The sequence below is a fragment of the Melozone crissalis genome, unplaced genomic scaffold (genome assembly GCF_028551555.1).
Source record: "Melozone crissalis strain CALT ecotype California unplaced genomic scaffold, PUWL_Pcris_2 ptg000027l_1, whole genome shotgun sequence".
Classification (NCBI taxonomy): domain Eukaryota; kingdom Metazoa; phylum Chordata; class Aves; order Passeriformes; family Passerellidae; genus Melozone; species Melozone crissalis.
This window is the reverse complement of record NW_026535805.1, coordinates 20,653,164-20,725,252: the sequence shown is the minus strand read 5'-3', so window position 1 is coordinate 20,725,252 and position 72,089 is coordinate 20,653,164.

Genomic DNA, 72,089 nt, shown 5'->3' with positions numbered 1-72,089 from the left:
GGAGACCAAGGAAAATTCATGTCTGAACTGAAAAGATTTCCTCCCTTTTTCATGGTCTGGTTGGCATGGTACTCACAAGCAACAATACTCATGGTGATTCAAGTGCAGAAGCAAAGAGTCATACAGGCAAAAGTACCTTTTATCACTGTTCATTATGAATTCAAATGCATTGCCTTAGACATCACATGAGTTCATAAAAACCCTATTTAACTATACGAAAAACAGCTATTAACGTATAGAAAATAATTACTGAATCTGACCTGAACAAAGTCACAGGACCGCAGATAATGAAATCAGACTTCTCTGTGAATACAGGAGAGATGTTTCCAAAAACAAACCAAGGGTCAGAGCACATGGGAATGATGTAAAATAAAATCAGTGAGAACCAAGGCAAAAAAGCAGACCTCTCCCCCTCTCCCCTGTAGCATGCAGATGTCTTTTCCAGACATGGGAGCAGTGTCAGAGAGTTATTCCAAGCTGTGCCCACTCTCTCCAGTTGTGGGACTACAGAGGACACACTTCAGTCTCAGGACACAAGAGGAGCCCAGTGCAGGGACTTCCTTCTTTCATTGGCTGCATGCCAGCCATTAGGGCTGGCTTAAGCTTTATGCCAAATCCAGGTACCATGGAGCTCAGAGAAGTTTTTCCATTTCTCACACTGACTTTTGGGGAAAAAATAGATCCCAAATCTTGTATCACTTCAAACTTCTGCTAGCACTAAGGAATTATTTTTTTCTCACTAATTGTGGAAAATCACAGCATGTCACATTGGCCTGGGTCCATTAATAACATATTGTGTGATCCTATTTACTGGCCCTAGAGAAAACAGATATGAATGATGTAAACATATTTCCCACTGAAAACATTGAAGATTCTTCAATGACAAAGCTAAAAATAAAATTCTCTTGAAAAAAATTTGCTGAGTGTAACATATATACACAGAAAACCAAGCAAAAAAAACCATAACATCCCTGTAATACATTTTTACAACTTAAACTGGGGGAGGGAAAGAAAAAAAGGGAAACCAAACTACATCCTATTTCATACCCGCTTCTGAGAAATCATTTCCCTCCAATTCAGGTTGACCTTCTGAATCATATCTGGATGTGATTATCCCCTCAAGAACCCAGAAGAAGCGATATACCATGTGTGTCACACACAAATGACTAGCCTTTACCTGGTCCATCCCACTCAGCTTTGCTATTGACAAAACATCATTACAAAAAAGGTCAAAATAACAAATCACTAGAATAGTAGAAGAAGATATTTTCTAGTCAAGAGATTCATTTTCCCTGCAACATAAACACTAACATATGCTACAACATACCCTCAACAAGAAAGCTAAATGTTAGCTTCTACATAATAAAAATACAAATTTGCCAAAGGTCTGTGCACACTTACATAAGCTAACAACACGTGAGCCAGGGAACCTCACACAAGTACTAGAGCATTTGGTAAATTATAGCAAGAAGGCAGGCAGGCCATTAGACCTTCAGATTAATTGTGATTATTTACATACTTGCCTCCTATTTTTTCTTCCTCTCTCATGCTCTGTAACACTGTCCCAGGACTATAAATTAAAGCGAACAAAACCAAAGCTCCATGTTTTCTTGATGTTGGAGATGGGCTCTGATGAAAATGACCCTTCAGCACCGTCTTTGAAAACCCACAGGCTGGAGCCACAGCCCAGCCAGGCCCTCCTCCCTCTGCAGAGGTGACACCATGGAGCTGTGGGGCGTTGTGCAGGCATCCCCATGCCCCAAGAGGATGGATGAGCTTTGGCAGGTCTGGGTGCCTCTTGTCAGATGCTGGTCTGGAGCCTTCCCCCAGTGCAGAAAGCACAGGGGAAGGGGAACAGGCAGGTGCTGGAGCACTGTGCCCAGCCCCACTGTCCCTGCCGCTGCTCCCAGCCTCTCCTCTCCCACCAGAGATGTTACTGGCACCATCGCAGGCAGGCTGAGAAGAGCACGCACAAGGCAGTGGAGCTGACCAAAGGGGGTTTTGCTGTTCCAAGCACACTGGGAGGATATCTGCAATGCAGTTCTGCCAGGCCAGCGTATCTAATGAAGCAGCAGCCCAGCAGTTTCCATATCATCTGCACTTTCTGCCAGCAAAATGTTTTCTCCATCCCTATTTTTGTTTTCCTTGTAATCCCTCCTGAGGTGTGTGTGTGCAAGGCAAGGACCCTCTCAGGGAGGCTCCTCAGCTGGCCATGGCCCTGCTCTCCACAGAGAGGCTCCCAGGGGCCAAAGGGCCCAAAGCAGCGTCCACACCTGGGCTGCCTGCACCTCATGGATACCCTTCACAGCCAGCCCCATGGACAAATGGGCAGTCCTGGTGCCCTGCCAGAGCAGGCCCAGCTGTGGGGGTGTGGGCAGCCCCTTTCCCATATCCTATCACTCTTCCGTAGCTGGTTCCACGAGGTTGGCCTGCCATGGCACCTGTCATCTCACATTAAAACCAGAGGCATTTGAGGGACAGAGTGAAATTCAAGCTGAAACCTGAACAAGGCCACGCTGCTCCCCCAGGTGCTTTTGAGCAGCGTCTCCAATGTGCTGGACAGCCTGGCTGCTGCAAGCGGGACGTGGCTTTTCCACATGTTCACACATCCCACCTCTGCAGAGCAAATGTCTGGGGAGGACTGGCCTTGTGGCCACCACCAGCAGATATCAGCTCTGGCTCCTTTTACCCAAGCAGTCCCTTTGAGAGGGTAGCAGCTCCATTTTAGCATTGGCCAGCTCACACAACCTCAGCTTTCTAACCCTTTCTCCCTCTCTTCCTATTTCTCATATATACAGAGAAATATTGGTCTAGATACATATTTTGAAAGCCTGCTGATTTAGATGAGCACGGACATAAAATCAATTCCTCAGCCTATGGTCTAACCACACCTTTGTATGGTTTATAATGGAAAAGTCAGTAGTAAAATTAAAAGTGTTGTTAACTTCCAAATGGCACTTTCTGTTGTTTTATGTTTGACATAACTGACCAAATGGGACATGTTCACTTTTAATGGTGGTTTTATTTATTTTTCCAACAGTATTTCTTTAGTACTTTTTCCTTTTATATGACATATTAATACATAATTCAGTGGTTTTATGTCTCCCTGCACAGCCTGCATGATTTCTTGTGCTATTGAACAGTACTATTTATGACCAAATGACCAAAATGTCTTTTTTTTATTAATCTTTTCTGGTCATGGGTTTGCTTGTTTGTTCTTTTGTTTTCTTGGCATTTTCTGAGCCTGCCAAAGTGCTTAGCTCCCCAATTTCCCTGTCTGAAACAGGTCACTCCAAAGGGTCAGAATTTGCATGTTTACTAAGAAAAGTCAGCCAGTCCAACAGAGGTTGAAAATACAGCAGAGACATCACTGTTCACAGAGCTGTTATCAGCAAAGGTCCTCCTGCATTACTGTGACACATGAGGGGTTGCACGTGAGCATGTGAGCCAGATGCCCCCATTAACTCTAAGAGCAGCAGCCCAATTTCCTGCTCCCAAGACAGTCACCCCCAGGCACCAGTCCACCACCTTAGTGTTGCTGTGCCTCCTTCCCAAGGCACTGAATCCAATGCAGCACTGCAGGCTGCGAGCCCAGCTCAGTGGGGCAGGTGAAACCAAGAACCACCTCCTCTGTAAACGTTACTTTCAAGCATGTCCCACTTGGTTATCAGCATCTAGTGTGCACTTTATAATTACTTTATCCATAGGTTAAGCGCTCACTGAATCCAATCTTTATATCACCATGTAGTTGCTACATATTGTATATCCTTACATGCCATTTCTGGGTATGGATAATTTCCATCTGCACATTCTCCTCAGGCAATAGCAGAGGACATAGAGACCTTCATTAGCCCTTTGATGGACTACAGACATCCTGCTTGTTAGTCTATTATCTAACTGCTTATCAGTCACATTCTGAAGCTCTCATTATTTTACTTTCACACTGCTGTAATTAGCCTCTGTATTTTTCAGGCACTCATAGTCTTGCTTCAGCCTACATGCAGAGATTATACAAAAAGGAAGATCAAATATGAATGTTATAAAAGTAAGCCTATTAAAGGCAACCTGTAACGGACTGTTGTTAAGAGAGGCTAAAAAGTTTATTTCGCTTGGGTTTATTTCCTTCAGGCATTGGCTACCTCTCTTCCAAGTCCTCTGAATATTGCCGGGGAACAAAATCTGCTTGTCTAGCCAGGGCAATAATTTCAGGTAGCTGCTCACAAAAGGTGAGCAGGATTCAGCTGAACTCAGGCAAGGCAGATGTTTTCTTCCTTGTTCCATTTCTTGTGGTTATGTTTTATCTTTTTCCATAATTTTAAGGGATGATCTCACATGTTGTTCTTCAGAACATTCCTTCCAACTTAGAGACAAAAAACGGAATTATTTGGAAATAGTAGGGAGAAACCTGACTGTTTTTTCTGTGGGATAAGTTTTCCTCTGCACAATCAAGCTTTTATGATAATAAATATGGTGCTGGAGAGTCCATTGTGCTTTGAAAGGCCTGTGATGGTAATGACAGGTGTGAACATACAAGTTGGATTTTAAGTGTTGTCAATGCAGGAAGAGTCGCTTCCTTGAAATCTAACTCTGTCTACCAGCAAACCCTTTCAGGTTTTTTGTGGAACACTGGAATAACTAACAAGCAAGGTATGCTGCTGCTAAGGAACAGACTCATCATCAGCACTGTGAACTCACAGTAAACAAGAAACCCAGCAAATTTAGAGTAGCCATTACTTCACACGTACTGCTCCTCTAAGGAAACTGGCTCTTGTAAGTTCTTAGTGGCCCATTCCTAGTGTCTTGTGTCTTTCTTGCAGCTCTACTGACTTCTTTTGAAATAATTTCTGAGTTTTTCCAGGATATCATGAGTCCCTAGGGACCAATTCTCAAAAGAGTTTTCCTCTTTCAATCCAAAGCACCTGCACCCTTCAGTGCATCATGCTTTCTGTTCTCCCCACACCAGAGCTCATCCCAATTTACATAATTCTATGTGCTGATATTTCAAATATTTCCTTCTGAAATTGAAGCAACCTGCAACTCATTTCATCATCTGTTTCACCTTATTCAGTAATAAGTATCTGCCAGCACAAAGAGCAAGGTGTGGAATGTAGATAAAATCCTGAGATTAATTCAGTTTCACCTCTGTATTTTAAGAAAATAAATCATATTATTCCATTCATAAAATGCATTCTGCCTATCATGCTCACCATTATCTTTCTACTGTTAATACTATTAAAGGCAGTGACCCATGCCTGGGCATTTCAGCTCCATGTTACTCAATTTTTTTTTTTTTTAATGAAAACCAACTTGCTATAATTGTGATCTACCGTGGAGGTCTCCATTAAAATTATCACTTCCAGGGTTTTCATCAGACTGCCATAATTTGTCCCAGACTGAGCACAGCTAAAAGTACTCCTTTCCCCATACCAATACTACACAGCAGCAGAGCACTGGCCCCAGTGTGTCACCCCTTCACTTTCAGGACACAGCTAGAGAGCACTGGAGGCAGAGCAGACATCAACCCCTGCAGTGTGATGCCCACCACTACCTCCCAGTCTAAGGTCACACTTTGGCCTCCCATAACTTTTCACAATTTGTCTTCTGAGACTTAAGACTTGGAAGGGAAGTTGCTGTGTCTTAGAAATTGAAAAGCCATGTTAAAACTTTAACAAAGGAGATTTCAGCTGTTGCCACCAATTACATTATAAGAGAGCAGTATTGTTTTGCTAGTAAAGACAGTGGTCCCCTTGCATTTCTCCTCCACAGGGTGCAGGACTGCTCCACTGAGAGACCTTAGCAGCACTCTGTATTTTACTGCAGGGATCAGTTGGCTCGACTGAGAGAGAAAAGCATCACCCAGGAATAAGAGAGGTGCCTTTTGCTATTACCATGAAAACCCACACACATTTGGCCAAGTTATAAACCACAGGTGGTCACTAACTGTGTGTTCCTCATTTTCTGGATGCCTGACTGGAAGCCCTGGGGGCTGATTTGCAAAGTGCTGAGTGCTGGAAGCTGTAATTGAAGTCTCTGGGAGCTGTGCTTTGAACATATATCGAGCTATAAAAACACTAAGCACTCTGAAACATCAAACTGGGGCCCCAAAATCAGTGGGTCCTTTGACCTTAATCTCCCTGTGACTCAGCTCCCCATCTGTAAAATGGGAATACTGTCACCTTTTTGCCTCACAGGGGTGCTGTGAATTTGAATCCTCATGTGTCTATTAAGTACTCAAAATGTTCTGCTGAAAGCGCAGCTGAAGCACCCCAGAGCAAATCAATAATTTTGTATTCAGCACACTCTTTGGATGATATGAGGTAAATAAGGCCTGGGCCACACTTTGAATGATATGGCCAGATGCCTCTGAGTATCATGCAGCAGGGAAAAAATAAATAAATGTAAACTCATGTAATTAAAGACTGTCTTGTAATGTGTTTACACAGGGGACCAGAGTTGTGGTTATGTGGGCAATTTTAGCCTTGGCATTTCCAGAGCAAGAAAAATAACATTGCTACTGAGGGATGGTGTACAGTGAATTCTGACACTCAGCACTGTGCAGGAGGTAGGTGGAAAGTGCAATGACAAATATATCTCACAAAATGGGTAAGTTAAAGATCATTATTTAGGGGCAAAGCAGAGTTAGGACACGGCGGAATGAAGGATGCCTGCCGAGCCTTTCCTCACTGCCACTGCATTAGGTTACCACTCTAAATTACATAATCTTGCATTTTGCCTTGGGAACTCCTGCCTCAGCACAGGCCACATGTCTACAATGTTTTGTTTGTATTCTTCTATGTACTTGCCTAGCTCTTATTTTGCTGCACATTATTCAGTGCCTGCTATGAGGACAGCACTATTAACTTCTGTGTGAGTTCCTTATGGCTCTGGCACTAATTCACAGTTAATTTACTTCCATGGTACATAGAGGCAAGTCACAAGGATATTAAGCTAAAAGGAACCACTAATTTGGGACTCAATTTGATTTTTCAGAGGGGGTGGAAGGCTTTGTCAATCGATGCCATGGCTATTTGCTGGTACCAGATGAATCCTGAAACTCAAGGACCTGAGGTGCTTTCCCAGGTGCTCTGGAGCAGGGAGGGAGGCATTTGCTGTGATGGACAGAGATAACTGTATTTACTGACACACCATAAGACCATCTGCTCTAATCTATCCAACCTCTCCCTCACAATCCCTCTCTGTTCACCAAAGTCCTTCCTTCCTTCCTCAGGCACTTAAACACAGGCAATTAATTCCTGTCTGGCAAGCCAGGTCCACAGCTCCATCCTCTGTGTATTCTTCAAAACCTGCCTGATCCCACATGTGTTGCCCCAGCTGCTTTCCCAGCAGCATTTCAACTCCTTTGAGCTCTTCTCTCAGCCTTCCCCTCCCCTCCAACTTTATTTTTCTTCTCCTTAAGAAATCTTCCTGTCACCTGAGAAATGTTTATTGAATGTATACATGCTGCAGATTTTCAAAAACAGAAGAATTTGGCTAAATTTGTCAAAGCTGAGAGAAATATTCAGAAGATATCCCTCTAAAAACATTGTAAGACCCATCTTAAAAAACCGTCTTTCAGTCAGCAAAGGCTGATCTTTGCAAAGAAAGGATGCCAGAATTTAACATGTAATTTTCCCTTAACCCTGCTAAAAATTTGTTTTTCCTGAGAAGGATGAACTCCATTCTGCAGCAGGCACCCAGCAGAGAAAATTTCAATCAATTTCCCAAAAGCAAGGTTTGGGGAATAAAAGTAAATACATTCCATAAATAAAGAAGGAAAAAAACCCAAAAAAAATGTAAGACAAAGCCTAAGCCTTCTAATAGGGAGAGCTAAGCAGAGATTACAGCCTTACCGGTTGTTCATGTGATAGAACATTACAAGTCTCAACTGTGCTGAAAAAAGGACTTTTTAAAGATACTTTTTTGGGGGTCATGTCATAGGTGTGTTTTGTATCAGAAACATTGCACTGCACCCTATGAACAGATCCAGTTTCATTACTGAGCTTTAGCATTTTTTTGGTGGGCCTCAGTCATCCTGGAAAAGTGAAAGGGTGAAAGAAATTGTCTCTTCTGTAAGCAGCTGAGAAAAAGAAGAAAATAAGAAAGAAAAAAAAAAAATAGCAAGGAGACATGGAATAAAGTTTCATTGGTAGGTTTAACATAGCCAGACAGCAGGATTCAATAGAGGGCCATACCAATATTTTGCCCCACCTGGAATCTTCCTGAATGTATGCCTGTATATTACACTGTATTTCACGGCATCTCTATATTTTATGTTGGCTTAAAAAATAAAATTAAAAAAGGACCTCATTTATTAACTCAAGAACTTGTCCTCCAGAGGTGATTGTGATCCATATTCAGTTCTGACAGAGGCCTATAACACCAGCAAAGTACTCTAGAATAATTAAAGTGGAAGGGAGGAAAAGAAAGTCCAAAGTGTTTTCTTTTTCACACAATGGATAAAAGAGCAACGTGAAACTACACAGGGTTAAACAAGTCCATGTAAAACTTCCTGTTCTGCTTTGGCCTATGAGGAGAAGTCAAGCATCATCTCTTCTTTGTTTAAATTTGCCTTTACATTTCACATTTTATGTGGGAAAGATTGCCTTCAGATCTCAAAGGGAAAGCCCACTAGGCTGCAGATCCCTGAGGCACCCAGTCCCATGTGGCCTTTGCTCATGAGCACAGACCCAGCCAGTCTCCAGCCTCTGCCACTAACTGGCCACACCAAAGAGGTGGGAAATTACTGGGACCTGGAAGTCTGAGGATCAGTCCTGATACTTCCAGCCACATAAGAAATACTTCATGTGATACCAGTTTAAATGCTGAGCAATTCCACCCAATCACAACCTGGTGGCTGGCTAGGTTAGATGTCCATTAAGCCCAGCCCTGGCTTTTCCTATTAAATCTCTGGGATCACCTGTCATGGCCATTTCTAGGGGGAAGATCTGGGCTCCCAGCAGCAGCCTGGCTGCCAGTACATCACTGCAATTGCTGTTTACAAGGGATAAGTGGTTCAGGCAGTCAAAGGGGAAATGCAGTTGAAAGACAGCAGGCAGAGAAGGAACGGCTTGTCATTTCTGCATTGTGTGATGTGATGGCAGAGAAAGTTAACCCCACGACAGATCAGTAAGTCAATTTTTCCATTCTTCTTCTGTCTTATTTTTTGCCTTTATTAAGTTGGCTATTTACCCCAGTTATTTCTGCTTGCACATTCCTACGGTTCAACTCAAGTGATGTCTTATCAGCATTCTACTACTTATCCAAGTTACAGAAGTCCCACTGCTCTGGGACTTGTTAGATAGGGACAGAAAGGAAAGGAGCTTAAAGACAAGCTCTATGCAAAATGAGTGGATGCTTTAAGTAGTCATTTCCTTGCCTAGTGGAAAACAGCCATCCCTTTACCCTCCAACTTCATGTCAAAATTTAACCTTGGAAATGAAGATTTTACAGAAGAAAAAGCACTTAAATAGCCAACTGTTTTGATGCTTCACTTCTGCAGAAATGAGCTGTTGTCTTTGATGTATTTATTATACCACATCTGTCTTCTAAATCACAGAGCAATATTAACATCTAGCTTTTGTCATAAATTATAAACATCTAAGTAATTTTCCTGAGTTTTACAAGTGAAGATGTCACCATCTCAATAGCTGTCTTTAGCATGTATACTATGGTATATATTTTATTTCCCCTCCACCCCCTAAAAAGGAAGATCAAGCCTTTAAAAACATCAGAACAAAGATGAGCTGCTATTAACATCATGCTCAGACTAATCAAAAGTTTGTGATACTAGATGCCATCCCCCTTGCCCCATCCCCCACACAAAAGTGATATTTGTCTTGCAACAAAAAAAAAATAAAATAAAGAAAAAAAAGGAGGGAAGGAAACACCACATCTTTGAGACAAATTTTACGACACTCTGAATGATATGTGTGCTTTTTATGTTTATGAAACCACCATCTAGCAAAAAATAGCTGCCTAATATTTTGACACGAAGGTCATTTGAAAGTTTTACTGCCTGCAAGCCCGATCCATTTTGTTGACAAAAGGCTCTCTCAGGGCTCTTTAAGGTGTCCCAGCCTGCTCGACTTTCTCTCTGTCTAGCATTTCTATTTCCCCTCCTCACCCCCCTCCCACCAGACTAATTACCAGCTCATTAAGGCTGTCCTAATGAATTATGTTACAGCGTTAAGAAAGGGCTTGGAATAAATGCTCATTTAGGTACGGGAGGAGGGACAGAGAGATTACTACTTGTGTCAGCCTTGCCAGCTGAAGCTAACTTGATCTGACCACACTCAACACCCAGACCTCCTGCCTCCCCCCACAAAATCATAAATATTTCAGCTGAAATGAATTTTAGATTGATATAAACATGCTCTTGGGAGGAATTGGCTTCCTAATGCCACATAAAGAGAAAGGCTCAGGAAGGTTATACTCTGTGCACATTGAGCTTGTGCTCTATGAGCTGTGCTGCCTGCACCTGCAAAAGGCTGAGGAGTAACAGGGGATGGAATGTTCTTCCCTTTCCCACTGCTGTCAGGCAGAAAAGCAAAGGCACCCAGTGCTGGACAGCAGTTATTTATTAAAGGCACTTCTGCTATATTTTGGATAATTTATGAAGGAAGCCAGGCAGAACAGCTTCCATTTATGATCACTCCACACTGCCTAGTGAAATTGTCCCTATTTCTTATACAGAACAGTAGCATTGGCTCCACAAAGAACTCCATGACCCAGCCAAAACTGGGATCAGCAGAGGTGAGTGACAATGTCCAGCTCTGTCCTGTGAACTAAATTATTATCATGACACTTTCTCAGCCAGAGCTTTATCAAAGACCCCTCACCATTTTCCATATTCAGCCTAGACGTTTGAATGGCACACCCAAATGTGCCATTTTTCAAAGGCAAATCTTGTATTTTATTAATATCTTGGTAATCTTCTGTTGAACAGGTACCTGGGTTGTATATATTGGTACATGGGCTTTGACTCTGGCTCTCCTGAGGAATTTTTATGGTCTGCAACACCCCCTCATGCATATTGACTTTTCCCCTCCTTGGTTTTTTGATGCAAGTAGCTATGTGATTGCAGAAGAAAATTATGCTTCAAATAGGCCTGAATTTCCTCAAAATGCACTGCCAACATTAGTTTTCACTATGTGCACGTGAAACATATTCCAACTATAGTCAAGGTAGCAATATGCACACATTAAAATAAAACAGCTGAACATGACAAAGATAAGAACTTATTCTCTTGGCATCACCTGCTTTTTGAGACCTCCAATTACTTTTAGATTTTGGCAAAGAATCATTAAAAGTAGAACAGTTAATACAGTAACTTCTATTATTGTGCTTCTAGGTTACTTTGTTTTCCAGCTGCTTCACCAGAAGGAGTCACAGACATCAGAAAATGGTCATTTTTAAGAAATCCTTCAGCTTTGCCGTATTGCATTTTTAATCGCTTCATTAGCATCCAGCAAGAGTAAATATAATTGCAAACCTATGAGCTGACATTTCCACACAGAACTCAAAACCTTTTTAGCTGTAAAGGCAATAATTTAAGCTGTCTCATGGAATAAGAGGCCACACAAATTCAGAGCTTTTGTACTTTAGTATGTGTCAATAACTGGCTACACTTTAGGAATAATTAAGCTGGCTTTAAGCAGTATCTACACCTAAGATCAGATAGTTTCTGGATGGAAGTGGACTGCAACACTTTTATTTATTTTTAAATACATACACCCTCCAGGATTTAGGAGATGCCACAAGCTAACATTTATTTTATGCCCCTTCATCATCTTCCAGTCATAGAAATTAAAAATAATTGCAGGCAAACTTGTGCATACAGCCCCTTGCATTACATAGACACAAGTATATATATTGTACGAACAAAAAATATTAGACAGGCATTTTTCACACTAAGAGACAACCTAGCAGCCAAACACTAGATTATTCTTATCACTCTTTTGCAGTAAAGCAGGAGAGAGAAGGCAAGCACATATATGGGAATTTCTGCCAGAGCAGCAGATGACAGAGCTGTTATAGGACAAATAAAAAATTAAGTAAATTTTCCTTTCCCCAGAAAATCCCTTTCTCATCCCAAGTTTCTTAATTTCTTTACTTTTTAAATTTTGGTCCTGTTTAGGCTGTTTCTTTTTCCTTCCTTCTCCTTTAAAAAGACAAAAAAGCGGGCGGTAAGCATGGGGAGGAGGAGGGAGGGAGAAATGGCCCTTCTCCCCCTTTGGGAGCAGGTGCAGCGTGCCAGCGGTGTGACAGAAGCCATCCTGCCCTGGCAGCAAGGCTGGCGGGTGAATTGGGCAGCCGCGCTATCAGCCAGGGCCATCAGCACGTCCCGCTGCCTATCAGCGCTGTGCCTGGCAGCTGGGGAGATACATTTAGATAAAGCAGCCAGCAATCGTTGATAACAAGTCCCTCAAATGTCAGGCAGCACAAAGGGCAGCATTGATTGCTGCTGTACAGCCCGCCTTTCCTTTTCTTTGGTGCTCTATTTTCCCCCCTCTTTTTAATATAGCAAAGACTCTGGCTGGGATAATCTGCCTGCAGAAAAGGCCATTGTGCTGCTACATGTATTGTATTATTCACTAAATAGAATTTATCAATGTTTCTCTGATTCCCTTTCCTTTCTCCTCCCTTTCCCCTCCATCCCCTTGTTGCTACCTAGTCGCTTCTTCACAGAGGTGGGCCTGATCTGGCAAAGGACAGACACCGAGTCCTAGATGAGACATATGGGCTCTTTGAAATCCATGGTATAGATTTCCTCCCCTCTCCCACAGCTTTGGATGGGTGCCCAAAGCCAACACTCATCTCAGCTTTCAATTGTTTCTGACACAGAACTGACATGGTTGACATTTTGGGGCCATTTCATCCCAGAAGTTGCTCCAGTCTGAAAATGAAAAGTATTTTGAATATCAGGCATTCAATATGTTCTCTCTTTGAGCTACCCAATTGAGCCCTGGCAACCTACAAAGCTCAGAGTCAACTCGTGGAGATTTGCTACCACATTTAGCAGAGGCTGCTGCCCCAGCAAGAGACACCCCACCTTCTGCCATGAAAATGAAATGGGACTCTGCAGCAAGAACAGCACTGGCATAAAACACACAATGTAAAGTAACACAGTGAAGGTGCATTTGACAGTAAGGTCTCCTGTGCTCCAATTGCTGATGCCTCTAGTGGTTCTCTTCAATTTTTCACCCTCAGCCTCTCTTTCCAGAAAATGAAAATAATGTATTGCCTGCTCCCACATGCTAGCTTTGGGCTGCAGGAGCCATCAACTTAGTGTTTACAAAGTCGCCACCAGGTTCCCAGAAGGTCAAACAGTGACACATTTCCAGCCTGTTGTTCAGGACTGTCCTTCAACACAGTTCCCTTCCTCTTGATGCCTGAGAGAGGTAAAAGGGGACCCAGCCCTCAGGCATGCTCACTGCATTCACATCAACACACTCCCCCTCCTGCTATATTTTAAACTGATGTGAATTTAAAGCCAAATCTTTGGTTCAGTAATGAACAGGCTGTTCCCAGCTATTTAAAAAAAACCATTACAATCCCCAAGATTTTATAATCATTTTAATTATTATAATTTTAGACTTCATACTTCACCAATAATAGGGCTCAAACAAAAAGTGTGGAGTCCCTAGAGAGATAAAATGACAATGGGTTTTGTCTCATATGCTTGCTATAATTACAACTATTTGATCTGATGCAGTTTTACACTTTTATACTTTTAGCTTTGGTGTTTTGAATGTAAACCTCTCCGAGGATCCTTCTGAAGGCCTGGAGGATTGTATCTCTCTCCCTGCAGAGAAACATTTCCTATACTCTCCTGTCTCATGCAGGGATGAGGAGTCGGAAAACATCCATCTCAAGCCACCACAGAGGTGACCACAGCCACAAAGAGCACTCCCAGGCAGCAGCTGCTCTGCAGGGAAAGCAGGCTGCTCCCTGGGAAGGGGCTAGGCACTAGCAGCCTTACCAGCTGAAAGCCAAGTGTGCAGGATGAGTCCTCAGGGGGAGTGATGACATGGGCAGAGCTGTGCACCTGGACTTTCCTTGCAACAAGGAGCAACACCTTGTTTCCCATTTAGCAGGGTAAGGAAACATGATGTCTGTCCTCTGTCAAACCAGAGGTCTGCCTCGCCACACTGACAACAGCAGCAGCTGCTTGGGGACAAGCACAGGTATCATGGTATGGTTGGAAGCTCAGAGGCAGGAGCAGACTTGCACTTCTGTGCTCTATTCTCCTCCTTCTATCCAGAAATTGCACTTGCAGCTCTGTTTAGAGCTTTTTAGCAACTCTTAATAGTTCTATCCTACTCTGTATTTGTCCTGCCCTTTTTGAAGCCATTTTTGCAGTGCAAACAAAGTTAAGCATTTCCCTTTATAAAAATAAACACTATTTTGATATAAGGAGAGAAGGTTGGCAGGGGGAAAAAAAGTATTTTCCCCATGGAAATGAGGGTTGGCAATTCCTGCAGCATAGTGATCTCTTATTCTTTTCCCTTCAAGTCTGGAAGTGAAGGGGACAGGAGAGAGTTTGTCTTTTCAGACACAGCTTCTTTGATCAGCGTCATTCACTCTGGAGAATGGAATATTGAATTCCTTTTGCAGTCAGCCTGTACTTAAGCACTTTTGAGTCTGGCTGCAGTTTGTGGACTTTGTGAAACATGAGTATCCCTCCCACCTCTCCTCTGCCTTTCTTCCCTGACATAGGGATTTTCAAAGGGCATCATAATGCTTGACCTGAGAAATGGGGTGTTCTAAAACGTCCTTGGCAATGGCTCACATACACAAGGCCATGCTGGGAAATTGGGCAGAAATTGGGCATTACTCTTAAATTGCAGGGCTGCATTCTCACCCCAAGATCATGGGCAGGAGATACAGGAGGTGGAATTCATAGCCATGTATGGCCCAGGCATAAATTCAGGTGCAACCTCCACTACTAAAGTACAAGGACCTGAAGCAAAAGAAAAAAAAATCTATTAAGCTCTTAGGATACAATTTTTGGCAAGGGACAGTACTTCCAATTATACTGAATGTCTGTTAATGCTGATATAACCAAGTCTGCCAGGTTTTCCATTGCAAACCGCAAATTTCAGGAGTGTGTAAAACTCTGCTATGCAAATGCATAGCCTGCAGTGAAACTTGGCAGATAAAGCTTCAGTTGGATAAAGGTTTTACAATAATCTTTTTTTAAAACAAAATTAATTAAATTTGGATTTAACCAGAGTTTCAACCATTTTTAAGTTACAGAATAATGCCAAGACTTAATTGTACCTTTTATCCGAAGATCTTTAAGTACTGAGGCATCACATAAGCTACACAGCACAGTGGGAAGTTCCTTCCCCCTTAACATTCAATCCAGAGCAGGAGCAGCAAGGAGCTGGCCTGGGTCTCCCTAAAACCGGCTGCTCATGGCTCTTCGTGCTGCTCTGCAATCTCCAGCTGTTTCAGCAGCCACTGCAGACAGGGAGCAGGGAGTGCAGAATCAACACTGTGGGGGTTCTGATGACTAATTCCTCTCCTGCCATCCGGCCCCAAGCCACACCACCCCCTCCATCAGGAAGGGTTGCTACCTATTCACTGTATGATGAATCCCTGCTCTGCATAGTTCTATTTTGCCCAGGTGGAACAGAGCACTTGATAAATCAAATCCAGTGAATTCAAATGGCTCTGTTAAATTGGACAGTAAATTAAAGACATACACACAAAAAAAGAAAGAGCTAAAAAAATAGGAACACCATGCTGCTGTGAATATTAGTCAACTTTTTACTAGGGAGGGAGATATGGCTCCAGAGGCTCTCATTTTAAAATGTATCTGTTCCCCAAACTAATCAGTTCGTCCATACTGCAGACTAATTACTGTTGGTATTTTGTATTGCAGCAAGGACAGAGAGGCAACAAAATATATTTGGTCTACTCGAGAGTGGCTACTCTACTACATACAACATAGAAAAATTGCTATATTTTATCAAACCATGAAATTGCTTTAAGAAATGGAACTAAAAAAATCATTTAGTGCCAAGGGTGAATAAATGCTCCCAAGACAGGATGGTTTCTAGCAGTACTTAGCACTAAGTCTTATAAGGACAGATCCATCTCCTCCCCATTTTATAACCAAAAAACTAGAAGTGATTTTGGTTTGTCTTAACTCAGGGACCTAACAAGTGCAAATTTCAGTTCAAGCTGACCCCGGCCCCATCTCCTCGTGTACAGCCAGCCCTTGCTTGTTATCTGACAGCAGGAACAAATAGTCTGTTGAACCTTTTGCTCTGTATGAAAGACCACAGCCATGAGAAAACCACATGGATACAGCAGAGTTTAAAATATCTATGTTTGCTTATCAAACAAAGAGAAGATAAACACAACACAGAAATTCTCCTTCTCAGGCAAGATCCCAGTGGCCCTCCTGATAGTGCAAAACTACTCCAAAAATCTCCTGGGGGCTGAAAGCCTTTGCATGCACACCACCCAACCAAAACCACACAAGCACCACTCAGCAAATATTGGATTATCTTGATTTTGTGCAACTCCTTGCTAGTATGCTTTATCCACGATTCAACTTTCCTTCGCTGACAAGGGAGGAAGCAGGCCACTGTGCACCAGCTCCTTTCAGGACACAAGTTGAGCAAATTTAGGTAGGGCAGTACTTTGAGAGCAGATATTTTTGCCATCAGGAAACTGTCTGATGCTGTTCAATAGGCATGAAAATCGACAGTGTCCCTGCCAGGACCTGGCCTGTGAGAAGCTCAAAGAGATACTTTACTTAGACTTATGTAATTACAGTAGGGGAAACTCTGACAAATTTTCACCTGGATTAAACCAGGGCAGAGCCTATTCCTTTGTGTGTGGGATGGGGGCATCCACCTGCAAGAGCTGATGTTGGCTTGCACAGTTGTGCACTGGTTCCCAACTGGGATTATAGCATTTTAGCACAAAAACTCTGTCCTAACCCCAGAAACCTGTCATTGAGCATCCAAAGGTGCTTGTGTGATTGAGAACTTGGGCTCATTGCTCTCTGACACCTTTTGCAGTTATCTCAAAATTCCCACTGCATTTACTATTTGGTTGCATTTTTACCTGTGCCCTCTCTTTAATTGTTTCCAGGTGTTGTACCATAGCATGGGAAAAGGCTTGTTGAAGAGCACAGCCCTGACAACACAAAGCAAAAAGGGTTCCTGAGCTACTGGAAGGAGGGTAGGAAGTTTTGAAAGACACCAGTGCCAAAGGCCCCATTGATATTACAGAGCAACAGCTAGAGGAGCTCACAACATTTTCTTGAGTCTCTGTGGAATCCTACTGCCAAATCCTGCAAATAGCACCTGTGACAGGCACTGAAGTACTGCCACAGCCATTGCTAGTCTCAGAGGTCCAGGGGTGGTGGAGTGACAAAATCCATTTGCCACTCACTTCCACTGTAGGGTGCTTCCATCTAAGATCCCCAACACAAGGGAGTGCCTGGCCACCTCTGCTTCTCATTGCTCCAGTAAAACCATTCTAGGTGTTTCTCAATCTCAGAGGTGAATTTCGTCTTTTGGCCTTGTGTCTAGGGTGGGGCATAGTGAGTGGAGCTGTGCATGATTTACTGGAAGCCCTTCAAAAGGGTCCCAGATCCCATTACAGACCACCTTACGTGAAACCAACCCACAACTCATTCAGCACAACTTCTACAGCTCAAAGACATGAGTTCCAGAAGTTCCTTCTCTTTGCAAATACTCAAAAGACATAAGCTGTGAGGCCACTTGTAGACTCAAAATATATTAACATGTTCAAAATGCTAATACAAAAGGACAGGGAGGCACTCAGCAACTTCTCATTTTGTCTTTGAGCACTTGCTGTGTGGGGCTAAAGAGAGTGACCACAAGAAAAGAGCTAATGAATTAATCCAGAGTACAGTTCTGAAAAATTGTTTAAAAGTATTATTTATGGTCTAAAATTATGTTGGGTCTCAGCAGTAAGAAAAAAAAATCAAAGAAAATCCATATCTCTTTGTGTTATTAAGGGTAGAAATTGAGTAAGAAGAAATGGGGAATTATTAAAGGCTTAACTGGTCAAAGTAGAGTGTGGGAAACTTGAAAGGAAGAAAATCCTTTTTCCTCCCCGAGGAACAGGATGAAGTAGCAAAGGGAGGAAGCGAGGCAGCAACCTAGCTCACTGGGGAGGCCTGCAACCACAAAGAGCTCAGGATCAGGCTAGGTTTTCATTTAGAACCACATACTTACATGGGATGTTTACTTGGGTGGAGGGAATGCATGAAATTTTGAACCATTTTCTAGTTCTTTATACAGCTCTAGTGCATAAGGCTGCTAGTGTTTTTGCAATGACAGCTGGCTTGGGTTTTCCCTCACATGTCTGCTTGCAGCACCATTTGAGTAGCTGTCACCTTCTTCATCACTGCAAGGGAACAAATGCTTTCCCAGCCAAGCAGGGATCTGACATTCTATTTCTGTCTCTCCTCTGCAGGACAAGTGCTAGGTATTGGAAACAGAGCACTAAGATCAATTGTATTAAGTCAGAAAAAAGCCCCCAAAAAACCAACAAAAAAACTCACCCACAGAAAATAAACATTCAGAAATTAAAAATTGCAGGAATGTTTAACAATACTCACACTAAGAATGATCCATTTTGACTGGCTTATAATGCATTGGTAAAAATAGTAATGTCTGCAGAGAGACGACGCTTTCATAAATATATATTGTGTGTAAAAGAAGTTAATTTTTCATCTTTAATCAGGGCTGATTTGGAAAGCAGTCTGCATGCTTCTATGTTTTACAGCCTCCTCCCAAATCCGATACCTAATCCGAGTGTCAGAAGCAGAGAGGCAGAATGCCAATGATCCAGGTAAAAATGTAAAAAGCAGCAGCAACTCTTGCCTGTGGCATTGTAAAAGTCAAACCACTGTAGCAGATCCTACCACCTAATGAGCAGGAAGAAGGGGAGCCCTCACATCCGAGATGCAGGCTTCCTTAAAAGATTTGGCATCAAGGCTGCAGCTTGAAGGCAAGAATTCACTCTCGTCCCCCCTCAAGCAACTGGATGAAGCCAAGCTTTGAATGTCAGAGCCTGTCATTGCAGGCACAGCACAAATGCCCCGCAGTAATGCCACCACCAAGGCAGCACTCAGCTGTCAGAGCACCAGCAGCACAATTCCTAAGAAAACCAGCGAATGCGACAGTGCTTGAATACGAATCTGAAGACAAAGCAGAAACTGCAATCAATTGAGAACGCTCAAGTCAAGACTGAGAAAAGTAACAGTTTGCAGAGGACTTTTCAGTGCTGTGGCACAAACTCACTGTTGGGTGCCACGAAAGCAAAGGGCTCTGCCAGGGTTGCAGAATGCCTGGTGAGGCTGGACTGTAAAACAGCCGCTCAGTCAGCAGCAGCATGGCCAGCGCTGCTCTGTGATCAGTTCTGCCCAGACAGCCTCTCAGACTCAGGCTTCTTACACACTTCAGAACAAGATTTCTCTCAGTTGACGCTGACTATACAAAGGGTAAATATAAGGTGTATATACAAGGTATGAAAGTTATATAAAGGGTAGGAATAAACAAGTCATCCAAAGTTTTCTCTAACAAAGACAAAGAAAATCCCCTTTAGATGACAAATCATTTTGCTTACTTTAAAAGTCCTTCTAAAAAGGGCCAAGTTGCCCTCATGGGATACCCCTCTTCTAGCTATGGTGGGTACCTAGACAACTGGCTTAGGCCTGATGGCTAAGTTTTTGATTGCAAAAACTATTTTAGAAGATTCCAAGCCTAATTATTGAGCTTATGTTCCGACTGGATCTTCTTATTCAAATGCAACTAACATACTGGTTTCCTTTCCAAACATCCAGCAGAAACATTTTTTTTTCTAAAAGAAGAAAAACCATCTAAAAACTATAGAAAAAAACCAATTATAAGAAAAAAAAAGATAGCCTGTCTTCAAGTTCAATAGAGATTCACTTTTCTGCTTTTTAGTTCTTTTTTTTCCACTGGTAATTTGGAAATTGGGCTCCTATGTTCTATGCAGTTTTGTAGCACTTTGTGTGGAACAAACCAGCTCCACACATCAGACATCTAACATATGTTGTTTACATAACACTTTCAGCTCTGTTGCTACTCTCTCTGAACTCAACAGTTCTCCAAAATTTGGGATCTTGCAAATTGTTCTATTAGGAATAAGCATTTGGCAGTAGAGCCTGGTATCTATTATAGAAACTCTGCTCTCTGACAAGGAACACCAAGACCCATTTGCCAGGTTTGAGGGTGTCACACGACAGGAGATTTCATCTTCACTGGCATCTGCACACAGTCTAAAAAGACTCTCTCTTCTAGTCTGTTCAGGGTTAGTCAAGATAGCTGTTGTCAAAGCTTTCCTTTATATCTTTTTCCCCATAATTTCTGAGGCTTGCTCAGTGGTTTTTCTGCATCATGGATACCTGAAGGTTCTGGGTTCCAGGTTCCTCTGACCTAGGCACTAATATGAATATAGAAAATCATCTGAAGAGCATCACTATGCCCCAAAGGGTTTAACCATTTCTACTACTTGAAAAGGAGGACAGCAGTTGTCCCTAAACTCAAAATAGAGCTATCACTGGGTCACGCTATAATCTGAGGCTGTGATATCAGGAACTTTTTTTAGTGCATGCATGAGTATGTTCAGAGATTGGGCCAAGATAAAGTGGAACCTTTGGATCACTGTAATGAATAAAACTATAACAAATAATATTAGCAGGACCTTTTCAATTTCCTTTATATCAATTCTAATGTATATTCCCGAGACACACATCAGAGTAATGTAAAAGAGCTGGGCCTGATTTAAATTAAATGCTTTTGGACTCATGTCCTGTTACCTCCTGCATCTAGAATACGTAATGAGAAGACCATGTACAGCACTATCTCCAGCTTCTTGTCATCTTACAGCATACTCACAGCGTTACTCATGTCATTGTTATGAAGTCATTAAAGCCATGTGGTACACAGAGGCAGCCTGCTTCTATTTCTGGTCCAGCTCAATACTGGGGGGAAAGTGCCATCCTTTCCTAAGTGGAGTCAGGCTCCCACGGAAACTATGCTGTTGTTATCTTGGATTTGCCCTCTTTGAGCAGCAAGTCCCCAGTGGCCACTTGTGGAGCCCTTAAAGGTACATTTGCTGTCCTTGTAGGAAACTTCCTGGGTAGAACATAAGAGCCTGTCTGCAGAAGAGGCCTTTGTTCTCAGTACTAGAGCTCTGAAAGCAAAACAAAAGCCGATGGCCTCAATAGAACAAGTCCAAACATGGGGAGAGACTTCTCCTGATCATGCTTGAACCACTCACATCCAGCACACACCACTCTGAAAAGTACGCCTAGAAGATACTTTCACCCTGACTAAATCAAGTGTTTCTCATCTGCAATACCAGACTGAACTGCTGAAGCAAGATTGTAAACAACAGGAGAAAGGGGATTAAAGGGCGAAGAAGATCCTCTCTACATTTCAAAACAAAACAGGAATCTTATTAGCATTTAAATGAACAGACTATCTGGATGGTGAAATCCTTATGAACTGTTGTGCTCTAGACAGAAGTGAATCTTGACCCTCATTACCAAGAGCCACCCTGTGTGCGACAGGGTGTTTGTGAAGCCAGAGAAGCAGATGTTCTCCAGACCAGCATATCTTCTCTCTCTGTCTGCCTGCAGTCAAGAGAGACAAGACTTGATGACCCAAATGATTTTTGCTGCTTTTGTTTTCCTTAATAACATTAATATTAATACAATGGCAATGACAAACAAAAAAAACCAAAAAACCCCATAAACCTGGAACAGGGCACCAGCACAGCAGTGAGCTGCACAGGTCAGCACCCTGCAGTGAGCAGTAATTTGCCTATTTTGTGTCTGAAGGGATAACAAATACTCACCACAGCCGGAATAACCACCACATGCCTACAGAACTCCTACTGCCAAGAGAAGGGTTGTCACATGCATGGGGTTGTCATGTGCTGCCAGCAGCAGTGCCACTGAGATCTCTGCTTAATGCTTGTATCCCAGTTTTGCTCTTCCTCATCACAACACAGCAGGACTCAGCCCTGCACCCCAGCCTTTACCTCCAGCCTGGCAGCTGCACCACGGGGGGGGAGGCAGGGAGATAAAGGCTCTTCCTGGCTTATGAGGAAAACTCTACCAAGGAAGAGCGGCAGTAGAGGGCACTGCCTTCAGGGAGAGGAAGACAATGAGGAAGGCTTGGGAGATGAGTTACTTCTGTTCAAACTGAAGTTCTTTCCAGCATGGGCTGCATTATACAGGGATGAGCACAGAGATACCAAGGCGGTCTTCAAATCTGGGCAGACACCTTCAAGTCTCACTTCAGAGCCCAAGCTGTTGACCCACAGAGGCAGCTACTCCAATGAAATAATGATGAGCAACATTCTTGCTGGAGCCATCCCCACACTTTCTTCTACTTCCCTCACTAGGTCTGGTGAATGGATGTAGGCATACTTCTGTGGCACTGCCACCTCATTATATCATTATTATACCAATAATCTAGGGCTCTAATCACAACTGCAGCTAAGGACTTGCATAAGCATCTTTCATGTTCCTTGTCTCCTTCCTAGTAAGTTTTTAAGCTCTCGGGAAGAAGAGCTGAAAACATGAAATGAATACACATCAAACCATGAAGCACAGAGAAAAAAAGATTTAAAAAAAGTCATGACTTCTCAGCTCAGCAGGTATGCTGAGGGCACAGCTGAGGTTGGCAGTCTAAGAGGCCTTTGTCGATGGGATGTGAGATCCATGCACAAACTTTACAAAAAATTTGTATGTGCCAGTGACTGCAGGGGAACTGTAATTAGTCACAGGCAATGACAACAAAACTCCTGAGAGAGCAACATCAAAACTCACAGGTCTGAATAAAGTTAGAGATAAAAAGAAAAAAAAAATCAGCAGCCATGATGAGAGAGAATATACTTGCTCATCCAAACACAATCTTGACCCTTCTTCTTGAAGATGAGTTTCAGGTATCTCTGCTAATGTTCCTGCCCAGCAAGAAGGTCATGCCTTAGGATTTAGCTTTTATATTTTTCAGATCCTGTACTGCTTTAGTGTATAACTCTAAAACTCCATAGCCTGACAGCTCCTGTTCTCCCATTTTATTCAGACAAAACAATTCCTCTCTAGGCCTGAAACTCAAGGACATTTTATTGTCTCAGGCCCTGAGAGATGTAAACAACAGTGAATTGGGGGGACAAACTTGGAGTAAATTATTTCATTACCTGAAGCTGTAATTGGAGGATTAATCCCTGATATACAATGGACCAAACTTATAGCTGTGCAAAAATCTCGTGACCATTGTCCCTCTTGGATTCTGACTGCCCAAGGTGCACATACTGAAGTCCTTCAATAAATACCCATTTTTATTCTCTTAATCTTGGCTAGTCTCTGTTTTAGGTAGCACTCCAAGGCATCAAAGTCAGCCTCTGTCTCTCCAAGCAAACTCTCTTGAGCAACTTGCTCATAAGGATTCAGCTGCCAATTAAAAAATAAATTTTAAAAAACTCTTTGTTTTTGTGTGTTAAGAACTTTTAACTCAGGCCAGTTCAAAAAGTACAAATGAGCCATTTTCATAATCATGTTTCAGAGGGGAAGGAAACAAACATGACTGCAAAGCCCCCAGCTCCAGTCCTCCTTCCTCCTCTAATCCTCCAGTGGGACTAGAGAGGGAAGCCACCAAAAAAGAGCTCAGCTCATTAACAACAGGGATAGTAAGAGCCCCAGAAATCTCAGTTTCCTTTGTGAATGAGTGAGCCCAGCTCTGCTCTCTCAGCAGCCACCTGAGCGTAAGTAATGTCAGTGTAACCTCAATCTCTTGAGCTGTATTGACTTATTGTAATGATATACTACCTCAGCTTTGCAACAATGGCACACTTTCAGTATTTATCCTCTGCTTCTTTTCCACAACATTTACTGATTCCACATTGTTTAAATTCAGAGACTGAAACAAAAACCTTAGCTCAAATTCATTGATGAGGATGTGCCTATTTGATACCAGTGGACAGAGCCGTTGTGCAAAACCCAAAGTTTTGGAATGTCCAGTCATTTTTTTTGACAATTAGTGATCGAAAACTCCAACTTTATTACAATTTATTTTAATTAAAATTAGGTTTGTTCCTTAAATTTATCTACAAAACCTTATTGTCAGTGTGCCAGCAATTTAATATCTGAATTCCCAACATCATCTACTGCACTTTTGAACATCAATAATATTTTTTATCCTAGATCACCACTTGAATTGCTCTTCAGAAACAAAAAAGTACAAAAGGTGAAGTTGTACAAAATGACAGAGAATTCATCTAAGGACTCACCAACCAATTGAAGACCAGCCACATTCCTTCTCATGTAAGAGGTAAGAGTGAGAATTTTATTTACTTGAATCTAGAGAAACCCAATCTACATGGTCCTCATGTAATGATTTCATGCAAGTTCTGATATTGCAAAGCCAGGTTTGGCTTTGATTGCTGCAGTCAAAAAATTAGAACACTGTAAATGGTGCATTGAAGCCTACAGAAACCCCAAACTTTCTGTTCTGAAGGAAAGGAACAGAGCTGAGAGTCAGTAACTGCTGGGCATACCCAGCTATTAAAGATCAAACTTGGGGAATATCAAATAATACAGGCAACATATTGGACTTTCAATCAGGGCAAAATAGAGCAATAAAAGATAAGAAACAAACAACCCAGACTGGATTACCAAGTACAGTCTTACTAGATTCATGCTGTATAGCCTACTTTATACTGCATTTCACCAGAAGACAGAATTTAATATGAGCTGGGGAAGGATGGCTGCATGTGTAGGTGTGTGGATGTTGTGGGTGGGAAATGTTAATAAGGCGAGAACAAGTGAGCATTAATTACAAATGTTTCTCAAATGGCTGTTCCTTATTTTAGTCTCAGATTTACCAGTAGCTGTAATAGTTGTCTTTCAAAAGCATAGAGAAATGTTTTCTTTTTCCTTTTAGCTGTTTTGGACGGAGCAGGAAATAAACATAAGTTGTGATAATAGAATATAATTATCTATTATCTTCAGATTTCCACATTGTTTTGAAGCTGCTGAGACAGACTTGAGCATACCCATTAGGACCTCTTTTGGTGAGAAAGGTGGGACAAAGAGTCTCCTTATTCCAAAGGCTGCCCACTGACAAAATCTGCATTTCCAAGTGAAGGAGAAACCAATCTTCTCTCCTTTTACAGTTGGGGAAGGTCTTGGTTCATTGCTGTCTTTTCCTGTTTTTTATCAGCAGCCAACTCAGCTGGGCCAGCATAGTAAAAATCTGTCTTCTCAGGGTACTTTTCTGCAGCAGGGTACTATCAGAGCAAGAGGCACAATGCCAAGACTGAGAATTCTCATCTCAGTCTACTGCTGGGAGACATTGTAAAGTCACAGGCCAGTTCAGTGATGTCAAGAAATTTATGCCATTTAAATTAAGTGTCAAAAGGATTAGATTTCAGCCAGATAAATGCAAGGGTATTCTCCTGTCCCATGCTACTTCTGTTCCAACCTCAAAATCTGACTGCAGTATGAGGTGTTGCTAGCCAATCATCAGCTACTTTATTAATGGGGAATTGGATTGATTAATGGAATTAATCCCTTATGCAGACTGAGCACACACAGAGTCCATTTGTACACAAAGTGAGAAAGCGAGCCACTTGCCTACCAAGGGAAAGGCTTTCTGACCCTGTACCATCTACCCCTCTTCCAAGAGCAGCTAGACAACAAAATAAGTCTAAACTCTGAAGTGTCGTGTTGGGGTATTTTTTTAATATAACTACCTGACTTCTGCTCGGTAAATCCTATCAATAATGAACTACAGCCCTTTCCTTTCAAAGGGCCAGAGATGCAATCACATTATGTCCATGTTGGTTCATACTAATTTAGGGAATATTCTAAGAAATATGTTCATTGAGCTAAGCAGCCAGTGCAACCAGGTTTCCCTTGTGTGCTCTGATAATGATTTTTGCCTAGCAGCAGCTGGAAACCAATAGATCTGATGTCTTTCTGGAGAAGCTTCTGTTCCTAGGAAGGTCAGTCATCAAAGAGGATTTGTTTTTCACCTGAGACAAGAGAGATGTTGAGGTCTTATAGATCGGTACGGTGTTAAAGTTCTGCAAATAGCAGAGAACCAGCTTGCAGTAATTACCAGTCTCCTTTCAGAAAGGACTGCAAAAGAGGTCTTTGAGTAGGCTGTATTTACTACAGTGATATAAAGAAAACAGAGCAGAAAACAATGAGGCAATTAGTAGAAGTAGACAAGTGCTTCTAAAGCAAGGCGAAATATTTTCCAGGTTCCCCAAGACCCCAGACAGAGCAAGTAGTCTCAGGAGTTTTGGACATCTGTCCTGTACATCATCATAAACCTGATGTTATCATAAAGCTGAGGTCAGCCCAGAGACCTCAGCTGAACCAAACCCCCGGCCTTTGAATGGTGTGCAAGAATCCCATTTCCAAATTTCCAGACCTGTTTTTTTCAGATTTTTCTTTCTACAAGTATTTCAAAAGGTCTGCTTCAATCCAGTATAGGGTTGGGTTTTTTTATTTCCTTTCCCAAATATTCCAAAGGATGGGGAGGTGCAAGTTTCATTTCAGCTCTAAACATAATGCAGTCTTTTGCTTTACTAATTTTGCACCCTTTCATAAGTCATCCTTAAGGCACTTGCTCTAGATAACTGTTGTCAGAGCAGAACCCTGCACCATACTATTAGTACTCTTAAGATTTTCATAGTAGAGCTGAACAATAGAAATCTAACAGCAAATGGCTGTAACAAAGGCAATGTCTCCTTGTTTATGGGTGACCCCTGGTTTGCCTGAGTACTGGTATGCTACCCTTCAGAGGTCCAGCATAATGAAGGCAGCTCTTTGGTACTTTTCCCTGAGGGGATGGTGCAAAGAGGAGAAAGGCAGAGGTAGAACAAACTGAATCACAACATTCATACCTTGAGATGAAGAGCATGATTGGGAAGGGAAAGCAAACTGGATGCTTCCACTGCTTCCTACCAGGTAGTGATGCAAAAAGAAGGAAACAGAAAGAGAAACCATGCCAAGACTTTTCTAACTTGCTTACTGCAATGGAGAGATCAAAGAAAGTTACATGGAGGGCCCCAAAAGCCATTCATCTTTAGGCTTTCCTAGCAGGAGAAAAATGAGAATAAAAGACATGACCACAACATGAAATTTTCAAAGCAGAATCCTAAAGTGAGAGAAACATAGCTATTTTTGAGTTTTATGATCAAATAGATCACACAGCTCACCAAGAGCCCAGGCCAGTTAGTATGCAATGTCAGATCAGAATTTCTGGTGCATCTAAAGGCTAAGAAATTCAAAGGCTTTAGTCAGACTCATGTAGGAGACTTGGTGTTTTGTTATTGTTTCCCATCCAGAACCAAACTTTACTACAGTCTTAGAATCTCCTTTAAGGAAAAGAAAAAAAAAAATAAAATAAATCCACGGAAAAAAAAAAAAAAATAACACCACGAAAAAAAACCACAAAAAACCACAATATAAAAAACCAAAAAAGACCAAAAAAAAAAAAACCACAAAAACCCCACCAAAACAATAAAAGCAAACAAACAAAAAAAAAAAAAACCTAAAAAACCCCAAAAACAAAACAAAAAAAACCCCTTATTAACTCTTTTCAACACTGAAGTGTGAACTGAATGATGAGAGGAGGAAAGAGGTTGCAGTCCTACCCCCACCCACCTTCTTGTAGTTAACCCTACTCCTGTGGCACTCTTGTGTTATTTACATTAACCTGTTCCAGGTCCAGATTTGTACATTCCTCTGCCTCAGGCTTTGGCCCTCCCATGCTCATCATCTGAGATGATGTAACCAGACTAAAATCACTGCATGAATATCCATTTATATCACATCTGTGATTTTTAAAAAGTGTATCTAGTCATGTGCAATTTCCAGTTTTATATTAGGTCCACAAACAGCTGGGCCATCCAAGAGACTTCATCGAGCATAAAAGCAGGAGAGAATAAGCAGAAAACTTTTAAATATAGTTACAGGATACATATGTATGTCCTGCCACAAGGTATTTAAAGCTTAAGAAGTTCATAAGTTGGTAAGCTATTATACAATGTGTTAGCCTGACAACAGTGAGTCACTTCTTCCCAAGTCATCCAAGCATTAGCAATTGTGGGTGGAGGTGAGGAATGTATAAAAAAAAATTATACAAATAACTATTAGGACTATTATTACCCAGAATAACCATGAGGAACACGATAGGTTCTTATTATTCAATGACTTGAAGAGTCATAAGATGAAGGAATTAACAATGCTAAGTGACTTCCTTCTCATTAATAGGAGCATCAACCTGTACCAGATGTAGCAGAGAGACAGTGGAATCTGCTGAATGGAATTTTTTAGAATTCAAAACTTGCTGTGCTTAGATGCTTACAAGTGGAAAACCATTAGAATATTTCCAGAGGTCAGCTGAAGCACAGGAATCGTGTATTTAAAGAAACAATTTTCTCTGAATAAGCACCCCAATTTTACACCTGCACTGCCATCACTAGCTAGCCCCAGCTCCACAATCCCCTGGTTCACTAGGAAGCATCCACACCAGTGCTCCTTAGTAAGCATCACAAAAAGAGAAATAGTAGTGACTACCTAATAGACAGACTAAGAGCAACCATTGAAATCAGCACTTCTGTGTTTCCTATGGGGGTCTAAATCTTCCTTTTCTCACCAATGTTATTCCAAATGAGTAAACTGGAGACAGCAGGCAGTAGATAAACTCAGGCACCTGCACCTACCAACAGGCAAACGTGTTCTAGCTCCCCTTGTGTAGCTGTTTCTTGCTGAAACTGATCTGTCCCATAAAAGGTTATGATTTCCAAGATATGGGGCAATCTCATAATGAGGTCTAACACAGCACAAACAACTTCTTGCTAACTCTTCTCACTGATCCTTCAGCTCAGAGGTAAGATCAGGTGCTGGCATCAATCCTGTGCTGTAGCAGCAGACCAGTGTGCAGAAACAGAAAAACAACCCCTCAAAGCTTGAGAGGAAAGCTTCTACTTTGGGTCCCATTGAGAGCAAAGCTAATGGAAGAAGATCAAATAGGTCTTTGTCCATCCACTCCTGTATGTTATTAAATCTGTTGCAGTATTCTAGGACAATGCATTGAAGCTATTGTGGATATAGACTCATATTTCAATCCTGTCACGTTTATCCACACACAAAGGATCAAAATTATTCTTCCTGCTAAGATAAGTATGCTAGATGACACAAAAGGAAGCTGTGTGAGAGACCACATGGTTTTACCTCTTCTTTCCTGCCTGTTTTGGACCTTATACAAAATGATCTCTTGTCTTTTCAGAAAGACAGGCAGTAGCCATTTATAGGTATGCAGCAGGGAAAGCAAGAAGCATAATAGTTACTTATTTGGTGCCTAGCAATGGGCATATAAAGGGGATTTGACAAGAAGATTTACAGACAAGGAAGAAACAATTCAGAAAGCTTCTTCAAATGCACTGTATAACATATTATTGAGGTTTTCAGATTTTTTTTCTGTCCAGAGCTCAGTGCCAGAGGTTTTGAAAAACAGCTTCATAAAACAATCACAATGATTTTAATTAGAAGTGAAAGAAGCTTACGGTATGTAAACACATAGCAGGGAGCAAGTATACCCACAAGCTGATTAGTAGCTCTTCCTCAGAATTCTGCAAAGAAAAAGTCAAAAATGTACTTTAAAGAGCCCAGGAGACAGGCATAAGATGAAATAATTCATTCAGACATAACACATAGGATTTTGGGTGAGAAGAAAACCCATTATTTTTCAACTCTTCAAGCTCCTCATATACACAAAATCATGATGAAACACTATTATTTCCAGCTAACCACACTTTCTGCCAGAAGTTGCTCCCTTAGTAGGAGCATATTGTCAAGGCCCTGTGGCCTGCTCAGCCACACCTGATAGCAAACTGGCTTTTTGTTCTGTTCCACACCATTGGCACATGAACAGCTGAGGCAAGGGTAAGTCCTCCCCTTCACAGGCACGGGGAGCAGAGCAAGGGACAGCAGTTTCCATGGACAATAAGAACCATTTTGCTGGTTCACACTAAATGACCAGCTCAAGGACTTTCCCAAACTGCTATAGGCAGACCCACTCACACATCTCTGAAAACCCTGATCCCTGCACCACGTTCTGTTTTTACTCACACACAGTGCCAACTCATGGACAAGTTTATCAATATTTTCCATTCATCTCACCATTGAGATATTTCTGCAAACCTGGGCTTTTCCTCCAGGAGGAAAAGCAGAGTGGATGTAAGTAATTCAAGGAGATATCCAGCTTCATAGTACATGTGGAGGAGAAAAAAAAAAGGCAAAATTAAATCTGTTGGACTGTTCTCTCACTTCTGCCTCAGATGTATCAGGGCATACTAAGAAAACCACATTCAATGTCTCAGTTTCTAATCCTGTTACACAAGGGTCCAATTGCACTTTCCCTCTGTTATTCCAATGTCCCATAGTCTTTCTTTCCTCACCACTTCAGTCTCAGAGACAAAATTCAATTACAGACAGTATAAAGATAATATTTCATTGAGGCCAGATGACTATGAGAGACCTCTTAGTTAGGATTGTTATCTTGCTGTAAATTGCAAGGGGCCACAAATGCTTCCAGGTTTTACTAACATCTAGGCAAGGTCAGCACTAATACAGAGGTTGATGATTCAGCCTCAGCTAATTCACCTGTCAGTAAAACCAAAATGCCTTGGTGCATCCACTGCCCTTTCATGGTGTAACATTAAAAAACTTCTTGTCACTGAAGACAAATTAAAAAAATTAAATTGTTCTGCCCAGTAATAGCTTTAATGAGGTTCTGTAAGCACAGGGCTTGCCTACACCATGTGGATTGCCCTGCAGAGGGTCTCAGACACCCCTCCAAGTCTAAGACAGCATACTTAGGTTGATTGGCACTCAAGTTTCACCAAGGTGCATGTTTAGTCATAGCAACTCTCTTCCTTTGTCTTTTCAGCCTTTTTCAGTAATAGAAAAAGAAAAAAAGTCCATGAATAATCAGGATAGTTATGCTTCATATTTAATGACACAAAAACCTCAGCAGGGTTAGATAAGCATGTAACAGGTTCAGGTAAGCATGTGAGCTACCCACCATCCATAAGGAGTGAGCTCCTCAGGTAATGGACTCTCTCAAATACTGGCCCTACTGAAATAAATGTCAGAACTCACATGGAATTCAGAGTAGCAATTTTACCTTCCTAAAATCAAAAAATTGCTTTGAATATCCCAAAGAACAGACAATCCAGAGATTTCAGCTACTTTTGCTTTGTCAAGATATCAGTACTTTAAAAAGAGACTTGGCCACAGCTTTGATTTAAGTTAAAAGGAGACCACAATAAGAGACACACAGGCATTAACAGTAAAGCAAATATATTTCAGCCTGAATTTAAAGTGTGCTCAAGTAATTTTGTCTGTCGGTAATTGTCATCTTCCCCATATTTTTAAGAGCTGCCTGGGTTGATATTTTCTTCATCTGCTTTCTTCTTTTTCTCCCTTCTAAAAACTTTTGGATAAATTTGAGGTGCAGCTTGGCTAAGGCCACTATTAAGAAAACTTAAAAACTTACTAACAATATCACTTTAAAGCAATAATTAACACATGTTGTTCTACAGCTACCTCCAATTTTTCAAGAGAAAGGTTTTCATCTCACCTACTGGATGAAACAGGACAGGGTGTGGGTTTTTTTTGTGAAACACTAGGAAGAAATACTGTTGTTATGTGTAACACTTAATAACAATAGCACCAAATGCATTTTCTTTGAAAGCAAGCTGCATCAATAGGCAGGTTTTCTCCAGCTCAGGAGTCCTGCTCCCCTTTAGCATTGCTCTCCTGAAGGTAGAGAGTACTCTTTGTATGAGCTGATATGAAGCAGTGCATAAAAATATTTTGCTCCACTTTAAGAAAGGAGGGGGCAGGAATAGCCATGTACTGGAATTTATAGTTCACAGACATTTACCAAGGAGGAGAAAGCTTTTACTACCAATGAACTTACTAGCAGCTGCTAGCAGTCACTAATAGATGACAGCAGTAAGAAATATAATGAAGAAAAAATAAATGGACTTTTATCATAAGAGGAAATTTTCATTTTAAATGCAGTGGCTTTTTGAATTAAAAGTGACTTGACCAGGTTTCAGGATTAGTGACCCCTCACTTGTCTGGTTGACTGTGTCTATATATCATGCAGTTTACTGAGACCACACAATCAAAACGTCCCACCTTGAGTTTGGATTGACCCTTTAAGGACTTAAGAGCAGTTTTAGAGAGAGAATTAAATTCACAGTTGTGCCTATAAAATTAAACTGCTGCTTTTTGATAGACTCGTAACTTCTCTGAGACACTGAGTTCCTTCTGAAAGGTTACAGCCTGATCCAAACAAAGCAGCAAGTATAAGAATTGAGAAAGCTACCACAAAATAGAAGAGTGGTCTTATAAAAAACAGTACTATATTACAAGAAGTTAATTTTAACTGTACACACAGCCAGAAAAATGTTACTGGAACATTAGGCTCAGAAACACACATGCACAAAAAATTTGCAGCTTTCTTCTCCTGGCTATCTGCATACCAAAGCGCCTGCTACAGTGCAGTCATAACCCGACTAGTTAAGTTTTCACGGCTTATTATTTTCTGAAACATCATTTCAAGAAGGGCAAAAATAGTTACTCAGTTCTTGAGGCTCAGCTGCTTTCCTGCAGGACTGCAATTATGTACTGTAGAGCTGAGGGAGCAGACCTCAGGACAGCAAACCTTGTTGCCCTTCAGCCCTGGTGCTCACCAAGAAAGTTCACAAGTTCCTGCATCAGAGGTTTTCCATCTCCTCAAATAGCATGAGCAGAGGACTCAGGAACCTGATTTAGCTGGAGCCAAGTAGGGAGCTTTGACCAAGCACACAGGAGCAATGTTATTCCTGGTTGATGGGCAGCTGGGAGCACTGATAGCTTCTGCTGGCTGAAACAGGTTTAGAAGTGGGAATTTCTTACAGCACTCTCTGTCCTATACTGGTAACCCAGCTGCCAACTCTGGGTGCATAACAGAGCTGTGAGGCAGAAAGTAACCCTGATAGCAGCAATAGTTGCCAGTCTGTCTTCCTCAGAGGGTACCCACAACACAAGAGCAATGGGTGAGCACAGCCCATGACCTTTACAAGCTATCCATGCTTATAGTCTAATCTACCACAGTCAACTGAAATGGAAGGTGTATGACATCCTTACCCTTGGCTGAAAATGGTGATGGCGCAGGAAAAACTATGCACCAAGTCTGTTTCTGAGTATAAGCCAACATATCCAAATATTAAAAGAGTCTAGGCACCAGAAGGTTAAATGACATGGACATGTTCAGGAAAACTAAAATAACATATGGATCAAAATCCTTCCTTTCTTAGCTCACAGTCACCTACTGCAGAAACATCTGTACAAGGATAAAATATTATTTGCATATTTATCATCAATTATGGTGTACAAGCTAAAGGTCCAAATAGACACAACAGAGCTGCAGAAAAGACTGTAAGAGCAATTCTCATCATATCCCAGCTAGGTAAGTTTTACTCACCATGGAAAAACAACCCAAGCACCTCAGGAACACAACACAGCATCACTGAGGGGCCTTCCTAGGTTCCCTCATCAGTTTAGCTGCAGGCTGACAGCCAGCTGCTGTGGAACAGTAACAAATAGCCTAAGGAAGTGGATTCAGCTGTTTCCACCATTAACAATAGAATGGCCTCAGGTGAGAGACCTCTGTGCCATCTGTGGCCCCTGCTGCCCATACAGAAATTACTCAGCCTATCTACCACAGTGGCCAGGCCACAGCACCTCCAACTGGAACTGCCCCTCCAGAGTGAAGCAGGGGCAGACAGTGCCTATGTACAGCATCTCTGCGCTGGTATGGAGCCTGTAGAATGAGTTTTGCTGGGCTCTGAAGACTGATGAAGAAAGCACTTTTGGCCAAATGATAGCTCTGTGTCTGAAGCCAGCATGCTGACATGGCTCCATCTTTCTCTTGACACTGCCGTAAGGTTTCCTATGAAGTAGTTTCCCAGGAGGAAAAGTTGCTTAAATGCTATAGAATATTGGAGGAATTTATCCTTCATTAAAAACAAGTCTATAGAGAGCAAGACTACAAAAGCCAAAAGTGACTGATGTTTTGGCACAGCAGTGGTTCAGATGGCTGCAGGGCTGGTTCTGGCTGTTTCACCTGTCATGCACCAGGTAAATGCCTCCTCTCCCTTTCAAAGCAAAGCAAAGCAACACAGCCCTAGCAGTGCTGCCAGTGATCCATGGTCCTTCAGCACAGCCCTGAACTCTGCCACAGGTCAACTTTCCTCCAGAAAACCTCTACTTGTCCTGCAAACATCTGTCACCCGCAGCCTGACCACTGCCCTGTTTCTGGCAGGGCTCTGCCCAGCTGTCTCTTTCCACCAGAGAAAAGAAGAAATTTCCGCAGGCTCTTGTTACTCTGTGAGATTAATGGCCAGTGTGGGATGGATGCTGTGCTTCTGGCTGACTGGGATAGTGACTCTTCACTGTTCACTCAGATGTTTTTCCTCCCACATTTGGAGGTGTCAATGCTGTATGGGCTTTGCTGGACATTGTTGGTGCCTGCTTAAACTAGCTTTGAGCTGTCTCACACAGGTAGAGAGGTGTCCTTTAGGAAGTGAATGTGTTCGTGCTGCTTGTACCAGCAAGAAGCACACACCAGTCCTTAAGCTACTCCTCCTGCTGCCAGCACAGCCCAGGGATACTGTGCAAGGGCTGCTGCCTTCTGCTGCTCCCAGGTAAGCATTAGCACAGGTAGTCACATACACATTCCAGGCAAGCAAGGTCTAGGCAAGCTCTTCTTCTTCTCTGCTTACATCAGTGCTTGTTCAGGCCCATAGAGGTACTTCCCTGGAAGTGCAGGCCTGGGGCTGCCACATCTTTCTCTGGCAGACTTCTCTCAAGGTGATTTGGGAATGGTCTCATGGATCTTTGGGGCATGGCATCAGCATCACAGTGAGGTTTCCAGTGTGCTGGCACTTCCCACCAGTGCTGCTGTACACGGAAGCAGGCACCACGATGTCAACTGTCTGTGCTTGCTAAGCAGCAAGGAATATTTAGCCTTTTGTTTCTGCTAGTTTGCTTCTAATAAAAAAATTAAAATCTGGAAATAGCACATGATGCAGGAGCTTGGATCTGGGACTGAATCCAGCACTGCCTTTAGAGGACACAAGTCGTGAGGGATGTGTCATATTAGTAGCTTGCAGCTAATGGACTGGCAAAGGCTGGAAGCTGCCCTGGCTCGCTGCCCGGAGCCCACGAAACTGCTCAGGTAGCAGCGTCCAGCAGTTTGGCCAGTGGGCCATGACAGCTTCCTCATCCAGAGGTAATTAGCTAAGGTTTCCACAGGGCAACAGCTTTGTTCATAGGTGCCATCATCCCCCTCCTACCTCAGCCGTTTAACGTCTTCCTTGGAGCATGAAAATACCTGTGTCCGTGTCCTCGGTTAAGGCTCACTGCAAATTTCTGAAGGGGAGTAACTGCCTCTCTGCATCTGGCACAATCAGAGAAATAAGCACTGGAAGATTACAAACAGAGCAGGCAAGAGAAGAGTGTCTGACTGTCCTTTGGGCAAAAGGATGTCGAAGAACCCATTCACAAGGAAAACATGTGAGCGACAAGTGACAGCTTGCCCTACCAGTTCATGTCAGAACCAAATCCAGCAGAGATGGCTGCAATGTAGTGCAAAGCCTTCATCACAGCCTGGCATTAGCAAGCAGGAAGTGCTCATTTTCCACCCAGCTCAAGCTGGTAGGGAACAGTGAAAAAAGTTTAAAATTATAAAGGAAGAAGTAGCAGAGAATTTGGAGGAGATTCTGCTTTCTTTGCCCTGAATAACAAGAGTAGCTCATGGAACTAAGAAAAGCAGTATTTAGGTTCATTATGAGAGCCTCCTGCAGCAGCCAGGAAAACAGCACTGTGATGAAGCTGAGGTCAAAGGTATGGCCAAGCCTAGCTGCATTGCTCAACAGCTGATGGACAAGGAGGCACAGTAGGGCAGACCAAGAGCTACCATAGCCTCTGCCTTTCTGGGGCCCTAACTCACATGGCCAGGTACCATTTATAGCTGAGCCAGCAGCCCTGCGTGCACAGTGCTTAACACCAACATTAAACACCCTCAAGAAAATATTGGCAACTGTCATCAAAACCCTGTGTTATTTCTAGAAAAACTGCACACTTAAGGCATGGAAAAGAGATGTAAGCATAAATCTCCTTATTCTAAATTATTTCCCTGAGCATGAGGTAGTTGCCATCACCCAAAAAAGAGACCCAGGTGCCTATGTGAGATTATTCAAAGGAAGGAAAAATTACAAGTTACAAAGCAGTGGTGGCTTGTAGTATAGAAACGCATAGCCTCTCTTTAGCTGCACAGTTTACCTTGTCTGGATGTAATATCACACCTTTTGTTCATTAACTTACTTTTGTTTTCTCCAGTGCAAATATTTCGTACACCTAAGCTGGTAACAATTCTCTTGAAGATACAGTCCTAAATGCTTATTGCTAATTTCTTCATTAAAGTGCCTGGCATAGTATAACAACCATTCTTGGTAAAAAGTGAAACATTAAGTTCCTAATTTTCCCAGTTTTCCATTCTGTAAACTGTTTCACAGAGATTATCTGCATTTTTCAGTGCAAACTCAATGAAAACAAACTGTTACCTTGCACAGAAAACACTTGTTTGCTCTTCCAGTAGGTAGAACCTGTAATTTACCTCTTAACAGGAGATGATTTGCTGCATTTAGCTTCTTAGATGCAAGAAGAACTTGACAATAATGAAGGATTTTTTTTTTAAATTGAGCTAGGTTGAAAGAGAGGAAAGAACAGCATGGATCACAATCCACCTCACAGATTATTATTCCCATGTTTTTAATGACTCTACTTGAACAAATGCAATGTACCAGGAGAAAATAGTCTTCTCCTAGGAACACAAAATTGATACAATCATCCAAAACTTCAGCAAGAATTTCCTTCTTGTGTCATCTTTGAGACTTTCTGGCTCCACTTTACTCTTCTCTTCACAATTCTTTCACAGCTACTGGCTTGCCTGCAAAGGGAAACTGCAACACCTCCACATCAAAAAGATGATCAGCTTCTGTTCTCTCTTCTTAAGCCACCAGAGCTGGCTAGGCACCTAAGAGGCAAAAACCGCACAAGAATCCACTGCTTTGACTTGGCTATGAAAAACAGGATGTATCCCCAAAGTCCAGACCTGAGCAAGGTCACCTCAACATATCCATAGGATAATGAGACTTTCAGGCTATGAATCTTTCTTGGGGAGCATTTGTAAGAGGCAGAGAACTTCACATTACAAATAACAGAGGTTTGCTGGGTTTTTGTATAAATCAGTTTCCTGTCACAGGGTTTCCTATTTTTATTAGTATTTTTAAACTACCAGGCGTGAAACTGGCAGATCCTAGTTTGCAATTTGCTCTTTTCTTTTGGAGTGAAGCCTTTTGCTGTCAGCTGACAGCTGATTTACTGTCATTGCCTTCATATACGTCACTGGGGTGAATAAACCAAAACAATGATTCTTTACTACAGGAACTGAATTTTTTTCCCAGCACCAACAGCTCTCCTCCTCCTTGAGTTTTTGGAGATGACTTCTTGTGATTGCAAACCTAATACTGGCTTTGTGGCCCATGAGGATTGCATTAAATGTCACGTAGTCAAATCAATCAACATTGTTATTATCTTTCAGTATTTTTTGCTTGTTTAAGCAGATAAATGAAAACAGACAAAAGTCAATATATCAGTGACTTGGTTATACAAACAATTGAAAGATACTCTCAGGTATTTGGGATCCCCAAATAACATATCCGGAAAGAGATGGGAGTCTGTGGGTACAAATGTCTCAGGAGCTGCAAAGTACATGCCAAATGAATGGAGTTTATGGATCACCTTGTTTGATGCTTGAGACAATAAATGAAAGAACACAGGAATATCTAAAAAATAGGTAGAGGTAGTGCTTCAAACCTAAGATTACGGCAAACATGAATCATGAATACATAGTTTGTCTATTTGTCTGTTTTTAAAGAGCACACTGTAAAGGAGGAGCAGAAAGCAGAGAAGTGGAAGCTCTTAGCATGCTGGGAAATGTTGCTGTGGGTGGTGTGCTTTCAAGTGTGTTGAATGTTGTACATAAACTGATTGAGACCAGATGTAGTTTGTGCTTTTGATATGGTGTTACTGATTTGTTTTTCTCTGCTGAGTCTAAATTAAATTCAGTGTTGATTTCCTAGATCTAAAGTATAAGATAGCAAGTCTACATAAGCAGTTTCTAGCACTTACAAAGAATAGTGGTTTTGTGTTAGCATGAGAAAGACGTTGGCATGCCTTGTTATTCGTATTGTATTTTTTAAGGGTGAGAGCTTTCCTGGAAAGCAATTTCAAAGTAGTTCCAACATTACTTCTATAAACTCTCATCTTATTTTTAAAATACGGTTTTTTATATTGAAAACTATTTTCTTCTAATAAAATCATTACTCACCCATACGTGTGTTTGAGGCACAAGTCTCAGAACAACTCATACAGAGCCCAGCTTCCTGATAATGAGTTGATATTGAGCTGACTATGAGCTGGCAATGTATCAACTGCTCATCATTAAATCATTCCCAAAATGAACATTAATGAACTTCACCTTCTTCAGCAATGCAAGGTAGCTCATACTTCTCCTGATTTCCAATTCACAGCAAAGTAAGTTGATTTCAGCCTACACTGCTGACTTCACTGAATTGCTGTGTAGTGAGTTACCATAAAAACAATGAGGTTTTGTATGTATATATTGGATATTCTCAAACATATTAATTTGGTCATCCAATATATTACAGCTACTCCAGTGAACTTCCAAATGGAAATGGACAGTCCTAATATCCTGCTTTAAACTATGAACGCCATGTTGGAAGAAAGTACTTCCCTTAAAAGAGAAGTCTTTCCAATGCAAAAGTTTTGTATTCAGTTAACTTTTTCCACTACAGCAGTGAAAAACAAAGAAACTACATGTAAATAAAATGTCATTAATTTTGTCATTTGCTTTTTTTCTCAGCGGTATTTAAATGGGCTGTTTAAATATCAAAGCTTCATAACCCATATTTTTCTGTAGTAGTCTGGCACCATGTCACACTTGCAGAATTGAGAAATTTATCTGCAAAGAAGCCTCTGTGTGACAGGCTTACCTTTATTCAGTGAGGAGAGGTCTATGTAGATTAACACATACTGCTGGATAATTGTTCAGAGGTGGTTATCGAAGTCTCATGTCCACATGTTATGTTGAAATATGTCTCAGAAAAGAGTTACAAAACTGAGAGTCTCAAAGGCACATTTTACAGGGTCATTACAGGCACATTTCAGAGGTCAGTCTGTTCAAAGAGTTTAGGAAGATATTTGATCATTACTACACCTATGGAGAAAAGAGAAACCTCAGAGTAGTGCATTTAAGTATTGACATGCATCCAGCCAAAGACCAAATTCTGTGGCTGCAGCAAAAACAAGCTAGGTCTTCATTTCTTGTCCATTGCTGCCCAGGATCAGCTTATCACTGTAAACTGTGTAATTCCAGGAGACATTCAGCCATCCCTGCTCTGGTGGGCAGCAGCCTCTGGGATGGGGTGCGTGACCAGATGGGGCAAGAGTTGCTCCAGTGATCTCGTCTGAGCCTGATGTTGAATGCTTGTTAACATCTTTGGATAATGAGATTTGAAACACCAGGGAGCTGAAATTAGAAATATTCAAATGCAACACAATGCTTGCTTTTGAAAAAGAAATAACTATGTCAACAGTTTCCTGTGGGATCCAGTAGATTTCTCATTATAGGGTGTGTTTAAAACAAAACCGGATGTCTACTAAAACCTACACATGGATAGGAGCTAGGGAGCTAGGAGCTAGCTTTTTGCAGACATCAATGAATTGAATTCTGTTACTTGCTTTATTTAGGAAGTCATCATAGGCCCTTCTGGCCTCTAAATGCATGAACCCAAGAGCCTTTGACAGAAAAGCAAAATTGCCATTCAAGGTATCGCCTTGCTGCAGGTGCATTTGGTCAGAAGAATCACCAAGTTAAAATGTGTCCTATTTGCTGGTGACAAAGAAGTTGTCATAGTCCTTTCCAAAAAAGCATTTCAGACTTCATAAATTGCTGGCTCTGCTTCTCTTCCTGTGTTTGGCCAATATAAACTTCAACTACCTTTTCTGTCCTTCATGTTACAATCACCTTTATTTCCTCAGGTGTCCAATAGGAGAGAAAAAAATAGGGCTGAGAACATGATACACCTGAGATTTGTGTCTGCAATGGAATAATTTTTCTCTATATTCCAGTTCAGGGGAAAAAGAATCTGTGTTTGCTTTTGTTGTTACAGTTGGTTTGAACTTTTAAAGTGTGTGAAAGCACCTTTGAACTTTACAGAAAGGAACTTGAAAATGTTGGAGTTTTTTAAGTTTAAAAGAACAATGTTTCCCTTTTAAAAAAGCAAATACAAAAAATGTGGCAAAACAGAGATTTAGAGATACACTATACTCTTTGAGGAAGCAACATAGTCAACCAGATGGGTTGAAGAGCTAAATGTGCATGTATGCCACAGAAACACACAGAGAATTTCCTAATGACTGAGGACTATTAAGCACACTGTAACATTCAAATACCATCTACATTCATTATGTTCACTAATTTAAGGACACGTAACTATATTTAAATATTTTTACACATAACTGTATAATTAATTACAAAAAGCAGCAATGCTGATATCAAGGATACCTAAGTACCTTCTCAGATGAGTTTGCACTGCCCACTCACCTAACAGCCATTTGCAGTAGCTGGCTACTGTCTCTGGCCACTAAATATGCTCCTTGTCATTTCCCTGCGCCAGTTTTGGAATAAACAGTGTCTCCAGTCCTTACAAAAGAATCCTATAGAAATTGTGTAGTTAATTTAACCAGCCAACTTGCATATACTAACAGAGGAAACACAGACACCTCTCCTCAAAATCCTATGGTCTAGGTTTTCTTGAAAGGATGGCAGCATTTACGGAACTGCCCCTAACTTTTCACAAGACAGATCTGTACCTTTGTTCTGAACATTAGACCTCTCCCATTTTTTTCATTTGGCCACCAAAATTTTCTAGTCACTTTTTACTACCTTGGCTCAAAAGCACCATAAAAGAAGCCACCTTGCTAGTTCAAATCAGGAAAGATTATTTTATTTAGTCCTGCTCCTGACACTGCAAATACAACTAAGTAGAAATCAGTATTGCATTTATAAAATGTCCTCTACAACCAAATTGTACTTATTTTAATTTGCTTTTCACAGAACCTCTTAGCACCAGGGGACTGCTAGCAACATGACCCAAACCACGAAGCAGTGACGCTTTTTCACATCTCTGTGCACACCCTGTCTCATAGCATTTTAGCACTGAATAAAAACAGAGGTGGCAAAATGCTATGCCACAGGAGAAGCACAAACATGGATAACAGGGTTTGCCATGCACTACTAAACTTGCCCAGCTGCTAACACTTGCTGTTGTGGCTGCCTGCACGCTGACCTTGGCTTGGGCTGTAGCTGAGGAGGTGGGCACATGGCAGCACGTTGATCCTTGGAGGCCAGTATGTCCACACAGAATCAATGTGACACAAGGCAAAGATCTAAATGAGAACATCCACAGCTACACTGAGAGCTGCACTGCAGAGTAGAGTGGTGTTTGTGACTCTTATCTGCCTTCTTTCTTCCTCACGCATTCAGTACAGGTAGAAAAACACTGGAATGCTTCCAGGATTTTTGACCAAAACAACCATATAGTATATTTGGATCAACAAAGGGAGGACTTGAGCTGTGCGGCAGCAATATCTTCCAAAACATGACTTTTTTTTCATTATTAACTCAACTGCTTTGAGTTACCTTCAAAACAGGAATATATTAAAAAATCCTCCCATGGAGAACATTTGCAAACTTCCTTGCAATTTTCAAAAGCCTTGAGAATTTTCTCTAAGTTTCCACCTATGTCAGCAGCTTTAAAAATTAGTCTCTCTCAGTTGGTAGGCAAATTTAACAATTGAAGCTTCCCTATTTATATTCGGAATTAAATAAGTAAAAGTTACAGTTGCTCAGACTTTTGGGTTGAAAGACTCAAACAATCTCAGATAATTCACTTTTATTTCAGATTTTGAGTCATCACAGTTTAGAGGTGTGTATTCCACTTCATGTGTCAATGTCAGGGGCTCACAAAGATGGTCTTCCCTTATCAGCAGGCTGAGCCAGTAGGAGCAAGCCACCTTAGGTCTCTAATCATGGGAAAACCTAAAAATCGTAAGCCCTAGAGGTAACTCATTGACACAAGAAGCAATTTCTCTGAGAGAAAGAAATATTACTTCTTTCTCACTTTCCTGGGACATAGTCTTGGAGCAATTTTTATATTTACAGAATAAAGTATTAAGTATATCTTTCTCATGGGCTTGCAATGGGTCATTTAAAATAAATGTAACATTTACGGTACCTAAAATTTTGTCTATACTGCAATACTTCTTGTTCCCACTGTAGGAGACACTACAAATACCACAGTAAAGCTCAAATATCAGAGGGCACTAAAGTGCTGTCTTTTTAATGGCAGTCTCAAAATCAGAAGCTCATAGGTTCCAGCAGTAAATCCACTAAAGTCAGTGCGGTAAGAGCTAGAATTAACTTGACCTTTGGAGAAAAAAATTTAGTGTGAAGGTTGGAAGTGCACAGGAGTTCAGGACGAGGATTTCTGACTAAGCAAGAAAACCTGGAGAAATTGTGGGCTTCCTGAATGGATCCCTAAAAGTATCAGCTGGGATGCTCAAAAACTGTTCTCAGCAAATGGTTCATTTTGCATTGCCTACAGGGTCAGAGGAAGGAGGACAAGGAGTTCTGGGGGGATTACTTAGAGAAGTGGAAATCATAACTCACGTGGCAGAAGTGAAATGAGAAAGGGAGGAAAACATCAAGAGTGGAATCTGAATGTCTTTTTCACCATCAGCAAAAAGCAGATGAGAAGTTTCTTCAAAAAGTTGTAAGGTTTCAGAGGAAGAATTCCAGGGGGAGTGACTGTAAGACAGTAGAGAGTTGTAAGTGTAAACCCCAGCTTACTTGGTTTGTGCTTGCTTTTGCTATCACTTAAACCAAATTAAACTGCTCACAACTGAATAATCACTGCATTGCTGTTCTGGAGAGACCATGAAAAGAAAAGGAATGAAGTCTAGTCCCTGGCCAATCTGACCAAAGAACTGCATTAAAAATATGTATAAATCCACTGTGCCAGGTCAGCTCCTATCCTTATGATTTATAATTATGTCTTCCTAAACAACAATCTTCATCAAGCAATGTCAGCATCCTAGTCACCCTTCTATATTTATAAATTATATCAGTTTGGGAAAAGGCCTTCATCTTCATTTAACACTGCCCAAAATATCTTTTGTAACTAGATTGGACAAACCAGCAATTAAAAATCAGAAAAATTCAGCTTGCAAAGTGCCCCGGAAAGTCTCTGGTCCAACCATCTGCTCAAAGCAGGGCCAGACACAAGACTGAGACCAGAGTGTTGTCAATCTGCACCTCGAAAACCTTCAGGATGGAGACTGCACAGCCTCTTTGAACAACCTGCTCCATTGTTTGACTATGTGCCAACTTGAACATCTCATTTCAACTAATGTCTATTATCCCTTACCCAGAATGAAATACTGTAAGGACTTGGCTTCGTCTTGTTGCTAACCTCCCTGTGGTTACTAGAAAATGAAAGGTAAGGAGTATGCTTACATATACAAAGCATTATATGTCCATGTTTAATATTATGATAGATCCAAATCAATGAATATGAAGTCTAAAAGATCATCAAGTTTTAGAAATCATAATTCAGATATAAGTTTCACAAATGCATTGTGCTGCAGTATGCGATCAAGAACAAGGTAGAAAATGCACTTTCACTTTTCTTGTTGCGCGGAATTAAGAACTTGATACAGATCTATGGTTTCCACAATCAATATCTTTGATATCACAGACAAGGTCTATCATTCACATGGGAGTAAACCAGGAATAGTCCTATTTAAAACTTGACAAGTCACATGATTTCTGGCAAAAATGACACAGGAGTTGATAGCAAACTCTCAAATTGGAGAACCAAAAAACATTTCCAGGAGAAAAAAAAAAAATCAGCTCAAAAAGCTTGCTTCTTCATGAAGGTTTAATTTGTTTATTTTATCTGGAATAATCTACTCTTTCCCTTGTCCATGTTCCTCTAATCAGTCTATATGGTACCACTTTTCTGCTGGCAAAACAGGAAGGCAGCTATGATGCCAGTATGCCTGAAGCTTGCCTCAGGCATACCCCTGCTAGTTTAAAACTTTTGCCACCTTCCTGACTAGCTCAGCAGCGTACTGATTCAAAAATCACAACTTATGGACTTGTGCCCTTGACAAGAAAGAACTGCTTCAAAGCTTGAAATTCCCAAGTCTTGTCTTCAAGACAAAAAAAATAAATAAATATGTGTGTATATATGTGTGTAAAACACATTTTTAAAAAATATATTTAAAAATCTAAATGAAATTTGCTATACGCTTTAGTCACATTATTTTCAAACTAGCTTCCCAATAAATGTTTCAAACAATTTGTCCCCTAAAATCCACTTTTCTTCACTGAAGAAGTCATTCAATGTCATCAAGAGGTTTGCATAACAAACACATAGCAAATCAAATGATGGGACAACATTTAATAATCAGATCATATTTGACATGTGCAGAATATATCTGAGTCCAAGAACTGTGAAATATTCCCAGGCATATAATTTATGCTGCAGCAGCAGAGAAGCAGAAGAGAATCGGGCGGATGCTGGCAGCACACTGATTTCTTGTCAAGTGTAACTTAGGCATGTTTGAGTGAATCCAATGGCATTGGCACCTTGGTTGATGGGTTCTCCATCAACAAAAAGACAAAGCCCACTATTAAATGCCACTCTTATGATTGAAAGGCAAAGTCTGGTGCTCCTGACTGTGAGAAAAGAGTAACCAAGTAAATCCAGACTTGGGAGGTCCAGAAAAAAATTATTCCAATCCTCATGTTGAAATACAGTCATGAACATCTCCTTCCTCACTAGGTAGTGTCTCTCATGGCAATCAAGAGCAAGTGGACCCCACCTACCCTCCCTGGATCCGAGTTAGCAGCCCAGAAGACGCCACAGAGGATGCATTACACAGGATGAACTTCCCCTCTATGTAGAGAAACCCCAGGCACATTCTCTGCAGTGCTAGGCGCATGTCCAGAAAGCTTTGCAGGGGTAACATCACCCTGCACCTGCCAAAATGTGAATCCACCCTCTTTTTTTACTATTTATTTCAGCAGCTGCCTCTCCATGGGCTTGGACCTGAGGCTGGAGGCAGCAGGAAGAAGATTTTCAGTCCCCATCCCAATGCCCTTTATTTTTCAAACTTTCCAGCCTTGAATTGACAGAGGACATCACAGATGACTGCACATGTAGCCAAATGCAGTTGTCTCTAGCACTTGCTCAAAGAATAGACAAAGTAAGGGAACTAACCTAAAACTGCCAGGTGGCACCTGACTTACAGGGTCCTGGCAAGGAAGTGCTGCTGCTGAGTGACTGCTAAAGAGTCTCCTAGAGCTTGCAAAAATTTACAGCACTTTTTATGCAAGACTTAATCACCCCCATGGACATTTTTTGTAAAAGGAGCACATTTAGGCCCAATCAATATGGAAAACTCTAAAGGAATAAATAAGATATCTCACTAGCTCAAACCACTGATAACATGGAGCCTTTTAGGAGTTGGTAGGCAAGAACTCCCTCTATAAGTTTATTGTATACTCACTCTATCACCCCATGTCCTACTCTCCTAAAATTTTTCATGCTGACATCAGAGGCAAGAGGAAAAAATGTGTTATCATACCTAAGCTATTTCAAGGCACTCTTCTTGCTTTAAGTAACTTAAGCCAATGGTTTAAATCAAAATTTTGTCTTGCTTCCAAGCATCTTAAGGGTCCATGGAAGATGTTACAGAGCTTTCATTTCCACTGCCATGTGATAAATACTGCTACAATTACAGGCACCATTCTTGGCAGCCTCAGATGCACCGACCTTGCCTGTCCGGACTGCCTTTGAACTTGCCATTCTAAATTCTTTCCTCTATGTGAAAACATGATCCAGGGGAAGGAAGTTTTTGCTGGCTTGAGCCTGCACTACATGCAGTCAGAGCACAAGAAGCTGCCTCATTTTAATTTGGCTAGTTTGAGCAAAAGCTAAAGGTTTTACCCTGCAACTTCTGTACTTTTGGCACCTGAGACACTCTGATGGAAGCCAGCTCAGCTCTCACTGAAGTCACTCCTTAACTCTACCATCCTCCAGCCCCACCCAAGATCTGCTGAGGTCTTGTGTAGGCAATAAAAATCCTTGAAACTCAATTTGACAGAAAAACACCTCCTTTTCAGAAGGTTCTGGCTAAGAAACACACGTCCACCCTCCAGACCAAAAAAGTTCAGGCTTACCCTATACAGGGGAATTTCTGTCTTCCCCCTCTGTGAGAGAGCTGGGTCTCCTCATTTTCATAGAGTCCTTATCAGAGTGGAAACAGAACTAAACTAACTAGAGAAATTTTCTTACAAAATATCAGATTGTATCCTTTGCACAAGCCTTTTCCATGGATGGCCCTAAGCACACCCCGTAAACATATGGCACCTAAAGAATAATGTCTGGCTCAGCAGCAGCTTGTCTCTGCTCTGTCAGCCTTTTCTGATCCTTTTTGTATCGCTGTGTGAGCCTCAATATTTATCCACTTCCTCTTTTCAGCCTTAATAAAATTGTTTTATTTGCACTTATCATCTACAAGCAGTTTAAGAACTATTCAGTGTTCCCAGCACCCAGAATAACAAAGGAGCCAGCAGCCTTGACATATAAGAACAGATATATAGTGCCTGAAAGAAGTAAAGCACAGATCCACATACCAGCTCAGGAAATAAATTTCCTATCAGGGAGAATTTATTCCCACTTTTAGTTGGACTGTACTAAATTGCACCAGCTCAGTGATAAAGTGATTAGTCCATCCTCTGCTACACCTTCCCATTTAGTCCATGTGGAATATAATTAATGTGCAATTTACACTTCTGTTGGAAAAATTAATAAACACCAGTAAAAAAAAATCTACATTACACTGTCCAGCACCACATCACTTGGGCACCTCCAGGATTCAGTATTCTGCTGCAATTCACCACCATTTATTTAGAATCTTTCCATGTGTGAGACAATGCTTATACCCAAATTGTTAGGAAAAAATTGTTCAGGTTGCAGATATTTTGTCAAATTCTCTAATAATATTGAGAAATATTTGGATTTCAGTCATGCCATGGTTACCATTGGCTATAAATTCAGTAGTGTTAAAAAATATCTATCAATTCATTATGCCAGAGATTATTTAATGTATGTATAAAGGTGTTATTGTTCATCAGCTCTCATTCCTTAATATTTGCTTCACTACTTTATTAATGAAAACTAACTCAGCACATGCAGTTTCCATTACAGCTCCCCATGCTCTCCCATTCATAAGTTTCATAATTTTCAAAAATTACAAAAATATCACATCTTTTCAGTTTCCCTTTTGGATTTCTACAGTCACAGCAGTCATTTTTATGTATTTGAAAGAAGATTACAAATTCATGGACTGATTTCAGGAACATTGCAGAAAATCTATTAGAGCAACTTATCACATACTGCAGTTTCAAACACTAATGATTCAGCACTGCACTCTTACAGTAAAAGCTTTAATAATCAAATCTAGGAAGTCCTATATATATCATCTATTTAGTGTCAATGTGAAATCTAATTTGCATTAAAAGAACTATTGGTTAAAAAAATTAATAATGATGAAAATAAATGTGTCTTAAAGTACAGCCTTAAAAGGGTGAACTTAAATTGGTGTTTCAAGTTCAGCCTTACATTTCATTTTGATTTTTCAGACCTAGAATTGTATTAAAATTTAAAAGTCAAGCACACAGGCAGCTGGTTTGGGCTTATTTGGAATTAATTTCTTTTGAGAAATATGGTGTTGCGCCTACTACCCCCTTGCTGTAAGGAGCAATCAATAGTCTGCAGAAGCCTCAGCTGCTGAGGCTTCAGTGCTCACCACTGGAAAATCTAGCTCATTAGCTCTTAGCTATATTTGCTGCTTAGCTATGTAGCCTCTGCAGGGCTAATGAGTAAAAAGCAGTCAAGACTTATTTTAGCCATAAAGATCTGACTGAATGCACACAGTGTCATGCTGAGGAAGAAGACACCATCATTACCCAGCCACTTTTCTGAGTAGAGCCCCACTGTAAAATACATCTATCCAGCTATTAATTTGAAGTTTAAGAGTTTAGTTAAAAGTCTGAGCTTGTTTTTCTTTGCCTTCTGTTAAGGAAGAAAACAGTTCATGTTTAAGGTTTAATGTCTGTTAAAAAAAGAGAAGAAAATCACAAAAAGCACCCTAAAAACTAGGACACTTATTCCAGTTTTCCCAAACATAGAACAACAAAATCTCTCAGGCAATTCAGCCAAAATATCAAGCAGCCTGAAACAAATCAACTAGAACTAATTCTTTTGCCACGTTAGTAACTGTACTTGCAAGTACTTGTAGCACTTGAGAAGACCATGTAGAGGAACCAGACCAAAATGCAGCAATGATCCCTTTTCAATTGCAGCAGCCCTTGATTTGTCACAATCATGAAGATTATTTTGTGACCCATTGCTACCAGTGAGAAGAGGTGATTGTTTCCCTTGAGGAAGCTAACAGGCACAGAGCAGCTCTCTCTCAGTGCCCTGCTGAAGGGTCTCTTCCAGCCTTCCCTTCCACAGAGGGAACACCAAGAGAAGACACCAGGACACAGAGTTCAATATGAACTGGTTGAAAGCTCCAGCAGTTCAGCACGGTAAATATTTTTTCTCCCACTTCCCTTAGTGGCAGAAATCAATACAGTTCACTAATAGTAAGTCTCTCCTTCTTCAAATGTTCTAACGTAGGAATTTCACAGAATTAACCTTCAAAATGTTTCTTCTTTGTGCTTTCTTTATCTTTACACAAAATGTAACAACACAGTTCATGTCACTGTTCTTGTTTTTGTAAGTGATTGACAAGTGCTCCTTTTCTGCCTGCAGGCCAGGAGAAAACGTAATCTGCAGTTATTTTAAGATCATTAGTAAATGTTTGCAATTTAGAAGAGCAACTCCCAAAATAAATGCAGATATGCACATTCAAAATTAAGAGGCTTGAAAGGCCAAAAGCTCCCACAAAGCTGATCAAAGTTACTTATGGTGGGCAAGTCTCAAAACATGCAGATTTTGACTTTTAAATGCTACTCCTCATAAAAGTTGCAGATCAAATACAAAGTTCTGATTTTTTTAGAAAAAGGGTGTTTTTTTCTAAACAGACAGAGGCTCAGCTTTAGTTGTTTGCTTTCTGGAACTTCTGTTAGTGTAAAAAAATGAGAGTGCTCTACATATCTACATAATCCTTTTTGCTAAAATGAAAAGAAAAACTTTCCTGATTGGTGGTTGAAGTTAATGGGAATTCATAAATTACTTTACATCCCAATGGACATGAAATATCCAAAGTTTTAGATTCCAGTTGAACAAGAAATTACTTATGCAACCCAGTCAGCAGGATCAAATATACCTGTGGGGTTCTTTTAATCTTATCAGAATGTGACAAAAATCAGAAAATTCACAGCTTTGTGACTGCAAGTTGTGAATGCACAGGTCATAAGCATTCTGTTTAGAGAATCATAATTTATGAATGCTGCCTTTACTTTCACCATGCTAATTTTAAATTTAGGAATCCTTGGGATGCTGGTGAACAGCTCCCCAGTGCTGACAGCAGCAGCATCTGGAGGGCACAGAGGAACAGATAATGTCAAAAGACCTCCTTCAGCTAGACAAGCCCTATTTTCACACTTCCCCAAGGCACACCTTGCTCTCAAAGGTACTCTGAGCTCTCAGACAGTTAGTTAATATACCATGCTAAGCACAAATCCACTGGCTAAAGCTAAGACTTCTTTCCTTTTTATGTCTCTCTATTTGGCAACTTCATTAACAAACACTTCAAAACAGACATTGAGAGGAATTTGTAGCTGATGTGTTTGCTCTACCCCAGGGGGTGGGGTGGAGGACCACTGAGCCGATGTTTGTTCCAGCACTGCTGTGCTCTGGCCCAAGCCCCAGTTTTAGCAGACTGATAGAAATGAGCTTTCATTAGAAAATAAAAGAGTTTCTGAATAGCACCTGAAAGCACTCACAGAGAAACCGCCCTCTGTCCTGGAGGCATTTGCCCTTCAAACACCTAGAGGGAGGACAGGGGCTGTGAGTGCTATCACACTTCACCTCCCCCAGCTGTAAATAGCAGCCACAGCTCATGAGATGTGCCCTCAGCCAGCCAAGAGATTGCACCCGTCCCTGCTGGCTGGGGCCAGCACTGCCATGCTCCAGGTTTTTAGGTTTTTCTCCCCTCCCGGCTGCGCACTGCGCCACACCGCCAGTGGGCGAGGTGACACAAGGCAATGCTGACAAAAAGGTTAGCATCGGTGGAAAAAAGATTGGCATTGGTTGAAAAAAGGTTGAACTGCACACCTTCACCAGTGCTCTGCCCCTCTCCTCTGAAAGGTCTTGGTGCTCCCCACAAATCCCATGTGGCCTCACAGATGGAACTCTACCCTGCGGGAGCCTCTCCCAGCACAGCCACAGCATGGCCTGGCTGGCTTTCTCCTGGAGTGAGGCTTGCATGGGGAATGATCTAATTTAGGAATGTGGCACAGAGTTTAGATACTCATCCAGAAGCAAATGAACTTTTTATTCTGCCAAATTTGTGTAGATCTTGCAGTACTTATGAAATTCACCTCCAACATTTGGCTTTAAGTGGAGTTCTGTCTTAGGAGGCTGAAAAAACCAAACACCTTAACCCTAAGATGCAGAAATTAATTTTTCTTTGAAACTCTCATGAGATCTCTGGTTGCTTTGGTCCAAACTACAAGAACAATTTCAATATGCATTTACCCTTCTTACAGTCACAACCAGGACTATCAAATGTTGAGCTAAGTGTCAATGAAAAATATCTGAGAAAAACTGAAGAGATCAAGAAAACAGAAAAATATCTCAAGCACCGGGCAAACATGACAAAATCTCATTTTATTTCTGGATTTTTTAAAGAACAAAACCATGCATTCTCATCCTTCTGTAAGAAATGTGTGTTTTAAATGAGTATGTTATGTAAACAAGAAAAGCATGTGCAACACCACATGCACAAAAAGTTCTCTCTTTGGGCCATATTAAGAGCCTTTTTAGTTTGAAATGCCTACAGCCAGCAAGTGCTGCCAGTGGTGCATATCTACCTGTGCACCATGGAGAGGGTGCTGCTGCAGTGCACATGTTCTTTGTTGCATGTGGAGGCTCTTAGGAGAAAGCCACCCACTTTCTCCCCAGCAGCAACAAGCTCAACAGCCATTTAAGTGTGTAAGTAAATGCCTGCTTCCCACCACAGCCAAGAGATACCAGTTTATTTCTGGCTCATCTAGCTGTTCAGTTTGTTGTGTCCCTGAGGATAATTAGTCCTGAACTCAGGAAAACTATTTATCTTACACTGGGGATAGTCTATCGAATACTTCTTCACACAAAAACTCATTTAAAAGGATAAAAAACACTCCCTGAGGAGCTGAATATATTTTTCAGTCTTCTAGTCATTTCCAGCAGGTGACATATCTGAAATCACAGAGCCTCCCCTTGGTAACTAGGTGAGAGCAAATTAGCATCATTTTGAACTGGGGAAGCTGCACCACAGCAGCCTCCGAGGAGGAAGTTCTATTTGTTGCAAACAAATCTGATTTGCTCAGTTTTGCCTCCCCACAAATATGACTGCAGTATATACAGAGGAAGGCGTTTTACAGGGCAAGCCACCATCATCACTGGAAACAGGCATGGTATTTATCTCCTCAGGAGAGGAAAAATAAACATGACAGTTTTCAGCTACCACAGGTAGTGGCTGCAAGGTAAACACTCTCACAAGAAGTTCCCCCTAAGGCTCCCTGAAATATTCCAAAACTAGCTACATCCAAATGCATCTCCTAAAGGATCAAAGTACAATTTTCTTTCACTTGATAGAAGGCACTGAGTGGTTGCTAAGAAGTTGCAGTTATAGCCCTTTTGCTTCCACTACTTGCAGAAAGAAATGCTCTTTGAGGTTTTTCCTGATGCAGTGATTGTCCGTGCCACCAGAGCTTTATTTTGGCCAGAGATGCCCACAGTGTTTTTCTGTGAGGACAAACATCTTGTTCAGACCCCATTAGAAGAGGGAGCCCAGCTCTTACAGCAGTTTGGCAAATCTCTGACCATGCAGCTAGAGGTGTGCTGGTCCAGCAAAAAGGACTAAGGCTAAAAAGAGGATGAATCCACCTAGAGGTAAGTTCTAGGTATAAACTACAGGCATGTCCTGATTTCCATACTTGGAAAAACAAAGTATCTCTGACATATTTTAAAATTAAAGGAGTAAAATGACTGGCACAGCTACATCTGCCTGGGTGTTCTCCTTCATGCAGACACAGCCCCTGCACACTACATTCTTCTAAATGAGAAATTAGAGCAAAGCCCTTCACAGATATTGGTGGAAGACTGCATCCTCTGGAGTGTGCAGAAGAAGCACTTGCTCCTTACAAATAACACAAGGTAAATCTAAAAGCCTTGCATGGTTTTCAGCACTTACTAAGGAAAAAATCCTAATTAAGGACTGAATAATGGTATGGAGCTGGGACTTCCTACAATGATGTTCCTACCAATCCATCAGGCTAACTGGCCATGATATGCTGTGTGGATAATAAATGTCACCTAGTGCTCATTAACATGTCCTTTATTAAAACCTATGTAGAAAGGGCAGAAATAAAAATTATGCAAAACAGTGCATAAAGCTGACACCACCCTGGACTCCACAGTACAGGTAGGTGACATGTTGGCTCCATGGGAGTTTGTCCTTGCTTTCCTGTGGACGCAGGGATTTCCACTCTTAAACAGCAAGTCAGGTGCAAGATCCCATTTCCAGCCTGGTAAATTGTGACCAACTGGAGAACACGGTGGTTTTAGTACCTCATGTCATGTTGACCTACTATAGACAGATATGCACACAGGTTAATGGGAGTTTTTCTGTACTAAACTCCCATTAATCTCCATGGAAATTATGCCAAAATATGAATTCTTTATTGGCAAAGCTCTTACCCTCCTTCTGATTGTAGGAACTAATCCCTGCTCCTCCCTGTTGGCTGTTCGTGAATTCATGGATTAAGGAGGTCATTTAAAAAATGCAGACTGGAGGAAAAAAATGCAAACAAACAAACAAAACACAGAGAAATTAGAAAAGGGCTGATTACATGGTTTACATGACAGTTCTTCACCTTAGGTAGCGTGAGAATTTGTCTTCCTCTTGTATGCACAGCAAGGAGAAAATGCTTCTTTTGAAAGGGACTGCCACCATGAGCAAAACCTGAATCCTAGTTTGATTTTGTTTCCATCTTCATAATGAAAAATTTCCATTGGTATCCATCCTCATTAAGGGCTGGATAAGGAGATGGGGCCAGGATGTCCTCTTTGCAACATGACGATAGGCCTTTCAGGACTCTCACCAACACAGAACCACTTTGGCTGAGGGGAAAGACAAACTTCAGGTGGAACCATAGGGAAGAACAGAAAAATTTTCTAAATGGCTTTTCCACTGGAGAGACCCTAACGCAAAACCCGGACACCTCAGAAGATGTAAGTTTATAGTTTCTGTCCCTAAATTTCACTATTTTTCCTGTACTGCAAAAGGCCTTTCCCTCCCAAAGCCACAATGACAGGGCCTCATTAACTGAGGTCTGTTGAAGGGCTTTAATGAAGACAAATGTGTTAAGTTGGCAATTATTATACTTACAAGCACATTAAGCTATTAACAACAATGGCAAGAGCTAGGAAGCCCTGGTATAAGCATGTTGAACTTACCATGCTTTCCAGACCACAGTGAAGTCAACACACTCAGCAAGGCATGTCTCCATAGCAGCAAGAACAGGCTTGCATTAAATGTCACATTTATCTAGACTTCACCATGAACTTAATCATAGTGAGGGAGAAACAGGCCCACAAGAAAACATCAAAGGCTTGAACAATTACAATATATAAGACTCCTTAACAATATTGAAACCTCTGATGCTAAAGTTTTTCTACATTTTATTTAATTCCCTTTAACCTCCTGGGAATCTGAGATTAGGAAAACAAAAGGATGAAGCATCTGCCTTCTGCAGTGTGCACATGACTATAAGGACAAATGTTGTCAGATGCACTTGACAGCTGTAAAAGAAACAGATTCTTTTCAGTCAGCTCCTAGATAAGGAAAAGGAAACAGCTGCCCCAGGTCATAGGCAAGGAAGAAGTGATGCTCTCAGAAAGCCTCCTAGGCTGAATTTCAGCAAATATCTCTTTCACATGTGAGGTGATATTTTCCATTTTCCAACAGAAATTGAAAGTAAAGCAAATGGACAGAACCTCTTAAAGCAAAATGTGCGAGCACAGGCATTAGCATCCTGCTTTTGAAACTGGGCAGATGTAGAAGAGGGCTAGATGAAGTCTGGGACTAGGTTTTGCAGAAATAAGGTGAGTGTTTGGAGGCTGTCAAAGGTATGTAACATGGCCTCAGGAGGTTAGGAGGAAGTAAAGAGTGGTAAAGTTTGCATATTTTGGTTTAAAATACTCCAGAGTGCTCATCTGAGGCCCTGCATAATCTAAGACCATCCATTTCCTGGAGACAGGTCATATATAGTTACATTAAAAAAATTATATAGCACACCACTAAATACCTGAGAACTTCCTTTTCAACATACACATAACAGCCATCCCTCGGCTAAAATCCTAATACTGACCTATCCTGGCCCTTGTACGTTGTCATCTTATTGCAAAAGTTCCATACCTTCTTGGTGATTTCTCATGGGCTTCTCCTCACAGCACTGACTCCTTCTTCACAGTACTGCCAACAAACTCCTGCTTACCCTCTCTTTTATAGCACTCATCCTCATTGGACACAGCTGTGGCCTGTTAAGGGCAGGCCTGCTCCTAATCTTTGGTAATTAGTGCAGCTGCAACTCCTCAGGGGTGAGATTACGTTTTTCACGATCTTTATTTTCTTACATTCTATCCCCACACACTTGTACGTGCATTTCATGAAACGTCTGTCACTTGCTTTAGATCACAGCAATTTTTAAAATTCTTACCACAATTCCTCCATGCTTACGTGTCATTACCAGCAATAAAGATTTGCAAAGATGAACAAGGTGAAAGCTCTGCACACAGAGATAAAGAATTTGTAATATATTTAATAATTGTTTTAAAAAGCAAACAAATACATTACAGTATCTTTGAGTGCATGTGCCTAAAGCAAAGTGTATTCAAGGAAAAGCTGTTGAATAAGAAAATTATGCTCTTCAATTTTTTTTTCTAACTTAATTAAGGCTTACATTTTTTTTCAGTTTTCTTTCAGTTTTCACAAGAAGAATATATTTTTAATTACTGTATATGACCTTTTTATATTTTAGCCTGAAAATGAAAGAGTCTGAGCTATCTGGATCAGAGGAAAGTAATTTAAAGCAACCTGAATAAATACATGCTCATCTGAAGGAGAAAGAACATGAAATTTGCAGTCAAACTTCAGCAGTTCTTGAAACTACCATCTCACGTGGATGGTCCGCAGCACTCAGGTGGCAGAGGAGAGGGAGCTGCACTTGCATGAAGAACAGAACTCTGCCCTCTAATTGGCAGCATGAAGGGTCACACACATACATTTTCCTGAAGGTAAATGTACCCCTTCTCATAAATTAAGTTAGAGTTTTTCGGGGTTCTGGGGAGCCAAAGTCAGAGCATGTAGAAATTTAAACATTTGTACACCACAAATCTTCTCTACTACAGGAATTTCCACCAGTTTTTCCTCTGAGTTATTCATCTCCCTGCCTAATCTGTACTCACTGATAAATAAATAAATAAATAAATAAATAAGCAAACAAGCAAGACTGTTCAGCCCCTTAGTAAGGTTTGGTGTGGATTCTGAGAGCAGCTGCTGAGATAAGGATGCACTGAACAAAAGCAAGAGAACAAAAATTTGAAAATCTCCAAGTATCTTGGTTCAACCAAACACACAAATGCCCAGTAGGTTATCAGAAATGCACTCACCATTCAGTCACAGCACACCCTTTCTCCTCCTTTCATTCTGCACTGAAGGGCAACTGCCTGGTCAGAATTACTTCAGGTACCGAAAGTTTAAGATAAAAGGGAAAAGCATGTCTTAGATGACTTGTGAAAATATATTCTTCTACTGAAGAACAGCACATTTTAATTACAAAACAGAGCAGGGTGAACATTCCCCATCATGAGCAGAAAATAAAGAACTGCTGAATGACAACTGAATAAACAACGTATAAGGATCCAGGGTAAATTGCAGTCAAAAATATCTTCTACTTTAAAGAATTAGTCCTTACAAAATCATTTAGCATCTGTAACAAGAATAATGCAGTTTGCATGGCATGATGGTGCAGAGAGTGCAGAAGGACATGACCACTCTGCACCAGGCAATCTTGATTTTCTAGGTATTGCAGAATTTCTCAGAATTGGCTCATTAGAAAAATTAACTCTTTGTAATCAATATTGCACTGAGAATTTAGGCCTTTTTTGCATTTTTAAAATTTAGTTAGAATTTCATTTGAAAAAAGAAGAGTGCTTCTGCCACACTCAACTTTTTAGTCTTATCCAGGTCTTTAATTGTAACTTTGTAATCTATAAATGATAAAGGCTGAGTCACATAATCCATATGGAAGCATAAATGTTACTTAAAAAACAAAGAAAAAAGAAAAAAAGCTATTGCCCAGATCTTCCTAAAGAAATCTCATTAAATAGGAGGTAAAAATACATAATCCTAGATCAGAAACTATTTAATTAGAGACAAACATGTCTATGTTTTCTGTTTGACTGTGAAGTGTTGTTGAAGACACGCAGCTTCTTTAAGTGGCATCTGTATATACACACATGTACATACACACTTACATGCATGTTTGTATCAGGCAGTATTAAGGAATCCTTTAATAAGTATTTAAATTAAAGAATGCTGACTCGTGCGGTGTTAGCTTACACAACAGAGGTGCCCCAGAGGCCCCTCAGGCTACACTGCCTGACCATGACTGATGCCACCCAAGGTATCCAGTGCCTGCATCGCTTGAATATTGAAACAAAATGAGATGCAACTGCTCTAGTATTCACAAAGTGACAGAATGGGGAATCTTTCACCATCCTTACAAGTGTGGAAATGCTTTCCCTGTCTCCCTCTCCCACTCTCCTGCAGCGCCGAGTCAGTGTTGCTTGCCCAGCTGATTTTGTGAGGCCATGTGCCAATGCAGCACATATCATCATCGCTGTGCTAGATTAACAGCAGAACACAAGTAAACTGATTTTAGCCTTAGTAATCCCAAGGTAGCACTGGATAGCACCCACACAAAGGTGTGGAGAAAGATACTTAACACAATACTCCCATTAAGATCGATGCCTGTAAAACAATGCTGTTACACACACAAGAATGGGACTTCAAAGGCTGTAGCAACCCACAGCTGCACATAGATTAGAGCCAATTTTGTATCAAGGCAACTAGACATGTGAGGCCTCAGTGCTCATTGATAACTTTTCACCATAATTAATTTAGAAAGTTAAAAATGAAATCCCTATGTTGCCATCAGAAATTGTCAAACCACTCACAGTACACAAATGCCTTGATTGTCTATAACAAGATCTGCTGGTCTGCCATGGGTTTAACACACAAAACTTATCTCCCAGAAAAACTGAACCCCATGGGAAATGATGCTCCCTAAAATAACCCTAAGCTTCAAAAAACGTGCTGGTGGGGAAAGGCTTCTACTGCATTCTGCACCAAGGACAGAAAGGATCATTACTCTGATTCTGAATAATCTTCTTCTTGACTCTGAAGAAAAGGTCCATGTCTGGTAACATAATACACATCTTCTCCTTGCCATACTTACAAACAAGATGCAATTCTGCTGTATTAAAAGGTTTTTGACAATTAACACATGGTCCATACATGCAGAAATGTGGTAATTGAGGTGTACTGGCAGAGGGAGGTATAAATAGAGTGGAATATTTGGAATTATATGCCAATATTCCTAATTAGACTGAATCTGAAAATCCAATGTGATGGGTTTAGAGAAGCTGAGATTTTTTTTTTTATTTTTAGTGAATAAATCTCATTATTGGGATTCAGGTGATTATTCTTAATCCTAGCTCTAACATTTCTCAAAATGGGAGTTTGGGCAAGTCACTTGACTAATTTTATTTTGCATCAGAAATGACAAGTACTTCTCCTTTCAGCAGAACATTTAATGATGTCCCCAAGGAAACACACCAATGTTTTCACTTACTTGATTTAATTCTGTGATGTAGACTGTGTCACAATGCAAGACCAAAGGGATTTGCCAAAGTTGCCTTTATGGATCAGAGGTAGCTCTGTGGGAAGGGGACAAGCAATTTCAGAAAAGGTCTGTTCTAGGTGGCCTCACAAGGGTATTAGTCACACTGATGACTCAGAAAAGGTAACTCTGATTAAAGCTATTGGCAGCCAAACAAAATATGAGTAAGGCCAGTTTCTGAGCACTTTACCATATAGCGTTGCTAATGGCTTCTATTTTATATTAAAAGTTGCTACTCAGCGGGAAGTGATACACTGGAGGCGATGTCAGAAAGTTTTTTAGTGGCTGGCAACCCAACAGCGATGTTATGTTACATACAAATAATTTGATGTAGTTTTAACCATCTTTTCTAATGGCTGAGATGGCTCTCCAGACATCAAGCTAATAAAAATGACATGGTGTAATTTGACAAGCCTGAGCAATTGACAGGCTTGCAGAATACAACTGTCGATGAGATGGTTTTAATTCAAGGTAATCCAGCTGCTATCTCAGCCAGTTCAGTCTCAGTCTCTGCACAAAATCATAAAACTTGCAACCTTTATGCTCCAGACAGCCCTATCTAAATCCAAACACCTCCTCCACCCTCCATTCTCCTCCCTGTTACCTGTGCACCAGATCTTCAATCTTCCTGGCAATCATCAAAATAAACAATTAATCATAAAAAGCAGCACATAGATGGATCTCATTAATGCTCCTTCCATGAGAGACAGGTTTATCTGCTTCACTGAATAAAGTTTATCAGGTGCCTTTCAAAGAGACATTTCAATCTCTTGGCCAGATCTTCCTCATCTCTGCCCTGCCCTCTTTGAAGGAGTGGGAGGAGGATGAAGAGAGAGGGCTATAGGGAGTAACAAGAAGAAAATGGCAAGACTAGCACATGAGTTTTCCAGGATTTCCTTTAATCCTTGGCATTACGTTACAGGCTCTGTACTTGTGTAGGAATAAGATCGTGTCAGTTTGATGATGTCCTGGCAATGGACAGTAATAACAGGTCCCCACTTAATTCCTTCAGATTTGTCAGAAACTCCAAATATCATTCTACTGGGAGGCTCTGCTGACATCTGGGAGCTGCAGGAGCAGGGAGAAGCAGTACCAAAGTGACTCATCAACTGCCCAGGGAGATCTGCATCGTACCGTAGTAGCAAGGAGTGCCAAGTACAGCATGTGCTCCACAGTGTGAGGCAAGCACAGAGCAGTTACTGATGAAAGCTGGTCAGACAGAGGTGAAAACCACTGACTGCCAAAACCAACTTACCTCATTTAAAGGAGAGGTGAGCAAATCTTTTTAGTGCCTTGCTTTTGTAAGCAGCAAAGTGTGTCAGACATCAGTGGACTGGGCAGATTTGACCAGTGCAGGAAAGAAGGAATGATAGGTTTATGATGTTGCCAACACCATCACCAAGATAATAAAAATGCTGCTTCAACATATTTTTAAGGCCACTGTGCATGAGGCAAAAAAATTATAAACATACTGAATTATTGTGAAGAGTGCAATATGTTGGTACTCATCAGTGAACTCCAGCTCTAATGGTATATTGAACCCATGTCCAGGACATGCAAGAACTGTGATTATAGTGTACTCCAGACAGGCTGGACCACAAAAAATGCCAGGGCACATTGGAGGATTATCCCTAAAAGGTGGTAACACCAGTCCAAGGACATCAAATACAGTGCTCTTAACTATCAGTTGAGTCCCTGTGGACTCAGCCGAGGTGGAACAAACTTGGCTGAAATGTGAGCTGTAACCTCAAGACACAGCCAAAGAGACAGTCTCAGGTACAGGTAGTTGTAAGAAAAACAAGTTACTGGACATTATTTGAAATCATGTCTCATGGGAGAGAAGCAATACGTTTTATCCTGTAGCGCTGACCAGGTGCAAGAAATATAAGGTACAGGGAGAAGTCAAGGCCTCCAGTATTTTTCAAGTGCTTTTAGTAATAAAGCGATTGTGTCTAGACAGATCCCTGCAACACCTGTCTTCTGCATTGTGTCATCCCCAGGGGTCACGTTGAAGTCCAGAGGTGTGAGACAGCTGTGTGCCCAGATGTGGGGCCTTGGTCCACACAAAGGCATCAGCTGGAGTGGAGAGAAGTGCAAAATGCTGCCCTTAGGTGGGAGAATGTGGGAGGGACTGGCTGGGAGGACAGCAATGCACAAAGGGATGGGTAAACAGGATAAAGAGGCCTCGGGCACAGCTCAGACATGGGATGGGGTTCTGCAGCGGCTGTGTTAGCAGGATATGAGAAATATTGCATCTCCTCCCTGCAGCACTGCCCCAGGCTTGATGTCCTCCCCAAAGAAACAGCTGGGTCCACTTTCATGCCTCAATGTGCCAAAACAAGGGAACTGAAATGTGATAAGGTGAACAGTTTAGAAACAGCGGCCTGTGAGAAGAAAGAGGTGAATGGAAGTTGTTTCACATAGAGAACAGATGACCTAGGAAGGACATGATAATGCTTTTCTAAAGTCTGCTGCTAAGAACCAGCAAATAAATGTTTTTCATCTCTGTGGAGAGATAAGCAATAATGAGCTTAGGCTGCCGAAAGAGCGACTTAGTTTAGACTTTAGGAAAACTTTCTGGCAATAGGATAGTTAAGCACTAGGATAGGTGCAAGCCTGCAATCTCTTTGTCCCAGAAGAAAATTCAAGTCTAGCTTGGACAAACAAAGGCACAGAAATCCTATCTTAGAAAGGGGGATGAGCCAAATTATATTAACAGGCCCTTTCCAGACCTACTTTTCCCTGATTCTCTTTCCTAAACACAGTATCCAGCTGTGACTCTCTGAAGCAACCTAAATACACCATGGTTTAGATGTTGCCTGAATGAGTTTTCTGAAAAGAAAACAACTACAACACTGTAAATATCCTAATGCTGCAAGCTCTTATGGCTTTGTCTTCAGTTTTACTGTACTTGACCCATTTCTTAAAACTCTGGCTCCTGGAGTCAAGCAGACTCATGAAAGCTAAGCTTAAATAAGCAAAAAGCTGTCTAAATTTATGTTGCAGGGGAAAAAAATACATTAAAAGCATGACAGAGAAGTATTTCCAGCAGCTATAAATCCACAAGAGAAGTGAAATACATTATTTAGCTTAAAAATCAAAAATCAGTTGATTAAAAAAAACTTATGATTGGGATTGACTCCATAATTAGTGCTCATTAATACTTAATGTTTTCCATGGCCATCCTCTAAGTCAAGTCTAGGCATGAAGCTAGCAAAAAAGGAAGTCCTGTTGTTTAAGGAAAGATTCAGAAACCAAATGGCCCTCCCAGAGAGTGACACAGACCTAGGGATATGGAAACCCCCTTTTCAGTCCAGAACTGGGAATTACTCAAAGAAAAAACGAACCAAAATAAAGCCAACAAAAAAACCCAACCAATGAACCAAAAAGACCCAAACAGACAACAACAACCAAAAAAAAAAAGAAGCCAAAAATATTTTGTTGTCACAAAAAATGAAACTAAGAATCTGGAACATCTTGCCACAGGATACTCTGTATTCTTCATGTGAGCGTGTGAGACTCCAGCACGGGAAATCTCTGAACCACAAATTCTTGGTGTCTGTGAAAATTTTGGGGAGAAAACATTACCCTGCATTTCCCTTTCTTTTATGGTAGTCCCCAGGTCTTAGGGGTCACTGTAGAAGACAAGATATCAAGTTATACTTTTAATCTGACCACAGAAAGATGGTCTTGTGTTCTTTTGCTTTTTTGTTGTGGTCCTGATGAGCTGCAGTACACAGGCAGAGCTGCATGAGGAAATTTTATATCTGTTCTCTGAATAGTACACTGCCTTTTCCAAGGCTGTCAATCACACCCAGGCAATAAATTCTCAAAATAAAAACTTTTAATAAAAATGAAATGCACAAATAAAACTGATAGTGGAGCATTAGTTGAGTGCAGGAATGTAATGATACTTATCATAAAAATCGGTGCAGTGTGAGTTTTCATCTGACCTGTCATCACTCTGCAATCTTTTTCATTATCATAAATCAAAAAGCATTGTTTGGTTTAAATCACTTGCTGCTTAAAGATGAATCACCTTCGATTTCCTGAGCTTTGCTTACGGCAAAAAGGGAAAAAAAAAGCTTTTAAAACTGCACAACAGTAAAAATTTCTGGTCTCACTTTGCATACAAAAAAAAAAAAAAATCCTGAGCGAGCTCTAAAACTTAATCTAGCAAGCAACATAAAATGAAACAGAACTGTGATTTAGGAAGAAAAAAATATTTATCCATCTGCAGAGCTATTAATCTACAGTTTGGTCCAGAGAGTTCAAACACAGCAGTCTGTGAAGAGGGACCCCAGGCTCTAATGGCTTGAAGAAGGTAGGCCCTCAAATGTTTAATCTATCTACAGGTGCATATCTAAGCTTCTCTGTAACATCTGTCCCTGTGGATAAGAAAGAGCATCCTACACTGGGTTGTGCAGACACCAGCTCCAGGGCTTAAAGTGAATCCTGTGTGCTGATGACTGGCTCACCCAAGCCACCTCAGTGGGTTTGGCCAGTGACCTTTTCTCCTTCTGAGAAGCAGAGTCCTCCTCTTCCTTCATCCCACCACCTTGGCATTACATCCCATGCCCAGAAGTGCAATTAGATTCCTGCCACTTTTTCCAAAGTCAGGAAGAATAGGGTCATTTAAAAAGTCAGTTGACTAAACTGATGAGCCCAATGGGCTGGAACAGCAAAACTGATCACAGCTTGGTGTAAGTCATGCCCAGGGGGACAACACAGAAGAAATATGCTGCACACAGTCATATCTAGGTTTGTTCTGTGAAGAAAACCCTCATAAGAAAAGAAACAAGCAAAAATAAAACAGGCTTCATTTTTTATGTCTCCCATTAGCTAGAACCCTCATGGCAATTCCCATCAATTTTGGATGTCTGGATACTAGCCAAGGAGCACTCAGCTTCCATATGCTTGGCAAAAAGAGCAACAGCAACAATGCAATGCTGTTGTCAGGCAAGGCAGGTAAATCACTGCATAATTCTTCACAAAACCAATTTTCTGAAAATTTCACCCTACTTTAGGAAACTGAAATTGGCCAAGTTTGGTAATAAGCCCCATAAGTCCAACAAGAAATTCTAAATCTCAAGACCTGCCTGATGGAGCTGGCTGTGTTCGTCCACTCATAATTTTTGACCCTTCTTTACGTGCATGAAGTGGAAATGATTTCCTGCACAGAGAGTAGTTATTTGCTGTCCTTGGGAGGCAGTATAAGCTTAAATGGCAGTAGGGCAGAGGCAGAGGAAGAAGGGTGGGGGCTGCTCTCAGATGCAGCTGCATTTGAACCTCAGTTGTGTTGCTATCTGTCTTTTGGGGAAGTCAGTTCACCTCAGCCTCACGTTCCTCTCTCTGTGTAAAACAGAGACCCTATACACAATTGTGGGGAAAGTGGGCAATTTGTTAAACATATAAAGTAGTAAAAGAGCAATTCATCTTACTAATTTGATCTGTCTGTAAGTTACTGTCTGGTCTAACTAGGTTCCTTCCACAGCTCAGGGACAGAGAGAGCTTGGATAAATCACCTCCATTTTCTCCACTGATGGTGGAAGGAGGCCAGACACCTGGCCACATTTAGGCAAAATTAATCCCATTTTCATGTCCAGAATTATAGTTAAGGCCAGAAAACTTCTGTGCTGGCACATCCCAGCCTCCTCTGTTAGAAAGCTGAAGGATATGTTCAAATTGAGCAGGCTTCTGGATTTTTCTTTCCAGAAACTAAATTCACAATTTCAGAAGCTCTCTTTTTCTTTACTTAGCACTTGGTAATTTGTTTGGGACATTAGGATAACACCACTTACTGGCTTTGATCTATCACTGCTACTAGGTTGCCAGCTCCCTTCTGGCAGCACACCAGGCCCAATGTAGTACACAGGTAGGATTTTTGATATGTGAGCATCCTCAAATTCAAATAAGATTATTGTGGTAACATGCCTACATGCTTTAATGCATATTCCTGACACTGAATAGAAAACCAGCACAGACCTCACCCTTCACAATCTTTAACCAAAAGTTAGGTGTGTCTTTTGGAAAAGGAATGAAGGGAAAGAATACAACAGGCTGGACAAGCCCAGAGTCTCTCCTTGAGGTAACAGACCTCTAAAATCCTTTTCATCTACAGAAATATTGCAGAACATCCTCAAATTTAATATAAGCTGAACAGACATCAAAGAAGAATGGCTTGTGGTCATTACTGCCTGACATTGAATTCACATGTGAGTCACAAGGAACTTATACTGAGTTTTGAAGTCTGACCCATGCAGTCACAGGATTGTATTCTTTGCTTTACTCTTGGGTGGTATTTTTTTCCTCAAAGCTGAAAGTTCTCTTCAGCATGCACCATGATAGCTGGTACTTCAAAATCCAGCTACTGGTGAATCTCTAGCACCCTTTGCCCTCAAAGTCCCTTGACTGAGCTAAAATATTGCAATGTATTATATTGCTTCCATTAACAGTAATAAACAAGAATTTCCATAATCAAACTTTTCCACTCCTCTGGAACTATCAGCTGACTTTGCAGGGAGGAAACCAAGGCAAAAGAATTATGCAAAATCCTCAAAATCACAAAGTGAGTCAGACTCCAAGGCAAAAAAAAAAAAAACAAGGGGGAGGAAGGAGGGGAAAACAAACCCTTTCGTTCTCCTATCTGTTCTTCTGCCCCAAGGCAATCCCTGTCTTTCACAGCTAGGGACCAATTCAGATACCATTTACACACAGATAATTCCACTGACACTTTCAGAGTTAGCCTTGATTTACGGCACCATCTGTGAGATCAGCATGCGGCACAAGACACTCTTATGACTGGAAAATACTTTACTGACAAGGAGAAAATATATATGTATTCCTCCCTGCTCTCTGTGGCTAATCTTTGATGGCTACCTTTCTTTGAATGCTTTCAGTCAAACCTTGACTGAAGCAGGATTTTTTTCACATTTAAATCACCTTGTTAATTGGGTTTGGTGTGATACATCTTCCTGGTCATGCAGCTCCTTTGGCATGCACTATGACCTCGTCAAGATTTCTCCTAGTGATTTGCTTTTCCATTTGATTGTTTTCTGTTTCTTGGTAATATAGCCATCATTTAGATTTTGTCATTTGCATTATATGTCCCATTATCTCAGCAATAATAACAACCTGCCTGTGGAAAACAAACAAACAAACAAACCCCAACTGAAAACACAACCCTCTATCCTCTACCTACTCATCTGATTATAGGAAAGTCACCAATTATACCTGGAGAATTTTAACAAAGCACTGACATCTTGCCAAATCATCAAGCACTCCTCCTCTCCGGAAGACATGGATGAACATCACTGCCTGGCATCTGTGTTCATACAGCTATAATGCATCAAGGCTGAAATAAATTGTTTATGAACATACAAATAAAAAGAAGAGGGTTATACATAGAGTATTTTAAACACTTCTCTGCCTCTATCCTGCCTTTCTTAAGGTATACTTGCAAAGTCACTGAAAGAAAGATTAACTTATTAACAAGTGTGAAATGAAACATTAAATCACTCCAGTGACCCTGTGAAAGATTTGGTTACACAGGGTAGCCTACTCACTAAGTCACGGTTTGAATGAATTCCCCTGTTGCTAAAATATCAGAGCTATTGCCATTTCCTCCCCACTTTGGCACAGGTGCCTGACTGGGATGTCCTCATCTCTGTCCCTTCCTATGTTGCACCTTCTGATGTGACTAGAGAAAAAAACCCACTTGCTTTGTTCTAAGCAACAACAAGCTATATCTTTCTTCCCTCTGCTCTTCAGAGAGCAAAGGAAGTAAAATATTAACAGTTTCACTCATGCTTTCCCCTCAGCTGCTGAGGTAACTTTGCAATGAAGATAAACTTCTGCATCATGCTCAGGCTGCTACCCAGGGCTCTGCCACAAGAGGACCAGGCTTGTTTGCTCCTCTGAGGACTGTGCAGCAGCAGCAGTTGTGTTGGGACCGCTTGTGCTGCCAACAGTGTCAGCATAGGTGTTGTCACAGCGACCAAAACATCTGGGTCTGAGACCCAAAGCATCTGTGTTGTCTCTCTGGTTACTGACATCAGTATCTGAGTTAAATTAAAAATACATGGCCATGGGTATTTGTAGGTACAACACGTGTAATTTGTCCTCAGGAGCATGTAGCATATGAAGCATTTGAAAAATACTAATTCTCATTTCAGATCTTACAGGGAAAGGACAGTGCTCAAAAATAATTAATTTGGATATAATTTTAGGGCAGTTGCTTAGATTTCTGTGCTGTTGAATTGGTAGGGAAAACCAATGTGGTCTTCTAAAAAGCACAAGACATCATACTATACTAAGGTAGCCATTTTTAGAGGAATATTCTGTTCCATTTTACATTGCACCTCCTTCAATATTGAATGAGACTTCTGTGGATTGGAAAACAAAATTTTCTCTCTGTTCAGGCAATTTATTAGTTCTTGGTAGCACCCAAATTTTTTACTAACTATGGAATTATCATCAGTGATATAGCTGGTGTATAAGAAAAGATTAAACAGCACAGGACTCCTTACCTTGAAAAAGGAGATCTGTGATTGAGGAAAATCATGCAGAATGTCAAGAATGATTATCAGAAGTGCTTCTAAAAACTCAGCAGGGAATACTACTCACTAATCTTTGCAATGCAAAAGGTGGGAGTTGTCATAGAAATCTTCAGGCTGCAAGATAAAAAGGAGCCAAAGAAATGCATTTTCACACAGGACCAAGTTAAACTGTGGAATTCATTGCCAATGGATAGTGCAAAGACCAAAAGTACAAGCAGATTCTGGTGCTAACTATAAAAATTCATAGGAAGAGACAGAAATTGAAGCTAAATACAAAGATGTGGACCTAACCTAAATCTAAGGAAATTCATAAGCTTACCCAGGGGTAAGCTTATGAAGAAAAGACAGCTACAGCCACTGAGCAGATATTCACCTACATCTGCCACCAGTGTATGCATCCCTCTCACAGGACACAGATGGTGTGAACTAGGTGGGGTCAGAGAAGGATAGCAAAAGAAAAACAGGGCCCTGGCTGGGCCCTGATTTCAGCTCTGGGTGTACTAATGTTTTTTCAGGTAAGGAACTGGTAATCTGAGCAAATGATTAATTGGCATAAACACCCAAATCTAAAGCTAAATTTTGCTTTAGCTATCCTAGCTAATCTCCCTGCCAGGAAAACAGGAACTAGAAAAACTTTCCTCTCAGACCACACCAAGACCCTGAAGTGTTTCTAATTCTAGCTGGTATCAGCAAGTCACTTAACATGCCTGTGCCACCTTTGGCCTGTGCCCTTAGAACAGCAGCTATTAATAGTGACTTCATAGGTGCCACTCTTGGCCTCGGGCCCAAAACACTTCCTCTTTATCAGCTCACAGATATAAGAGGTGGCAATTTCCATCAGTGATGTTCCATTTATCTGTGAATGAAGAAAGCCAAATTTTGTTGTGGAACTGGAGCACAGAGGGAGGTGGGGCATGCAGGGCAGAAAGGCAAAAAAGAAAACATGAAGAAAAATTCAAGAAATTCTCACCACACATATGACAGGCTGCTGTAGGTAAGAAAATAGATAAGCTCCCCAGGGTTAATTATAAAGGAAATAGGAAACTCTCAAAGTATTATCTCCAATTACTGCCATTAGTTGAATCAAGCTGTGTCTTCATGGGGGAGAATACAAGAAAGTCGCAGTGCTCCTCTTCCACTTCTGTCTCCTCTCTGTGCTGCCCACCACCCTGCTGTGGTCACACACACTCCAGAAAGCAGCTGAAATCATCTACCAGCATTCACAGCTCTGACAACTCTCCTGCATCACAGTCTGTGGGTATGTTAGCTCTGGCAAATTATACACTTGCCCATATATCCCTCTGAACACACATAGTCCTTAGGCTGGTGTCAGAGCTACTGGGGAAGTCTGCAGCAGACCTCCCTGTCACTGCTTGGGAAGAAGCCAGGAGCAGCAGGGCAGAGCTATTTCTCTCAGGAGCACTAACCCCAATGTGCCCTTATGCCCCAGACCTGGTGTGAGCATGATCTATCTGCCACTGGGGCACAGGATGGGAAAATACCTCCAGCCTCCCCCAGTCCCATCCCATTCAATTATATAAGTTACTCAGCACCTGCAAACACACAACACCTGCTGTTCCCTGAGCCTTGCCCTGGGGGAAGAAAGGGAAAGCCAAAGATCATCAAAATCTCCTGTGACTCCCAGGCACGATGCTGGTACAGATACAGGGAAGAGCTGGGGTACCTCCATCCACTAGCAATGCAACTGTGGCACATCTTTTCCATTGCTGTTTAGCTGCTGGTTTGGTTTTTGAGATCATGCTCATTATTACTAGTGGCCTACATGCAATGCAACCTAGGACCTGAGTATTGGTCCTGGATGTTCCTCCATAGAAGAGCAGCGGCTGCAAAACCAGGTCCTTTATTTTTTGCCTAACTCCACCAAACACAAGATGCAGGTATCCAAGGCCTTACAACTACTAAAATTAAGTCCGGGACCATTTTATGTAAAATGTCCTCTTTATGCTATAAGTTTCACAAAAGGTGGGTAATCTCTTCTGAATAAGGATGGTCCTATCAGTTAGAACAGGATTTTTTTTGTGGTGTAACTTTACCCCAACTCTATCAGACTTATTGCACTTCAGGACAATGCAGTTTCTCCACTTACGAGTGAGTTTCTTCCTCTGTGGACATATAGTTAAAAGGCCAGATTAACCTTAAATAGAGTGGATAAATCAAGAAGTATGTTATGGTGTTCTTTCTACCTGTGTCAAAATACTCTGGCATGCCACACACAAGCTGACATTTACTTTCAATGTTCAAGTGGCTGGGGCAGTGTAATATTCCCAAATATTTTCTAATAGGACCAGCACCCTGCATCCTGCCCACCTAGAGATCTGATCTCTTTGGAAATGAGATCTGAGCATTCTCTTTTTCTTTTTCACTCAGCACAAGACAAAGGTAAAGTGCTCAGCACGGTCTCATTGCCCAAAACTATAAAGGAAGCAAGTTGCCACATACATCTCACAACTGAATCTTCCAATCTCCATTCCTCCCCTTGTTCAGCCATCCCATTGGGTTTACAGCCACAGCTGGCATGAAAACCAAACTCCCCACTGGCAAACACAGTAGTGTGTGTTATGTTGCGTTTCAACATCTGAAGTTGGGAGCCTTTTCCACTCTTCACTAAGAGGTGCAAGGGATGGAAAATCCAGCAGCAGAACATGCATGCTCCCCTTAACCCAGTGATTCTCCAAGTGACATTTGCTGCAAAGGAAGGAAGGAAGGAACCTGCCTTTCCAATCCAATGACTGCAAGTAAAGTTTTGATACTTTTAGAAGTCTCTCAAGCACATCATCCAGAGGGTTTTGAGAACCTGGGAGCTCCTGGTGAAGGTGGTTTTATATTATGTTTAGTGCCACAGCCAGCTAGGGATTGTGTTTTGGTCCTCTGAGAACAGGGAGCTAGTTTCCATGTCTAATTGTGCTGTTCCTTGAGGCTCTCAGAGCAACTTCACTGCACAGAATCACTGAGCATTTACAAAGAGGGAAACAAGAGGACTGTTGGTGCCTAAAAAATGAGTTTCCATAATCTTCTGGATGATCCATCTATGCCTTATGTAAAGTCTTAAACAGCACACATCCTATTTTTTCCATGAGAAATAAAGCTATTTAATTTAAACTGTGAACTATTGAACTATTATTTAACTGTAAAACCTTTTTTTTTTTTTGTATAACACTGTGAAAAGAGGCATATAGCAGAAGCCTGCTGTTAGCATGACATGCAGTAATGAATCGGTTAGCAAGGAGATTTAGGTGGAAGCATTGATTCATGGAAAGCAGGAACTGGGCTTTTTACAGCACCTCCCTGATGTAGCAGCACACCTGTCCCTTCCCAGCTCCTTTCAAAGCTGTTCCCACAGCACCACTCTTCCACCTCTCGCTTCTGCAGTTGGTTGAACAGGGCATAATTTTGCAGAATTCAGGGGAATGGCACCATGCAGGTGGCTTTGGCTGCTGGAAACCCTCTGAAATGTAAGGACTTGGGCTCAGGAAGAGTTTGTTCCACATTTCTTCCTTTCCACTGAAGTTTCACTGTGCAAATCCATCACTTCTCCAGTTGACTCTGCTCTGCTGGAGACACACACTGTGACACAGAGGGATTTTGGCAGTAGAAAAGAAAAGCTTCAAAAACACTGAGTTCTTAAACATGCCAATATATACCAGGCACTGAGGAGAGAAATCTGTCAGGAAGAGGCATTTCTCTGTGAGAGGAAGGCTGATCTCCCCAAGAGGGAGAGGTTCTCTCCCCATCCTCCCTCCTACCCCTCTCCAAAAGCATGTCATGAGCACTCAGCAGATATCAGTCACAGCAGAACAGCAGGATCCACAGTCCCTTGTCCCTTCTACACCACCCACTATTTTCCTGAGTGGCAGCAGAGGACCTGATCTGGGGTGGCCTGCCATGGCTCAGAGCATGCAGAGCATTGCTGGAGCTCCAGCTCTGAGCGGAGCTGAAGGGCATCCAGCAGTATGTATGGCAGAAAACAGTGCATATTTTCTGGGATGATCCACACTGGTGGCAGGCTTCCTACCACACTCCCTAATCTCTAAAGCTGGTTTTCATTATTTCTCCATGTGGTGTCCCATGTGTGCCCTCATCTATTCAGCTAGGCACACAGGAAGCATGGAAGATTTTCCCTGTATGCCTGATTTTGTCTGTATGATGGTATGCCAGAGCTGGCAGCAGCAGATGTTGTAAATATGCTCCAGTGAGGGTACAAAGCCACCAGGGAGGACCTCTGAGGAGGTGGCAGGCAGGACAACAGCAGCCACAGCTCCTCTGTTGAGAAGGGCAGGGGAGAAGGGAGGCCTCGACCCAGCTTGAGGGGTTTGTGAGCAGCACCCTGATGCACAAAGCCACCACCATTCTCCCAGCCACCTCAGAGCCTCAGGTACCACAGCACCTAAAGCAACAGTTTTACTGGCAAAACTTGCAGTGTTGCACCTTAATCTGTGGGCTATAAGTGTAATTTAGATTAATCAGGAAAGTCTTGATGGATTAATTAAATACCAAGGGTTAAACCATGCCTCATCAGATATATTTTGATATGGATGGTGTGGTCGACACATTGGAGGGAAGGGATGCCATCCAGAGGGCCCTTGGCAGGTCTGAGAGATGGGCCTGTGCAAATCTTGTAAAGTGAAACAAACCCCTGCACCTGGGTCAGGGCAATCCCAAGCACAAGCGGATGCTGAGCAGGGATTTGGTTGAGAGCAGCCCTGAGGAGAAGGACTTGAGGCTGTCTGTTGACAAGAAGCCTAACATGACCTGGCAGAAAGCACTTGTAGCCAAGAAAACCAACTGTGTCTGCACGGTCAGCAGGGCAAGGGAGAGGATACTGACCCTCTGCTCTGCCCCTGTGACACCCCACCTGACATCCTGCATCCAGCTCTGGGGCCCCCAGCACAAGAAGGATGTGACCTGCTGGAGCAAGCCCAGGGGGGACATGAAGATGATCAAAGGA